Source organism: Aulonocara stuartgranti, assembly GCF_965226115.1.
Source record: "Aulonocara stuartgranti genome assembly, chromosome: 20".
Classification (NCBI taxonomy): domain Eukaryota; kingdom Metazoa; phylum Chordata; class Actinopteri; order Cichliformes; family Cichlidae; genus Aulonocara; species Aulonocara stuartgranti.
The window spans coordinates 20,232,190-20,288,618 of NC_138956.1; the positions used below are offsets into that span (position 1 = coordinate 20,232,190).

Genomic DNA, 56,429 nt, shown 5'->3' on the forward strand with positions numbered 1-56,429 from the left:
GCCACTGGTGGATACAACAGGCTTTTTTTTGTAAGCAAGTGTCACAACAGTAAAAGCACATAAGTAAAATTAATGATAGCTGAATTCAGTTTCACTGCTTCCGTTTCTGCTGCCGCGCTGTGCAGGCTGGCTCGCTGTCACAGGAGAGCTTCGACAGAAATGAGAAGTTGTTCATTTTATCAGCAACAGCTGTGCTTTTTCCAACTTTGACAAGTAGAAACGTCTGCTGTGAAAACACCTGATCATCTCCAACCATCTTCCACTGGGGGGGGGGTTACTCGATTATGTTTACAGAATAAACACACTGCTAAAACAACTGCTTCATCATTTAAAAGGCTGATGGGGTTGAGCTGATCACTACTTGCATCTGAGCATCCACAGACAACTAGCATCAAAATAATGAGTAACTGGCATCATATATGCAAAGATTTAGATGAAGCAGAGTTGTGACACCATAGAGGATGATGGAAAAGAGAAAATAGAGGCTCTACATGCTTTAAAAAAATTGATGCAAGTCGTATTCTCTTTACAATTTTTTGTAGCGTTGAATCGTATACATATGTAGCATGTCTTTGTTTATGTCACTTTTTAAGAAGTTTGTTATTATAAAAATCTTCTTCACATCATCTTTATGATATTAGCAAACAGCTGAGAATGCAGACTGGAAAAAAGCAAATGGATAAAAGGTTCATTTAATTTAAGACTGGTGTTTATTTCTTTTTAAAAAATGAATCATTAATAAATGTAGGTAAATTAGTTGTAATATTTATTCCATGATCACCAATAAAACCAGCAAAATTGAGAGCTTGTAGTAAATTCTTTTATATAGGGCTATACTTTTAAAATTGGGTTTATGGAATAGTTGGTGCCTCGTTTTCTCCGACAGCTCATCTCACCTTTCTCCTTACATGAAGTAAGATGACCGACACTCTCACTTTTGTCTATTGTTATTGGGCTCGATGCTAAGGTTTCATTTTATAGCCAAGATGAAGATGTGCTAAATTCATTTTCTCTTTCATACTTTCACACTATAAGTCGATTTAAGTTAAAAAAAAAAACAAAACAAAAAAAAAAACTTATCTTAGCCCAATCTCAGCTGTCATATTTTTTAAATAAAGAACTTTAAGAAAACTGTTAAATGTGTATGTGCAGATGGTATTTGGCAACATTAAAGCTATCACATGATTAACATGCATACATTTAAGCTGTTTCAAATCACAAAATGTAACATATTTAACTAAAGAGCTACATTTCCCCCTGCTGGCAAAGCCTTTGCTCCGCAGTCACCAACAGGAGAGTTACAGCCATATTATGTATGATCCACCTGAGGCAAGTACATTTGAAGCGGGGGGTGGAGTGGGGTGGAAAGCTCCAAGCTGCTCCAGCATCACCGCAGATCAGGCGTTGAAGCCCCCAAGTAAGTGCTTAGGTCTGAGATGTTAGATTTGATGATCTTTGCTGGAATGGTCTGCATGTTCAACCTCTGATAGGCAGCAAACCTGTGACAGCCTCCAAAGGAGTAGTAGTAATTTCCTCCCTCGCTGCCTTTGATCCAGAGCACATCAATAGGAGGAACAACGCTGATGTCTGCCGTCTCCTGGAAGGAAAGATAAAGTGTCAGTTAAAGCCTACAACAAGGTGTGGAGTGAAATTTAAGCGACAAGAAAAAGTAAAAAGTGTCATACATATATTCTATTTATCTGATAAACCAAAGGACTAAAATAATTCTAAAATCTTCCCAATAAAGTGAGGAAGGAACTATTTCTAACTAAATATATATTAATTTTTGAAGAAAATCCCACCATTTAACACCAATCCTGTGTAATCTCTATCTATCTATCATACTGAAACAATGTCCTATATTGTGATTGGCTCAAAAATACAAAAGTCAACACTTGATAAAATACCAGCTTCTTTTGATTTTCTTTTTAATGACGTAACAGCCACTTTTCTGTAGTTGTTTTGCATACAGTGAAAGTGGAGAAAGCAGAGAAGCCATGCAGGTTAATGCAGGAAAAAAACTGCCATGTCTTCAGCTGGACCGGGGGCGCCAACGGTCTTCATCACAAGTACGTCATTTATTGGGAGGAGTTGGGGCAGTGTTTGGGAAGTTAAAAAGGTACTTGGAAAACAAAGACGTTTTCCAATGTTTGCAGATGTTTGGGGGGTTTTTTTTCTTGTAACGCAACAGTGCCTGGTTTAGCGTATTTGGCACTGTTATAGTAAAACCTGTCACTACAGAGGTGTGTGGCTAAACTGAGGCCAATATTTACCCTGAAACTTCATCATCCACAAACAAATGATAACATAAAACAACCGTGTCACCCTTATTGTGTCCATCAGGCTCTGGACTTTCTGCTCGTCCAGCACTGGAGGAAATGGTCTGATGATGACCTGCATCGGGATGTTATGGACCTCCTCCACGGTGTCCGAGTGAATCGACCTGTTGTCGGTGCTTTGGTCACCGCCCGCCGGTCCACGGTCACTGGGCGCTATCGACATATTTCTGCCGGTTAAAAACACCAGCTTCAGCGGAGATTTTGCACCACAGTACAGCCGAAACATTTAGCATACCCCCCGACTACAGTACACTCGACTGTTTCTTTACTTCCTGTTGTTAAAAATGAAAGGTTTTGATTGGTTATTCTCTCTGTCAATCACACAATTGCCATGCCCTCTCGAGGGCAGCGGTCACAGGGTTTCAACCACAGTAGAAACTTTAGGTGTGCGTTTGGTAGCATTTAAAGACGTGTAGATATAACGCATGCCTGCAAAACTGCTGTGTCCCATTAAAATTCACTCCAGAAATTAATCGTGCAGTTATGTAGAGCTGCAACAACCCCAGAGCCCTTCGGTGGCAGTGGTTTCTATTAATGAGGTCACTGTTTTTTTTGTGGACTGTTGCACGATATGGGCCTCTTCCTCCTCCTCCTCCTCCTCCTCACTTGTTCATATTCTATTTTTGCAGGGATTTCAAAGACCCAGCCAGGTTGCTGTGGCTACATGGGGAAAAAAAGGATGTCTGGGCTCACACAGGTAAGTAAACTTCAAAAGATCTGCGGCAGTGGAGCGGAAACAACTATTGTTTTCTCCAAGCCACAGCTACAGCAAGCTACAGCATCATCTTCTAATGAGACAATTAAAACTGATTTCTTGGACAGAAGAGGCAGCCCAGTATATTGAATTATTAGAAATTCTTTGAAATGCAGTGGCAGCGCCTTTTATGGTGATTAATTGGTCACACGGGGATCAGTTAGAACATGAAAGTGGCCTATATATAATGTGTAATCATTAACAGAGGTATCAGCATATAATATAATATTACAGATTAAAGATGAACAAAATGGATCCTGTTATGCTGCAGTGGGTGTAATCAGCTTCTTCTTTTTTTTTTGCCTCATTGTCAGGTGATTGTGTAGAAACAGCAATCTGTTTATTATTTCACTGGAGAACAGCTTAGCTTTGAAAACTGCCTCACATTTTCTACTTTGTTTCCGAAAGAGCAATTTAGCTGACACCAGAATACTGAAAACCCCACTTAAACTCTAATATAGTGACATGGATCATAATATGCTGACATGGGCTCCACGATTTAGTGTCCCTGCATGAATAACTGCAGTATAGTAAATAAGTACGGTGACATGTCTCTCCCCTCTCATTCACCACTTCATACCATAGTCGAATTGTTGCTTTGCCGCCAATCAAAAGCCGTTTGAAAAGAAACCAGCGTCACATGAAGACAAGAGACCGTGTCAGTCAAGCAGTATAGACATTTAAATCATCTCCAGCGTTAAAGTGTGTTCAGAGTCCCACTACACTCTGCGTGACCCTCTGCTGTCACAGCAGGGTGGTATGTGAGTTGTTAACATATCTCAATTACTTAGATTGAGTTAGTCACACAGGTACAGCGGCAGGTCACGGAAGAACAGTTCCCACATAATGATTTGCTGTTAATATTAGATTTCAGTCCCCGTGGGATTGTCACACTTAGAGCAGCTGGAGAAAATTACCTGCCAGCTTTCAGACAAGGAAGTGAGCTATATTTATCTACGCAGTATTATTTTTTTTACAAGTTGACATGCTTTTAAAGTGATAATTATTCTGATGCTGCTTTTCAGTCTTCTTTGTGATAGATGAATGTGTGTGAGATCTTAGCACAGTTTAGCAACAGCGGATGTCTGCGTGTTTCCGGCCGAACGTGTGACTGATTCGCTCAGTGATGTTGATTACTCGCCGATGGCTGTCGCTGCCGAAATCTATGAAATTATTTTCTGCACTATCTCCTTCAAGTACATGAGAATGAGATTTCTGTTTAATGATCTTCCTCGCCTTGAAATAAATTTGCACCCCAAATCTCATCTACAGAGAGAGAACAAGTGGTGCTTCGGAGAGAGGTTATTTAGATGTGGATTAAACTGCAGTCACACTCAGTGCACCGTTCATTGACCTTATAGCAAAAACAAAAGCACAGAGACATTTTTTTCCAACTGTAAAGCCAAAAGAAACAGTTCATCCAAAAATCAAATTAACATGATTTCCCTCCTTCCAATAGTGCTGTTTTTCCCAGATTGTTTGGTGTGAGTTTCCAGGTTTTGGAGTTTTCCGTCTTCCCTTAAACATATAAGAAGTAAACGTCACTCATCTTGTGGCGCTCGAGGTGATTCTTCTGCAGAATCATAGGATTGGCAGATCTGGTTTGGTATAGAAAGAGATTTGCACGCAAGTTTGATTAACTAAATCATGATTTCTTCCAATAGACATTGCTGCTGAGTTTTCTTTTCTTTTTTGGCACCACAAGGTATAACTTGCATTCCCTGGCCATCTAATTAGATACACTTTGCTAGTACTGTGTTGGACCTCATTTTGCCTTCAGAACTGGCTTAATTCTCTGTGGCATAGATTCGACAATGCTGGAACTATTCCTTGGAGATTTCAGTCCATGTTGACATGATAGCATCACACAGTTGCTGCAGGTTTGTCATCCATGATGTGAATTTCCTGTTCCAAGAGATGATTAGAGTTTTTTGACAAAGCAGCCGTCAGAAGATGTGTGACAGGGTCAGCATCAATATTCAGGTAGGGTGTGGTGTTTAAACAATGCTCACATGGTACTAAGGGACCCAAGGTTCCAAGAAAATATGCCCTCATACCATTGCACCACCACTGCCACCAACCTGAACCACTGATACAAGGAAGGATTGCAGTCTGGTCATTCTCCTCTTGACTTCTGGCATTGCTAAAGGGATCACACAGAGAAGTGCTCCTCACTGGGTATTTTCTCTTTTTCAGACCTTTCTCTCAAAACATTAGAGATGGTTGTGTGGTGAAAATACCGCACGTAATTCACCTTTCTTCCCCATTCTGATGCTCAGTTTGAGTTTCAGCAGGTCATCTTGACCATGTATACATTTCTAAATGCTCTGAGTTGCTGCCATGTGATTGGCTGATTAGATATTTGCAGTTGAACAGGTGTGCTAGTAAAGTGACCAGAGAGTGTATCTCTATAACTCAGCAACTCACATCAAAACAGTTTGTTCTGAGGACCAGAACCGGCCAGTAGATGATCTCATTTCATGAAGTCATAAAAGAAAAACAAAACAACCTCCAAAAGTCAGTAAATATCAGTTAACCTGGAGGTGACTGACTACACTGAGTCTTTACTGCTGTTTAACTCAAACCCAACAGAGGGCGCTCCACTTACTTAAGCAAGCCAATATTTAAACACATGTGAACACATAACAGCTGATGGATAAGCATCTGGCCTCTTTAAATCAGACAGACAGTAACGCTCATGCAAAGTGATCCCTATTAAATTATTCGTTGTTTATCTATGCATGTATAGGACAATGTGTGTGTTCAAAAATAGTTATAGTAATTTTTTTTCCCAGTGTGATATGCTGAACTACAAAGGTATTAAAAATTGAGTTGGCTAAACAAGAAATAACAGGACAGAAAATGATTTGAGTTCTTTAATATTGTTGTAATTATATTATTGTTATTGTTGTTATATTGTTATATGTTGATGTTTATTTAGAAAATTGTTTTTATTTTAAAGCCACAATTGTACTGAAAAATCTTAGATAGTTGTTCTGTTAGTTAGCTTTTACACAATTATGGTCGCCTGCACCCAACGCTCATCTTCTGAGTGTAATTCATTCACAAAAAAATGAGAAAAAGCACACAATAAAGAAAGTTAACGATTATTTTTTATGTGGCAAAGCGTCTGTCTGTCCATCCGTTGATTCATTGTTCACAAGAGTCAGTTCTCCTACAAGATTGGTCAGAATTTATACACCGTGATCATTTAATGCGTCTCCATCAAAAACGATGAAGGTCATATTTGCTATTTTACAGGCACATTTCCATTTTCAGATGAATCACTAGTCCTTTTTAGAGTGACCTGACAAAAAGGCTGTGATAAAATAATCAGACATGCCTACCGAATTCATCGAGTTGAACACAATTCAGTACTATCTTCTTATCATGTTTCAACTGACATTAATTAGTATGCTTTAAAAAAGCACAACAATTGAATATGGGTTTGAACTGCCCTTTTCATAATCAGCAAATTCTGTAAAATATTTTTTAATCCTCATCAGAACAAAAAAAAATAAATCTGAAGTTTGTGTAAACGTCCTCACATTTAAGAAGTAAATATTTTGAATTTTGGTCTAAAATTTGCTTTGTTATTTTTCTGTAATCAGAATAGTTGCTGATTGATGAACTTATACGCTAATCAGCTAATTATTGCAGCTCTGCTAATTATAATGCAATGCAGTGCTGTCCTTGTTACTGCGTACATTGTATATGAAGGAAAAAGGAGCTATTTAAGGAATAACCTCCTTGACTTTTGCCTGAGTGCTGATGACAAGTTGGATATCTAAGATGCATAAAAATGCGATTTTGACATGACTTCAAAAAGAGAAGCATACGGATGAGGTGGACCCTCTGCCAACAGAGAGATGAGGAAACAGATGGGTTTTACACAAACAGCACAAACATCAAGAACACTGAGTTAAAGAGCTTGGCAGTCTCACTTGATGAAACAGTGAGGAATGGAGGCGCTTTTAATGAGCATCTCTCCTGTGATGCAGAATGTGAAAAGACAAACTGTTAGCTCTTAAAGGGGCAGTTACAGTTGGTTGGTCCTGGCTGGTTTTACCAACCTCTTGTTGAGTGACTTTGGTCAGGGTGCATACCTGCTGGTTATGCAGTGGGGCACTGTTTGCATGTGGATTTTAGGAGCTTGAAAACGATGCAGAGCAGATTTTCTCCTTCAGCTGAATCATCCAGTTGAACTGACAGCACTGTCATCAACATCAAAGCCTGTTTTTTTTTTTTTTTTTTTGTTTACGCTGACAGTTGGTGAACAGCCTACAGATGGCGCCAGATGTATGAAAAGGGTCAGAGCAAGGGCCGGCACCAGATAAAGGAGAGTTGAATTAGTTAATGATAATTTAGATAATTACAAAAATGATTAGTTGTTTGCTTTTTCACCAGCCAGTAACTGAGAGACACCTGCAGCAACTGAAATAAAGAGTGATTGTAAATTCAGCAGGAGCATCCATGTCTATTTTATGACCGATCTTTGATGAATTAATGAGCCATTTATTCCATGAACAGTGGGGAAAAAAGAGATCTCGGCATGTGCCCCAAACACTGAAATATTTATTTATATAAAACTCTTTTGTCTCACATGTCAGAAGCCAGAACCTGGAAATGTTTGGGAGCGAGCACCTGAAAGGACTCACTGATTAACAAAATTGTTGTTTAAGCTCTGCTTGTTTGCCGTGTTTACCACAATAGCCTGTGTATGACTTTCCTGTGCAGAGTAGCAAATCAGAATTTGAACTACATCAAATTAATAATAAAAAAAAAAACTGCAGATGTTTTTTTTCAGTTAGTTTATATTTAAAATATAGGAAAGGAGTGTTTTGGATTTTTTAAATATTCAAATCTTTCATTTAAAAGCCGCTAAAGAATTAAAATAAATATTCAACAACAAAGTATTTTAGTACTTCTGCTTTAAAAATTCTTGCACAGATACTTGAGTATTAAAATTTTTCCAGGTTAATTTCTATTTGATAGATTTTTTTAAAGTTCAACTTTTTAGACAAGATCATGCTGGACAGAGCACATACTATACTTTAAAGATTATTGTTATTATTAGATTCCCAATTTACTGATTAATCTAACAAATGTCATAATATAGTAAAAAAAAATTAAATCACAGTTTTGTAATCAAACCTTTATCAAACGCTGCATGATTAAGGCAGATAACATATTAGCAAAATTGGCAAATATATTGACGTATTAGTAAAGAAAACACAGCTACTTCATTTTGTGTGCAGTGTTACCCTTTTTCCAGTGTGCGAGGTTTAACGGTTCCTGTTGCTCTAGATTTGTGCGGTAGCATTTTATTAACCCCTTACTCCTTCAGAAGGCAGAAATATTTTCTCTCAGACAGTCACTCAGAAGATGATGGTGTTCTCAAGTCAATATCTTTGAAGTGTGGGTGTAGCACGCTCAATTTTGCAGGTTGTTTTAAATAATTTACCTGATCTGCTGCCAGCGAGAGGGCAGTGGGAGGTGCTGGCTGTGTGCCGGGTTTTGGAGCGTTGCAGATGAGGGGGTGTGATATAGTATGCAGGGCCACAGTTGCCCTACCTGCCTCCTGATGGCGATCGCTCACAGTGGCTGTTGTTACACACACAGCACACCCATGGGTGATGTAATTGGATTCTGTGGGTCCCCATTTTACAGTCCATTGCCGTGTAATGAAATCAGTTATTTACTTTCATCATAAAATCTGATAAGGGACAACATCTGCCGGGGTAAAGTTTGAGTGAGCGCCGCATGTGAATGTTGATGTGCGGTCTGCAGTGCTGCGAGCTTAATCAGCACTTGGCTATAAACTTGTCATTTGACTCCACACGTGAAAACCAATATGCCGCTTTATTTTGTTACGTGTTTAACTTTAGGATAACTACCATGGAGGCAGGAGCCAGGATAATCACCGCTTCCCCATGTTGAAGGAAGGAGTGTGCAGCTAAGCGTCTTGTTTCTGAGCCCCTGCTCTGCTCTGCCTGCTGTCTCATTATACTGCTGCTGTGCTGCTGGAGGACACTGAAGGACACAAGCGATTGAATTCAAGTGTTGTATATTCCCTGGAAACCAATCAAGAAAAGCCCCAGAATAATAATCCCTGTTCGCTGTCATGATTCATTTTTATTTTGTTCCATATTTTTCTCTGGCTTTTGAGTCACTCAGAAAGAGTAGTTCCAGCATAAAATCAATGTTCCATTAAAATTTAATGACCAGGAAGGGCTTAATAGTGGTGGAACAGATGCCTCTGCTTTTGATAACGCCGACATCTCAGGAACTCTTATTCAAAGCTACATTGGTGCTGTCAGGTCCTCTGACCACTCCCGTTCCGAGCTGTTGTGAAAAACAAAGGATATTGGCATTTCTGTGCCTCCGAGCGGTGAAATTAAAAGTTAGTAAATTGACAGTAAAGCTCATAAAATCCCTCAAACATTGACAGAGGAGGCTACAGCTGATGGCACATTATAGTCATAATTACAATTACTCACTCTGCTAATGTTGACTAAGGGATACTCCAAACAGATACCAGGCTGGCCATTTTCTAAGTGTGTGGGAAAACATCTGCAGGATACATGTGTGTGTGCATGTGTTGATAATAAAAACACAAAAACACCCCGTTATCATTTAATAAAATCATATTTGACTGTTTTAAAGGGAAGAGTGGACTTGCAGGTTCCTTGTGCTATTGTTTTTATTAACGTTATCATTGCTATTGTTGTCATCATTATTAATTGTAGCAGAACAAGATAAAATCAAAACACCCCTCAGCAATCATGGCTTAAGTTTCTTCATACTCAGCTGGAACAGAGAAAGACAGAGAGAGAGAGAGAGAGAGAGAAGGAAGATAAATAGAGAGAAAGAGAGGATGAAAGTGGAAAATCTTAATCAGTTTTTTTTTTCTTTGAGGACCATATGGAAGGTTTCAAGCAGCCAACCATATGTTGAAGGCTTTTGTCATGGAAATCATACTTTTTGGCACTTTTTCATTGCGCAGCCAAGCCGGGCACATAAATAGAAGAAAATAAATTAAAAAGAAAAAAAATACAACTAAAAAGAAAAACAGAACATGATCAAATCTTTGAGAATACACAGAGTTTGAAGGTTTTTTTGTTTGTAACTTACAACAGATAGCTTTTTAATCAAGACACTCCCTGATTCACGTGGCCACCCAGACTGCAATTGGTACCTGTATTTGTCTTTTTTTTTTCTTTAAATAAAAAAAGACAGCATGAATAGAAAAAGAGCAATTAAATGTCTACATGCATTGTCATATTATTGCTGTGATATATTTACAAATATATTTACAAAATTATCAAAGAGGAACAATGTTTCCCTACGTCTAAATCAGTAGTTTGGAATCAAATTGTGCCTCCCTCTCTGCAATTAGTATTTTCTCTGAGGACTAGCTGTAATACTCGCAGTTTTAGATAGAAGCCTACAGGTATAATATATGTCCAATCAATCTTTTTTTAATGATCTCGGTGCCTTCTGCCTTAGTAAAGGTTTTGGAGATGCCTTATATGCCATGGTGAAATGTAAAACATAGAATAAGTTGGAAGCAGTGATCTCTGCATTAGTTCACTAATACAGCGACGTGTGTTCGGCAAGTTAATCAGGAGACAGGTGGTTTGGATGCTCTCATGCAGTGATTCAGCTGTAGCGGTTAGGCGAGCATTGACAGGATGATGGTGAAACGGGGAGGAGAGGACGGACAAACAGAGCAGAAGCTCATCTTTACGCTCTTTTATCCTCAGCATTGTGTTTTTGTTTTATTAAGGGCAAGCTCAGCATTACTGTGATCGTGCCATCCATTTGGAATATGCAAATAGCTGACAGTGCATTTGCCTGCTGGTGCTTGACCTTCCCCTTGGAGGTCGCTCACCGACTCAATTACGCTCCCTATCTGCAGTCTGTCTGCAAACACCTGTTATCCTCCCACACTCCGCCACCCTCCGCCAATCCCACTTCAGCACATCTCATCCTCGCTGCGTCTGTTTAGAAGCAGTTGGGACAGGATGAGGACGGCTGTTGGGGTGGGGAGGGATGCGGGACAAATGATGTGGGAGTTAGAAGTGCATTACAGCGCGTCGTTTTATTGCAACAGTCTTGAAAACTTTCTCCACCAAGGCAGTTCATGTCAAGATCATTTTCATTAGTGCTGGTTAAGATGTACGTGCAGCCAGCTTTATTCTGCCTCAGAGATTTCCTTCAACGGCACGTGACACGTTTGGGATCGGTTGCGACTTTATTTAACTATATTTAATTGCTTTATTATGTCAGTGTGTTAAATGAGATTTATTGTAAACCTTCTAGCAATTCAGTTACTCAAGCTGCCAGAAGATATTTTTGCACCTGCTTGGTCTGAACAACAGTAATACTTTCAGGTGAATACGAACAGATTTTGATACTTTCTCACAATTATTATTGCTTTTTCACCTTTGCAGACTTGGTGTAACTTAATTACACCTACATCATTTGACTTGTTTTTACATCTACATCCATGTCTATGTCGGCCGTTTATAAAAATTCCTTGTCGCCTGAGATTTAAAGACAGAAAGTCCCGGAAAATCTTCAGTAATGAGGAGGAAGAGGAGGGGGAGGTGGACTTTGGAGAAACCGTGAGATAAAGTTGTTTCATTTTATTGCCCTAGGTGGAGTTATGATTGTTATACATGTCAATTGCTATGTCAGGTAAGTTATTGCCACAAAAACAAAAATACTTCTGCAGTCATTCATTTGAAGTCTTCTAGCGCTGCTACTGTACATTGTTCCTCTTTAAAAAACTAAGTCCCATGGACTCTCTACAGTTTTCATGCATATAAACATTTTCTTTGAAAATCAGCAGCATCTTACAAGGTCAATGGATGTTCCTTTTTTAAAAATTATAAACCATAAATAAATACATGATAAATAAGCAAGTCTTCAATAAATACACAAAATCAGGTAAATAAATAAATAGATAGATAAATAGGTAAATAAATAAAGTATTTACATGATAAATAGATGGGATGCATCTAAACTGTGGGCGGAGCTTTTAGCGACATATAAAACAGACAAACAGAAAAATTTGACTGTCACTTTGTAACTGAGGGTGGGTGAGTCCATACCTTCACTCTGAGGTAACACTGGCGGAGGGGGGGGAGCACCTCGAACACTGGGTGAAGATTGCTCGTAAAGACTGGAGTTTATGGAAGCCACCACGGTGGAGGAAGAACAACGAGTTTTCATTGCTATAGACGAGTCAACCGCACATGGCACTTATTATAACGACGAGATCATTTGGTCTGGCTCTCAGTGTCTGTGCATCAGGGTGAGACTATGAATTTGATCAGGCGGAGTGCGTGATAACCTGTTCAACAGGCCAACGTTTTAAAACCACTGCTCTTGCAGAATTGAATTGGATGACCTATGATCTTAAATAGCTTATTTAACTCGGCTTTTTTTTTTGTGAGTACCCACAGTTACAAAGAAGCATTTGATTAAGAAGGGATAATCAGCACAAAAAAATAAATTTAGAAAAATCAAATAGAAAAATAACATCCATTGAATTGAAACACTGGTGTGGAAAAGGGGTTTGTGTGTTTTACCTTTTAAAATGATCTCCCTTTTTTGCAAATACTGTCATAGTTCACATTTTCATAAAAAGTTCATGTTGGCAGTTGCAAAAGAATTCAATTCTTAGCAAATAAAAAGCAGCATAAAAATACAAGAGGTCATTTTGTCTCTAAAAAACAAAAGAACACTGTTAGTCCTTTTTTATGTTTTTTTTCTTTTTTCATTACTATTTCCTATAAAATATCAGGATTCTAAATATTATTACTATTGATATCAATATCATATTAGTCATTGATAAAAATTCACATGCCAGGCCTCATATATTATCGTGTGTGTGTGTCTGTGTGTGTCTGTGTGTGCACGCATGTCTTTGTGTGTTTCCATGTTCCCACATCCGTGGCAAGCATGTTGCTGAATTGTGTACATCTATCATCTACAGTCTCTATTTGGGGGAAGGTTGTTTGATTGTATGTTTCTGTGGACGATTAGCTACTGTGCAGGGAAAAAAATCCAGCATCTTCTGAAATTGTCTTTGCCATAATCATTAGAGTTTCTTCACGTAATCTCAGTGAAAATATTGCTTTCTAAAAAAAGGGAAGAAAAAAGGCATGGAGGGCAGAGTGAACAGGGTTATTGGTTGTGAACCTACAACAGGGGTTCAGTGTTTTACTTCTTCCTTGTGGTTAGTTGTCTGATCCAGAGTCATCTTCGTCTGCAGAGCCCTTGAAGCAAGCTGACTCATAGTGCTTGTTCAAGTAGGACTTGAGAGCGAAGGTCTTATTGCAGCGCTTGCATCTGTAGTGTTTGAAGGCAGAGTGTGTTTGCATGTGGGCGCGGAGGTTTGAACGGTCAGCAAAGGCTTTGCCACAGTGGGCGCAGGCAAAGGGCTTCTCCCCCGTGTGTGAGCGCATGTGACCTTGAAGCAGCCACGGCCTGCTGAAGGCTTTGTTGCACACCTCGCACTTGTGCTTGAGGTCGTGGGTGAGGATGTGCATGGCCAGCGCTGGCATGGATACGTACACTTTACTACAGGTGGGACACTTGCGGGCCATCTTGCTGTCCAGGCTGCGATGCGTCTGCTTGTGTCTGCTGAGGTTGGAGGAGGTGGCGTACGTCTTGCCGCACTCATTGCAGGTGTGACGAGGCGTGCCGGCTCCCCTCTCCTGAGCCCCACCGTTGGCACTGCTGCTTCTGGAGCCTCCACCACGACTCTCCCCATCTCCCTTTCGCCTCGAGCGCCCGTCAGAGATGAAGAAGGCATCCATGGTGTAACCCTCGGCCAGGGCCTCCGATTCACCAGTGTAGAAGCCGCTGGCGGTCATGCCAGACTGGGGGCTGTCGGGGTGCTTCAGGTCAGGGTCACAGTACTCCCCTCCGCTGCTCACCTGGGTGTACAGGGGGTCTGACACTGGTGAAGCAAGCTTGTGCTCCATCTTCTTCTCCCCCTGGTATACAGATGGCGTGATGTAATCCTGGATGTATCCTGGACAAGAGAAACACACAAACACAGTTGGCCAAGGGTTGTGATGAGTAAGGACACAGTGACATGCTAATGATTACATGATTGTAGTGTTGCATGATGGTGAAAGACTGAGTGGCAGAGCTAATTTCATTTTTTCCACAACCCACAGGTTGTACAGACAATAGCTCAGTGATGCAGGGAAACGTGCAAGCTCAGCTGCGTTTAGAGAGGTTGCAATTTTACAATAAAGATGAGCGCTAGATAATAGCTCATCAAAGAAGTCTCCTGTGTAGGAAGATGCATATTAAAATCCTTCTTAAATGTAGTAGGCTCACTGACTGGCCCGTCTTTCACTGCGACTGCTGACATCAAAGAGAATTATATTTTAAGACTAAATCCTAGAATAAAAATCTCCCCTTTTTTTACTATTTTATTTTAAAGCTTTTTATACAGGTTTAACAAATTAAATGTGTTTCTTTGCTTGTTGTGAAACAGACTAATGTGATACATGCATATCTAATGCAGGTCTTTTGTGCTACTTCTTCAAGCAGGTTTAAACATGATGCAGTAGAGCAAGGCCCCTAAGTGATTTAAACTGCGCAGAGCATGGTTTCAGAGTGATATATTTTATTGGCATCATTCAAGTCTTTCCTTTCTCTCCGAAGCAGCTCAGTGCTACAGGAGCTAGAAGGCTGGCTGGCAGCTAAATGCATCAAAACGTAACTCGATCTAGCCTTACGTTATGAATCTCTGGAGCATATACTACCTTCAGGCTTGATATTCTATAGGTTAAACATAAGCGAGCAAACATAAAATGTGGTGAAATTTCCTTCCCCTGACAAATAGTGCATAACTGCAGAAAAAAAGCCATTCCTGCACCGTGTGCAGCAAGCAGTGGAAATTAGGTATTGACTTCTTTTTTAATGAAATTCAAAGTTTTGAAGTGATCAATAGGCTATCATCTGTAAAAATAGTGCAGCTGTTAGAACAGCTGAGTGCTGGAGAAGACAGAAATAATGCAAGAAACAGATCAAGTACCTGCAACACACAATAGCAGTCTATTGAGTGCGTGCTTGATATTGTGCAAAATGGCATCATGCACGTTTTTTGTGAAGAAGGTCACCTGTCTGCAGCAGTGAGCACACTGAAGTACCTCCAAGAAACAAGCCATTAAGAAATCAGTTGAAGTGCTCTCTTACTGCAGCGTCTCCATTCCCAAGGGTTTGAGTTCACACACCCACTTTGTCAAAGACATGACCATGACACCCGGGGACAGGGAAAACACCAGGCCTGCGCACACATTATTGTGCTGCACTGCATGGCTTCACTTTTTTAAATGCACAGATGGTGTTTGTCAGAAAGAGAGGAACACTTGTTTTCAAAACCAGATTATTAGAAAAAACACATGTTTATTTATCCTTTAAAAACATATTCTTATAATTACAGTTAAATAGGCAAGTGCTGCTTCTGCTTCAGAAATTAAATCCACCTGTTTTGCAGCCACACTATTAAATGTTATGAATATAATTGCATGCTACAAATCGCAGCATGGGCTTTTTCTGCTTTTTTTTTTTTTTTATCAGCAAAGCATACTTTGCTGCATCAGTATAAGCGGAATTGTTTACTATGTTTCAATTACCCAAGGTCAGACACGAAGCTTTAGGACTCGAGCTGTATCAGCCTTTACAGCCCATAGACTCATTTCTGTAATGCAAAGCAAGCATGTAATTAATGGACCCTCTCAGCCACCCCTCTTTGTTGTTCGACAGACACTCAAGTCAAATGTCTCCACAATGGGGGGAAGAAACTCTCCTGGCACGGCAGAAGTGCTGATGTTAGGGATTTCAGCCACGCTGAGGATTCTTTTTTTTTTTTACCTTTTTTTTTTTAACTCGGCATGAAAAGAACAATTCTTTTGTTAGAATTAAATACCTTTTGTCAAAATTAATGTTTTGCCTTATTGTGTTTTCTTTCTTTTTAATATAATGCATTATTCACGGTGTTGAACAATAGATTCAAGAACAATAGAGAGTGACAAAAATTATACAAATGGATTTCTAATTATTTTAAATCTTGCAGAAGGAAAACTAAAAAACAGAATTAGTGTAAGCTGCACTATATGATTAAATATATAAAAACGTTTTAACAGACATAATTTTTTTTAGTCTTCACCTGGAAGTTATTTAGAGTTTTGTAAACCTGTTCAGTCTCTTTTGCCCCGAATAACTTTTTTTTTTTAAATCCCCCGTCTTTTGAATTTCACCTTGTTGCTGACAAGGTTGAATAACAGGTGGGTATGAACACAGCATTTAGCCGTGGACCGTGAAGCCTCTCTCGCCATGCAAACATCCCGAGAAACCACAACAAAGACTCACATATGGCCCACCAAACGTGGCCACAAAATGGAAGCGGCAGGCTTAAAGCGGACCGTGAAAGTGAAGGTCGCCTCACAGCTCTGACGGGAGCTTAGTGCGAGCAGTGAGTGTGGTGTCCACAGTGCAGCTATGTGCCTTTCTTCGTGTTTACTGTACATCTGTCACGTGATCGGCCTCATTGCTGCCCCAAGCATTTTTGTCTCCCTTTTCTCCTTCCCCTCACTATCCCTTTAACCCAACTCCCCACCTCCCTCCTGGCTCTACTGTACACTGTGTTAATGTCTCTTGTGGCGGCGATAGGCCTGCACGGCTGAAACTCTAACCCCTGCTAGTTTTCAAATGCCTGGAAGGAAGAGAAAGATGTAGTGGAGCGATGGGGGTGGGGAGACTGTGCATGCTCCATTTGGATGGGAAGAGGGGGGCAAGGGAGGATCGGACCGTGATCGGAACTCAAGGACAATAACAGCTAAGGACAAATGTATCATCTGATGCTCATCGCTCATATTCATGAATTTTTTTAGTCCACATGATGACCAGATATAGTCAGCCCATGTGCGTTCAGCCACCACAGGTTGGTGCAGTCATACAAATACGTAACAGGAGCTTCTCCTGATTAGACACACGTTTTGCTCCCTATTTACATAAACTAATCCGTGGCTTTGACCTGAATTGCGTCTGTCCTTCACTAGAGTCAAAAAACAAAAGTCTGGGAGCACACTGGTGGGGGTGGGGTGCCTCTGGAGAGGATTATTTAGGATACCAGTGCAAAAATCAGCTGGCTTAATGTAACATCTAAATTAATTTACATGCTACAAGCATGCTGTTGGCTGACTCAAAGGAAATTCTCACTCAACAACAAAGAAAAAGAAGATACCATCTGTGCTAAGTGTGGAAATATCAGGCATGCTGAAATCAGCACCGGAGCTGTTTACAGGCAGGAGCGCTAGCACATCTTTAACTGGAGCAGCTCGGACTGGAGGCATGTTAACTCACCATTCTCGCTGAGACGAACCCCGAGGCTGGTCACCGAGTCTGTGATGGAGCGTGCAAAAGTGAACGAGTCGTCCAGGTGGTGATGATGATTGGAAGTGGCCACATTGGACGAAGAGAAATCATCAAGCTTGATCTTCTTTACCAAAAATGAGCGGGGCATGTTTCAATGGATAAAAACACAGAGCTGAGAAAAACGCATGAGAGAACTGAAAAGACCCTTCTGAGGAAGCACACAAGCAGAGCTGGCTTGATGATAATCCTTGTGGTTAATGTGAAGACAAGAGCCAAAAACATAAGATAAGAAAGAAAATGGAAACCAGTGGACAACAAGGCTGCCGGCAATGCTGTGTGATACTCTCTGGCTCCCCCAGCTTCCCCCGGAAAAATAAAAAAATAAAAAATAAAAGCGATCCTGTTCAGCACTGGATAGCTCCTGTGATGCAGCAGGCTTAAGGGACCAGTGAGGAAGAGAAGAGATGGAGACAGACAGAGAGAGGAGGGAGAGAGAGAGACTGTCAGACTAGCTGAGATCAGCAATCACGCCAGCCTTTATATGGGGCACAGGCAGTGGAAGATCAGGTGGTGCTGCGAAATGGAGCTGCTTAGCTTTAATCCATCAAATGTCCCCGGGGACACACATCAAATTACTACTGAACCGTCTGTGCATTCGCACACAGACAGAGGAGAAAGAACACAGCCAGACCCCCACTGCCCCCACTGCTGCTCCCCCTCCTCCTCTCCTCCCCTCCCCCTTTCACCCCTCTTATGCTCCATGCTCAGAGGAGGAGTAAAAGAGGAGGGTAGACAATGGAGATGTGGATGAGAACACACTCAGTGTCCTGTCCCCCATTGTTTTCAGATGAAGTGGCACAGTTTATGTTTGTCTTGTACAGGCACGGCCTCCCTCATGTCACCTCCTTTACCACAAACAGCTTCAGATCTTTCCATCCCTTCGACACGCCGCACTGTACTCACATGCTGAGAGCACACATACAGTACAGAGGAGAGGCTATCAGAGCGTCTGGGAGAGCTGGACCTTTTTTAAAGCTGCACTGGATTCCAGCACTGCTGACGAGCTTGGCTACAGGGAAGTACAAGCGCCGCACAGCTCAGCTTCCCCCTCTCTCTCTCGCTCTCTCCCTCCCCATTACCAGTGCACAGATGTGTGTCCTGCCATGCGTGGCAGTGAATTATCTGATTAATTAATTACATCTTTTTTGATTAGGGTGAAATCCAGAATTAGATTCGTGCTCACTAAATTGGCTGCATATCTCTGGGTTGGTTTGTGTTTGTGTGAATTCATTAGCTCACACCGTGATTGTTATGCTGCATCATTTTTCATTAGAGATTTCATCACACGGGGAAAAAAAAAGACAAAACAAAATCTTGCAGTTGCCTCACAAAGCAGAAAACACAAATGATGCACCTGTTTGATTCACTGTCAACAGGAAGCACTCGCATCACATCACTAGTTTGACTAAATAACACATTATTGTACAAATATGAGTCAAGACTATTAAAAGAAAATTGTTCCTCTTTCTGTTGTAAGTAACATCAGATCTGTGTGTGTCCATGTGTGCTTTGCTTTTCTCTTCCTGTGGCTTGAGCGGTGCTAGAAAATTCAGTATGATACAAAAGTTTCTCAGATATTTCTTTCACTGAACATTTTATTTATAAAATGTTTTATTTTTACATTTTATTTATAAAATGTCAGAAAATATTTTTTTAAAAATACCCACCAGAGATTCCCAAAACCCAAGGTAAAATCTTCAGATTACTTGTTTACTCTACATATCAGTGAAAACCCCAAGATATTCAGTTCAACAGCAAAAAAATGAAATACCAGCTGTGTAAAGCTTTTACCAGATAACATATTTGATAATTGATTGTGCATCAGGGTGTCAAATTATTCATAGTTCGGGGGCCACATATGGCCAGTTTTATTTTGGGTGGGTCAGACCAGTAAAACCACTGAATAAAAACTAATCTGAAAAAGAAGCTTCCTTTTTATTTTTTCCCTTTTTTTTAGAGTGAAGCCCTGAAAATGTTTAATGTAAAATCCACTTACAAAACAAAATGTGGGTCAGTTGAGATTTTCTAAGAAGAATTTTAAGAAGCACAGTTTCAGGTTCTTCTGTAGACAGTCAGTAAGCTGTTATTATATGTGCGTGTACTTTTAACAGATCACAGTTGATCTACAAAATGACTGCACAAAACTGTAGCTTGTAGAGTATTTTGTAACTGAAACAACAACAACAGTATTTTACTTATCTACAAATTGAACAGCTTTAAGAATTTCTTTTCAGTTTTCATGCTATCAAAAGCTATTTTGGTACGGCTTGTTGGACCTTTCTCTTCTCCCTGCTTTTAATAATTAATTGAATGTCAGAATTAGCTGTGGTTAATTTACTGGCAATTAACTTGATTAATCTTTTTTTTTCTTTTATTTCAACATTCTGCCTTATTTAACTGGTAATACTATCACTTTTTTATTGATTGCATCTTGGATATTAACAGTAGTTGTTATAGATATTATAGAAGTCCAACATCAGGAGAACATGTTCAGTGTTTAGAGCCACTTGTGGATTCTCCTGAAAATGTCAGTTTTCTTGAGAACCTTTTGACTAATTTCATAAATATGGATTTTCCATGTTGATCATACTCTTAAAATTGAGCTTGAAAGTGGTAAAAGATGGTGTAGATTTACTCAGACGTCTCGGCGTGCCCACTTCCTGCGGGCCTCCTAAATCATATTCTCCACTAACGGTGACCCTGTGGATCGGCCGCAGCGGGTGCCAAGAGTGGACGGTTTAAATCTGTGCGGTCAGGATTTATCACAAATATGTGATTGTACATTACAGGACAAGTTGACGCCGCTGTCACCAGGCTTATAGTCCACAGCCAAGGACGAGCAAGGTCAGGGGAAGAATAACTGTCTGAAACAACGAACTGCGGTGAAGTTTTGTTTTTCTGGTGAAATACATTTTTTAGTAAACACTCTTTGGTATGAGTCATCTGAGGAAGTATTTCTCACAGTGTAATCTATTCTGACTGATCTAATTGCAGCTGTTTTCTTGTTGTGATAATACATTAATGTTGCAGAGAGAAAAAACAAACATCTGTGTAGCTGCTGAGTTATTCTTCAGATTTCATTCCACAGAGCCTGGAGGTTAAATGAAGAATGAACCTTTCTTTGACTGATATTGACCTTTTTCTGCAGCTTCTTAAACCTGCAGTCTGTGTCTTCCTGAACTACAGCGCACCTCTGGCAAAAGCTCTTGTTATTCTGCTCTTTGTACAATGCAACAGAACGTAGTGTGCAGTATGTCGTTGAAGCATGAACTTTAGATCTGATACGCTCAAGGAGTTGTTAGTTAAGGGTAACATTTATTTTTGTTAGGGAGCGATATGAATTTTTTTTTCCTACCCTCTTAAATCTTTTAATTAATATTTAAAAAGTTTTAAGAAAATAAATAAAAAATAGAGTCATCGCAAGATGAAGTGCCTAAAATTTCACTTGTAACTGATTTCAGTTTTAAGTGCAACAAAATGTTTACATTTTGCTGTTGTTTCCCAGAAGCTTTAAAAAGTAATGCAGTAGGACAAAGCCCAAATATTAAACAGTTAGGAAAAAAGTGTATCTGACATTTTACCATAAGTACTAAAGAAGGTGTCTTTTCTTAGTAAGTCTCCAATTTAGTCCTGGGCACATTGTTAAATACACCCATATTCAGGGTTTACAGTGAATGGTCCAAAAAAAATAAGAAAATATCCAATAAATGGAACTTTTCTGGAAAAAAGTGATTTGTTGATGTCAGAGGGCAGAGGAGAATGGCGGAGATGGAGATTCCCATCATGAATGTGCAGCTTTCATATTTTGTGTGATGCTGTCATGTCAATAAAGACCAAAGGAGGGCTGTTTTCAGCACTTTGCTCAATCTATGCCACAAAAAACAAAGGCAGTTGAGGCAAAATTGGGTCCAATCCATTTTGCTGCCTAATTGCAAAAATTCAGGCAACAACAAATTTTACAATTGTGTAAAGAAGCCTTAAAGAGGAATGTTAAGGTAGCAGTCAAAGGCCATAACATTAAGAGATGCTATGCAACAACTATATCAGTAACAGAAAATTCATGATTTGGAATAGTGAGTTGCTTTGAATCCTGACCTCAAACTAACTGAGATGTCACGGTGGGGGGTGGGGGTGGGGGGGTGCTGTGATCTTGAAGTTTGAGACATTGTAAAAATTGTGATGAACAGAAACAGATTTTGGGGGAAGTTGTGCAAATCTCAAGAAGCTGCAGGAACCATTTCCAGATTGCACTGTGAGTCATTACTTCCAGATTTAAAAAGCAGTTGGCGTGTTACTAGTTTAGTCTTAACTGTGTTTCAGTTTAATTTTAAATAAAATTATGATCAAACAGCATTTTTGAATAATCCAGTTAAGAAATCCAGGTACTTGCAAAGTGCATAACCTTTAATGAAGACAGACTACAAACTTCCGCTAAGGTTGTAAATTACATCTACACATCTACACAAAGATATCTGGGTTTAGATTAGCTTATGACATTTTTGGGGAAAAAAATCAAGACAATGTCTGCAATTTCTTTATTATTTTTCAATCTGATATCTATGCATGAAGATTTATTGCACTATTTTGGACTATTTTACAGTAGTAGTGAATTCTTCAAATAAATTCTTGACTCCATATTTCAAACAGTTGGGCCAAGTTCCAACTCTGGTCAAATTTCCATGCAAATTATTGCAAATTAGAGTAACCCTGCTAACAAACAGACAAACTGTAAAAACGCTATAATGCTCTAATGCCGGTGAAAAACCGTCTTGAATATTGATATCGTCCACATCTCCCAGAATGATGGCTGGCAATTTGGCTTTGTGGAATAAAACCACCTGTAACTGGAAAAGGCATCAACCAGCATGTTTACACCAACATCTCATTAAATATTCTGTGCTCAGGCTGTTCCCCACATGGCTTTAATATGATCTGCTAATTAATTACTGCAACATGTAATCTCATATGAATTTTAATGTTAAATTATAGAATACATGCCACAAGTCTGCTACATGTTAGAGATGAACTGTGAAAAACAACACCTCAAACATTTCTACAGCAGCATGACACTTTTTTTTTTTTTTGCCAGTTGTTCCACATCCTCGCTCTCCTCCTAATGCCAGAGTTCTGGGCCACTTATGGCCCCCAGACTCCCACTGACATGTGGTCAGTGCCTCAGGATGTTACCATAGTGACTGCACCCCCGAAGGCTGGAGGGGCTGGAGGGGCTTCTCTTCTGGTCAGATGGTGGGAGGGCTGAGATACTATCAGCCTTATTAACATCCTGTATGGCCCTCCAGGGTTATGGAGATGACCTGCCCAGCCACATAAATGAAGTCAGTCTAGTTGATTTGTTCCTTCACACTGCTTCACCACAGAATTACTCCATCCATTTATTTTATTACAGATGTGTCTTTTCTCCTGACATAATTAAAGAGTTATTGCACAGAAAACTTGATTTTTCACAGAGATTCGCACACATAAAACCTGAAACCTGAGCTGCTCATATAATAAGACTCAGTTGGGTTAGTGGAAGAAAAGCTAAGAGTCCATTAAGTGTAAACATCTATTTTTTGCCTTACTTGAGAGTGTGAGTGACATAACAAACAATTGACAACAGAAAATGTGAACGAAACCTTGAGTGACAGCGTTACCGAAAAAGACATCCTGACAGACAAAACCCAAGACTTAAAGGATGAAGACCAAAAAAAAGGATTAATTGTGCAGTAGTGTGGCGATATTTTGACTATTTAAAGTTCAACAAAGAAGCAGAGCAGCATGCACTGCAAACTGTCGAAAGCATGTTACCACAAAGGCAGTTAAACACCACAACAAGACATGATGTCAATAAGCAGTGTCGGAAATGTTGGATTTAGGCAGCTGATTAAAATAACTGAGCTTCGTTAACGACTCCCTGGACATAAACATTTTCCACAGACAGCACTTTCCCAGCGGTACACAAACTGTAGAGACAGTTGAATGTCTGTGGCATCCTGTGGGGTCCTGAGGACATAGATACCCCCTCTTCAATTTTACATAAAAATAATAATAATTTGCAAGGAATGATGAGCACAGATGCTAGAATCTAACTGTTCTGTTGGTGTACTAAATAAATCGGCAAAACCAAAATGGAGAAATGGTATTTTATGGCATTAAAAAAAGAACTTAAATATGCAACATGTATTTATTAAATTACAAAATACTTCTAATTTATTTCCTTATTCTGCCACAGCTCTTTCACTCCATTTGGTGCAAACCTTCCTTTTACACTGACAGTGATGAGACGTGGCTCAGTGAAGAAGGTCAGGAAACCAGTAATGAATGTGCTGTAGATTTCGAGTTTAACATGAAGTCTGAATGGACCTTAACTGCCTCCCCAGTCACACGGTATCTAATGCTGTTTGGCAGATAGTTCCGTGTATCACTCATGCCCTATTTGGCTTGTGTCTGCCTGTTGTCCTGTATGCATCTCCGAGCGTGTGTGCGTTTGTTGTCCACGGGCAACTGTTCAGTAAATAGGGCAATTAAGTGTGAAAAGCAGAAAGGAGCTAGCATGTTCCTATCTCTTTGGTGGGGGAGATAATTTATGCTAATAACATCTCTACTGCTCAAGCTGCCCAAAAATGATAGCAGACCCTTTTGGCTTCAGAAGAATCTTTTCATCCTCTTGGAGAAAAAAAAGTGGTTTCTCAACACCTTGCAAATAAGACAGCTGTGTGGCAGTGAATGGATCTCTCTCCCTCTCTCTCTGCCTTTCATCTCCAGATGATAATCTTTTCCCCTTCACTGTCTTGTATGGTGGATGTTTGTTCTTCATTTAGCCTGTGGAATACTTGAAACCTAGTTCCCCCTCTGTCTCCTCCCTGCTCTCTCTTATAGCCTTACACCCTGCATACAATCTATCATCATTTTTTCTTCAAGTGCCATCAAAGGAAGTCGCAGTGTGTGTGAATGTATTACTGTAAATAGTATCCTATGCATGAGTGATATTTCTTAATAACACTTAAATTCGAGCTCAGTATGCTGTTCATGTGACATAAATTCCTCTGTCACACAGAGGCTTTGGGTGGCTGTGGAGAGCAGGGGCCATGCTGGCAGTTCAATAAATAATCCCTGTGAAAGTGAGCAATAAACCACATGAAATCTCTACCTCAGTCAGGAGCTCCCATGTCAGCCACTAAAGGGAAGAAAGAAACAGCAGCAACGTGATGACCAGAGACCATGGAGTGTCAGGGAAATTCAGTGACTTGAACAGATGATACAATAAATAACCACTGGCGATGCGAAGCTGACAGGTACTGAGTTAAACTAATCTTAAACTACGTAGACAGATATGAATATGCAGACTCGGTAGTTTATTGGTACCAGAAGGCTTCTGGTTGTAGTCCACTTGTAGTCTTGAATGCTAATAACCAATCGTGTTTAAGCAGGTTTTGGTCACATGCAGTCAGACTTGGGTTGCAAAACAGGGATTTCAGTTAGCAAAATGTAATCTCAAAACCATTGATGCTTTAGCTCTTTGTTTAAGCTTTTACTTTTATTGTCTGCATTCACAAACCATTACCAGTGGACAGAACAGGAAGCCTTGGTCCAGATGGCTGCTGACTACACCAGAAGCCTTGGCTCTCTGATCTCAACTTTGAGGCAATGCAACAACATGATGTGACACCAATGGCTCTCCACATACTGCATATTTGGACCATTGGCATCAAATTCAAATGCACCAGGTACTGACTAAGTGTCACATTTGAATGACCCAGTGTTAAGAAAAAGCTTAGGTACCTAAAGTAAATACTTATTTTTTTAAAAAGGAAATAAAGTTTAAACCAAGTATCTTAATTTGTCTTTGTTCACTATAAAAAAATAAATCCTGATCTAATTCAAGCATCTGATATCAAAGTAAAGCTTAACTTATTACTTTGTGCACAGTAAATAGGAAGTTAACAGTGTCTTCAGTGCAATGGGGACCTCTATAGTCAAAAAACCACCAGTGTTTCCATTTGAAGAAATCTGTATTCACAGTATGACTCTGTTCTGGGACCTCCCCACACTTCAATGGATATATGTGCAGCAGGAGGAAGACTGCAGTACGGAAAAGAGCAGGCATCAGTGACAACAGATGACACTGAGTCAGTTAAGCTATGTACACAATGGAAGTGATTTATTCAATGGATATTGTTTTTGAAGTTGATGACCGGTCGCTTGCAGACATCCCTATTCCAATCAGTTAAAGTTAAGTTTTATTTATATACTACCAAATCACAGTAACAGAAACCTCAAGCTGGTAATTCCAGTTTCTGATTGCCTAGGCAACCCATAAATATATTTACTATACTTTCTTCACTGTATTCTTCACTCTCATTGGAAATTCACTTTGGTCACTGGCCTAGAAGTACAGAAAATTTCATCTGGGATCCCACCTACTTCTCATTTCCAGCACTTTTTTCCGCTCGTAAACACTTGCAGTTGCTTGCAGTAGCAAAATGTGATTCAGAACATTCAAAACATTTCCAAAGTGGATGTAGCTTTAGATGCAGTATGATCAGAAGAGCTAGGGTAGAGGTGGGTTGCAAAGTGGGTGGCAGATTAACAGCAAATGTAAGCGGACTTTATTTCCCATAGCTACAGGAATTAGCACAGGTCATCTGCTAATCGGAAGGTTGGTGGTTTAAACCCTAGCTGCTCCATCTTCATGGCAAATATATCCTGGGCGAGATGCTAACCCCAGGTTGCTCTCTGATGCATCCGTCGAAGTCTGAATGTGTGTGAATGTTGGATAGAAAGTACTTACATGTTTTTAAAAAAAGTGCTTGTATTAATGGGTGAATGAGGGATTTTGAATAAAGCGCTTTGAGTGCCCAGGTAGAGTAGAAAAGCACTATATAAGAACCAGTCTATTTACCATTTGTTATTTAGAGGCTTATCAGCTAGTGTGCCTGGCACTGAGATCAGCTGATCAGCAGCAACTGTAGCTGAGTTTGACTTTGTGGCCTGCCTGAAGTAATGCTTGATTTATAGATTACATAGTAACGTAGTACAGTTGCGGGATTGCTTTTTTCAAATTACAGTTTGAAATGATTGCTTATGTTTACTAATCCCAGTAATTACAGTAATTATAGACACAGCACTGACGTGTGTGTCTATGCTCAATAGACTTTGTGGTCCAGGGTGTGTTTGCTGGAGGTGTTTCCAAAGAGAAGGCTGACTTCAAAGTTGTTCTATATGTTGTCAATTCCCTGCTGATATCATAAACCTCCTGAATAAACTAGATTTTCTCAGGATGGTGTGAGAATTTCAGCGCTTCACTAACAACAATATTAGTCTGTTGATTGTCAGTAAATCCAAGCTGCAGGTTGACAACTTGTTGATGCCGGGCAGGAAACTTCACAGGAGTAACTTTCCGAACACTGCTGGCTAATTTAGTTTATTGTGAAGGCTGGAAACAGGAAACAGCTTTGCTGGCTCTGTATAAGTGATTAAAAATCCTCACTAATTAGTCTGCTTTACTGTGTTTAATCCATGCTAAAACTGAAGTGTAAAAATGACACTTAACAACTCTATAAGAGGTGGCATGTGCCAACCAGCAGAGACTCCAGGAAGTTAATAATGCTCTCCAAGTAGTAGTCTAAATAAACCACATAAAGGAGGTAAATTTGTGAGTTTTGAAGGTGCTGGTTGGTGGATTTTAATACCTTCTAATTGGTAGAAGTCGTATTGATCTTCTTATCCTTGCAGAAATCCTATAAGCATATTTCTAAATTGTTAATCTGTCTTTAACAATGAATACATTTTGTGTAAACAATTGTGTGGTAGAGCAATTCTTCTTCTGCAAAATGCGTAAGTGTGTTCTTAGTAAAGCAATTTCATTTTCTAAGGCAGTAATTAAACCTTAACTATAATTGTCATCATCACACCTTGCTCTGATTTATCGAGAAATAATTGTACAGATAATCTTAGTCTAAATTAATTGGGTTAATTAATCACCACTGTGTCCTCGCCCTCCCTCAAATACAGGTATTGTAGGTCTTTTCACATTATGTTCCATCACAAAGGTCAGAGCAGTGGGTAATAGACTGTCGTTTCTAATTTGTACTTCCATGCAAAGGAAGAGCCAATGCATTAGTGAGATGATATCAGCCTGTTTAAAATTAGATAATAAATGGACGGATTTGCACGCACGCAGCATGAATGCAGCATGAATACAGCAGTCCGGCAGAAGGAGCAAGTCTGGAAAACAATTACACATGGGTTACTAATTTTCTTTTTGAAGATCCTCTACACCTGTTTGCAGCCAAGGGGACAAACAAAGATACTGGTTCCTGACATCGCGCCACGGTGTAGTTATATTAGAGAAAAATAAATAAATAAAAGAAATCTGCAACAAACAAATTTTCCACTAGGCAACACTGAGGCAGGCATTTTCAACTTATGTGTTTTTCTTACTGTGTCAGGGAGAGAGGTGAGATCAATTTCCACAGGATTAGGCTGCCTGGGGAAAATGATTGCTTTTTCTAATACTTAGTAACAATTTTTCAATTTCCTGTGGTCTTTGTTACTCTCAACATTTTTGCAAATGAGCAAAACAGAGGCAAGCAGCGTTGCTGCTCTGCGAACTTCACCTTGGGACCAAGCATCATTTGCATATATATTGAGAGCATACGTTTTTGGTTTATAATAGTCACCATTCTGGGGTGGGGGCGGGGAACCGGGGGCGGCTGGCAGGCATTCTGTCACCTGTTATGAGGCCCTTGTCCGTGAACATCCCTGGGAGACGAAAACAGGCGATAATTACGGTGCTGGGACTAAACTGGTGTTGTTCTCTCCCTTCACACTTTGTTGGAAATTTAAAGGAGAAAAAAGTATAACAAAGCCGGCTACAGGGCTCGGGTTTGTTTCTAAGCTGCTGGAGATTTTCAGAAATTCACAGAAAATGAAATTAATCTATCAGCACAGCACTGATTCTGTGGTGATTACAGTTTGAGTCTGGCACTAATAAATCCACACGTTCCACTCTTTGCACTTTCACAGGGGCTAACTATATTCATGCAGAATCAGAGGAGATGCACTGCAGATGGTCACATGACAAATGGCTTTATTGCCCCGTTATGGAGATTTGAATCATAATTGAGTGTCTCTACAGTGATGTGTGCACTTGGTATGACTCACAGTGAGTCTCTTGCTAGAGGACAGATGAGCTCTGTTGCTTCTGCTTCAATCTACTGCTACATATTTAGATTTCACCTCAAATCTTTTCTAACCAGCCTCAGTAATACATCTCTTTGAATACGTGTGCAACAATTTAATCTAATCTAAAGAAGTGTTTAAAAAAAAATAAACACTCAAATTGAATCTCCTGAAATGTACCCACTTTATATTTTTCACTCTGCTTTATTGGTTATCTGAAGTTGTGCAAAGAGCAATGTGAGCATGCACGTTTGCACACTGAGGCATGTGCACCACGCATCACTGCTTTTGTGTGTGTTGAGCGCTTTTCAAAGGGCACGCTTTTGTGCAGGCACAGATGATGCAGCTGGCAGAAACATGACTATTGCTGGAAGCACGTCCACGTTGGCACACATACAGAAAGCCCTGGCTCCTGGGTCACACTTTATATAGGCTGCATAAAGGCTGCTTGCCCGTCTGCTGTCTGGCCCATCAATAATGGCTGTGATGCACAGACTGTAAAGTGCAGAGATTTTTAAGTCTGGAACCTGAACGATTACTTAAACAGTCACTTAGCTAATTTCATAGCAAATAAAGATTTTCCTAAAAACCTGTTACTGATATATTCAAGTAAAAATGTCCAAAATTCCAACATACAACTTATTAAATGTGAGAATTATCTGATTTTTAAGCCCTAAAACATACTTCATTCATTTAACCTTGTCAATGTGCATGTGAATGTCGTCTTTCTTAGCAAAATGTTAAGAAGACAACTACTCTAGTGGGAACTACTAGTAGTAAGTCTTGCTTTTATATGCTAGTTTTCTTAAGAAAGTCCTTCTTACATAGAATTGGAAATAAGTGCCCCAAATAAAATGCATTAAAATTATTAAAAAAGAATCAAAGCTATGCAGACAGGCAAATAACAAGGAAAAGCTAGACAGATCAAATAAAAAATGAATACAGGTAATTTAATAACAGATTTAAGTCACATTAAAGAAGTTGCCAGTATGATCTCATTGTGCACTCTGTCCCAGAGTTTTGGGGACTTTAATGGGAGACGTCTGGTCAGTTTTGTTTGTTAGCCAAGGCTTTGGACCGTCCAGCAGCATCACCCATCACAGTCAAGCCAGGGTCTTGATTTAATGCAGAGAAAAGCTTTTTAATGGTTTAAAAGTGAACAAAATTCTAGAATCAATATTGACTTTAACAGGCAACCATAATACATTTTACATTGTTATATTTTTTAATGCAAGTTAAAATCTGGGCGTCATCCACCGACATTTGTGCAAAAAGGCAAACATTTGACATACTTTTGAAAGACCTCGCTGAGGTGAAACATGTATGTATTGGAAGCTTTAGTGGACCTTTGAGGAATGCCACATTTAATTAAATTAAAAAAGGCATTTTTTTTAGTACCTTTGAGTTTGTGTTTGTGTGTCTGTAGACACATTTCATCAGCATGATAGCATCACTGCTGCGCAAGAGCAAATCCCCAAATTTTATTTTGCACACGATTATTTCATGAATTTGGAAACATCTGGCAATTAATGAACTTTATTAACTAAAATGTTGTCATTATAAGTGTAGATTACTTTTGTGAACTTTAAAAAATATTCAGTTAAGATTTTAAAAAAATGTGAATTCAACTAAACAAATCAAGCTGAGATGGTGGGGAGAGAGTTTGGGCTCGATTTGGTTCACTAGATTTCCAACACAAAACAAAATCTTGCTTTTCATTGGAAAACAAAGTATAGCAATATAAATCCTTTTGAAAGGTTCTCCAGCTGTAGCCACGAGTACTCCTGTAATAATATGGTAATTCACCTGTATTCTCCTACATGTGATACGTCTTTGGGTTTGGATTGTTGATCACAGTAATCAAGAGCTTCCGGTTTCTGAAGCTATAAGAAATCGTTTTACACTAACAATTACGTGATCTGTGTGAACAATATTAAATGAAATGTATTTATTTGGCATCTTTGAAAATAAGTGGAGTTGACTACAGTGCAGCATTATGGAAAAGGCAATATTGGAAATAAGAAAACAAATTAAGATCAGCATAGAAATATAATAAATCATATATTCCATAAAATATACCTGTATTTACATACTTGAAGCTACAGTTAAGTTGCTTTCTTTTCAATACTCAAGTCAAAACCCAACAATCTAACTCTTAAAAGAAATTAAATTATTGTGCAATTCTTACAGAATCAATCATATTTCCCATGTAAAGATAGCTCCATTTATTCTGTAATTGCCTGATAAATTAACCAGCACAGACACCTGTCAAAACAGCAGACAATCTCTGTGAATCCACCTCCCAACAGGCTCATTTTGATGGGCTAAGTTGGTAATGACAACTCTCCAAGTCTGTCCCCTCAGGCTGAAGGATGAGAGCACCGCAGAGTTCTCTTTCCCCATCCGTCCCTATTAGGATAATGCATCAAATAGACATTTTAATTTGAAGTTCATTTTCTCCTCAAGGCTCTGTAAATGTCTGCAAGCACGCGTTCAGGAAGAGATAACCTTTCAGTGGGTGATCTTTTTGTTTTTCTGTCTTAATGTTCACTTATCATTTACTACGTTCTGGTATTGTGCAAGAGTGTAAATTTGTAAATTCCAAGGGGTCTTTTGAAATTAGGTGGCTTCCAGAAACGAGAAAATAAATCTTGATGTTCCGTGAATAAAGCTCCTCCTCCGTCTTGACTGAAAACAAAACTCCAGATGACTCATTGATTTCCACAAACAACCCAGATTGCCGGCAGTCGTACACACCACTGTGACTCTGAGGAAACCTCATCACTCAGCACTTATATTGTTGTGCACCCAGCGACCTCCTTTTTCAACCTAGCTAGTGTGACAATAACATGCGTGAAATGAGCGCCGAGGCCTGCCAGCGGTGCCTGAGCCCTCGCAGGGCCTGACACCTGCCAGCGCTCAGCTGTTCCTGCCATGCTTGACCGCATGTGGCTAATAAACAGACCTGTCCTTATCACTGGAACTCCATTAACGGCGGTCGCAGTCACCTGAATCCCTTGCCGGGGCGACATCAAATTACAAGGCAAATGTAATGGGTTTTGCTATATAGCCACACACTGAGATAGTGAATTACACCAAAGGCCTGATGTTATTGCATGTCCCCAGGATGCTGGCTCTGTGTTTTATGATGACTACAGTGAAAACCAGGTCAGTGCTCAAATTGTCATCGTCTTCGCCTCCATTGCTCCAGTTCTATCTATCATGTCCATTCAAAGAGGGCACAAAGGCATGCAGCAGGTCATCTGCTTCACATGTCAGCCAGTGTTCAGTGCTTTGCTGTTTCAATCTGCAGCCACATACAGACATTAAACCACTCGCTTTATTTGTTATCTGTATCAGGTGAACTGGTCAAGCTGATTGGCCTGCTGTGAGATCCACAGGACCTCTGGTTGCTCTGGGACATCGAAAAGAGCGATTTAAAAACAAGTAATATTGAGTAATAGCAGTGCACTGATGTCATGATAAAATAATTGGAACGATAAAAGGATTAAAATTTAAAAAATTAAAACTTGAGTTGGTGACATCATCATCATGTTTGTTTGTTTTGTTTTTCATAATATATTGTCAGGCTGTAGCCAAGTAGCCAAACTAGGAGGCTGGGAAAAGTGCAGAAACCTGCAGTTTCCACCACTGGCTCCAAAAGAGAGTTCGCCCTATATACTTCTATGATAACATGTCCAAATAAACTCTATTAAAAAGCAGGTTTATAACCTCCAACAAAAGCTGGGTCTGGTCTCAGTAACAGGTTCACCTCTTTGCAACAACTCTACAGGGGATTGCTTGACAGATGGCTACCAACACCTACGGCTAGCAAACTAGCTGTTTGCTTGGCTCCACCACCATTATTTCAAGTCATGGAACTTAAAAAGGTCCCAAGACTTTTCTGTGTTGAGTATTTAAATTTTATTATATGAGAAGCAGTATGGCTTGTTGTGTGAAAGTTAAACGTAAACTTAAAACTAATTAGGAGATTTCGGTGTCTGTGCGATGCACTCATGTGGACGGAGCTCATAACTCACCACTTCATACTCTGATCCAAATGTTTTAGGCTCCAAAGATCCAACATGGCAGCTAACGTTAAGGCTGCAAGATCAATAAGGGCCTCACAAACCAATGAGTGACATCAGGATGGTTGCAGCGTTAATTTAATTTATGTTTGCTGTCCACAAAATAAAGCCACCTGCTTTAGTTTAAAAAGTCATTTTCCGATGGTAACCCTGATGAGAAGTAGTTTAAGGCCATATTTATCTATTACATCTCCTTTTTTGTAGCATTGTTGCTGTTTCTACACATGAAAGTCAAAGCTTTCAGAATGCAAATGTGATTGTCCAAGGGTAAAATACAGAAGGGGGTTGTGGCTTAATAGGTTTTTGCACAATTCTTTCAATGGTGGACATAAAAACACTAAACTAAGGACTAGCTTAACTATTAACCCTAAGCCTAAATGCTGACTGGTGCAAATTTAACAAAGGCATGAATTAGGGGAGTATATGGACGCTTGTTAGCATGTTAGTTAGCAGGTTTAGTTTTAGTGGCTTTTTAACAGAACTGTCTAGTTTGTAATAACAGGCTAACAAATATGGCATGTTGTAATAATTGAATTGACTGAAACAGGACCTTAACAAACAAATGAATACTTTATCTGTTGCTCCTTGTAACATTTTCTGCAGACAGTAGTTATTAAATGCAGCCTCTCTGTGGTCCATGGGAAAAAGAGCCCCTAACAGAAGGAGTCAAAGACAAGGGGTTTGTTTTTGATTATTGAACACTATATCTTTTCTCTGGCCATACATCTTCCTCTGCCAGGCCTCCCAGGGGCTTAAGGCAGTCCAACATCACAGGCCAGCACTTGAGAAGGAGGCACAGACAATGGTACCTGCAGGTCCCTATCCAAGCTCAGGAGATACCACTGGGGCCTCATTGACAAATTGTCCTTGTCTGGCCGCATGAGAGAGTGGGGATTGCAGTAATTGCATATTTCCCTCTAATTGCATTTGTCACATGTGGGGTCTGCTGTTATGGAGCCCGGTCTAAGACCTTTCTCAGTGATGTGTTAAACCAAACAGCTGAACTCTCACCTGCACCACGAGAAGGGGACGCGCAGGAAGAGGCCTGCAAAGAGAGCAATAAATTATGCAGTGGCACAAAACATCAGCAGAGCAGCAGTGAAAGTCGGGCACAGACGGAGATTCGCTGCAGGTCCATTAAAGTCTCAGACTTGGTCAGGGAGGACTTGACTCAGTGATGCTGTTTAAGGACAGTCAAGGGCTTGTCCCTGCATGATTACATCAAATGAAGTGCATATTACTTTTATAGACCAAAGAAAGTCATCAGAGGATTGAGCATTAAAAATTTTTTGTACTTTCATTGCAATAGAAGCACCGTATTATCTGCTTCTGCAAAGATAATTTAACTTTTATGAAAATGCTGAGGTTTTATATAAAAGGATACAAAATGTTGTAAGGAAAAAGTCAATTTAATGATCAATTGAGTTACCATTTGTTATTCAGTCTTGCTTTCAATTAAATGTTAGAAAACACTGACACATGGCCATTGCTCAATTGTCTTTTCAGCCAAAAACTCAAAGATTTCCAGTTGTTAGCTGTAAAAATGGAGAGAACAGCAGGTTTTAGGTTGGGATTTTTTGCCAAATATTTAGCAAAAGCTACAATAATCATTTTTCATCATTTATTTCAGCTTCGATTTCAGCCCCGAGTCCCGTGTTTCTGCCCCGTTTCCCTGCTTCAGCAAAGTTTCATGTCGTGGTGGTGACAATAATAACAAGCAGCTCTCATCTTGGCTTCTGCTGCCTTGTGATATGCGGCCAGGCTGCTGCATTATACAGAGGGGTTGTACAACTACATTTTAATCCACTCGTGTTTCTGGCCTGATAAAAGGATTCTCTCCATCTCTTTCTGTTTAATTCACACCATCATCAATCAAATGTGTCCCTGCTCGCCCCCCCCCCCCCCCCCCTCCCTCCCCTCCTCCAGGGTTTTGGGGATCTGCAGCAGATAGGTTGGGGGTCCCCCGAGGGGGTTAGGGACAAGACGGACCGGTCACAGATGCCACAGAAATTAAAATGCAAGAGTCTGTGCAAGGTGTTACATTTCTCAGACATGCTCATTTGCAGTAATATCTGAGCGACATAAGGAGGCTTATCTGTGATTTTACATACGACGCTCATAAGATTATGTGAATATGATAAATAAATTGCTCCTTGGCTGTGCTATCTCCACAGTGTGACTACAAGTGTGGAAGATTCCTTAGACTGTTTTTGTCTCCTACCATTGTCTGCACATGACAGTCGCCACAGGCTACTTAGTAATGAATATGTGCCTGTAGCATGTGTGCTGCGTGGAGCCTATGAATAGAGTAAATATGCACATCTCTGCACAACAGGTCAGCGTCTGATCACAAATAGAAGAGAATATGATCAACCGCAGAATGGGATTCTGAAACTACAAAGGAATTATGTATAAACAACTGCTCAGTGTGTGACTAAAGTGTCACTTGATGATGTCTGATATCCCAGCAAACCCTTTTTGTCTAAATAAGGCTACAATTCTGTGTTCCTCATCATCTTTCATAAACATCCATAAAGCTCTGATGATAGCTCTCTTTATGTGACACATGAATGTACACTCCTCTGACAGGTAATATAAAAATAGAGTTGTTTTGAAAAGCCTATGTTGAGCTATTTCATGACACGCATATAAAAGAAAAGCATTGCCAGCAGATTTGTACGTGTAACATGGTTAGCACTGAGTTGTGATGTTATTTCATGCTACAGGAGAGCAGCTTCATCTTCTTAAAGCTTCAAGATGAAAAAAGTCAAGATTCTTACAAAGCCATATATGGTTTTTCATCAGTTTGTGCACAAATACGTCAACCCTGCATTCACAAAAACATTTAAAGGAGACCTGTTCACTTTCAGCTCCGCATGTCATGGTGCCAGTTTTTTGTAATGTCTTTGTTGTGTTTTGTGGTCCACGTTTTATTTGTTGGTTTTGTTGCGTTTCTTTTTCCCTCTGTGTTTCTCTCACATCGTGTTTATCGTTATTCTTCAAGTCTCGCTATTAATTATTTGTGTTTTGGTTTTACTTATCTGCTTTAGGTTCAGGGTTCGTTTTCTCGTGGGTTTTTTATTTGTTTGTTACTTCTTGCTTTTGGTCCTTTCCCATCTTTGTCATTGTCTGCCCTGCCCTCATTGTTTTCACCTGCGCCTGATTGCTTCCACCTGTGTCTCATTTCATTTCCTGTGTCTCAACAAAAATGGACAATAGAAGACTGGAAAATGTTGCCAGGCCTGATGATCTGGATTTTTGTAGGGTCAGAATTCAGTGTAACCAACATGAAAGCATATTTGCATCCTGCCTTGTGTCAACAGTTCAGGCTGCTGGCGGTGTAATAGTATGGCACAAATCCTTTGTTGGACCTGAACATCATTTAAATGCCACAGCCTAAAGTGCTGTTGTTGTCCATTTCCATCCCCTGGTGACCACCAAGAGGATAACATGCCTTTTTACAAAGCTCAAATTATCTCAATGTGGTTTCTTGAACAAGACAGTGAGGTCACCAGATCTCAATCCAGTAGAGCACCTTTGGGATGTGGTATGATGGAAGATTTACATCATGGATGTGCAGCCAAAAATCTGCAGCCACTATTTGATGCTATCTTGTCAATATGAACCAAAATCTCTGAAGAATGTTTCCAGATGTCTCTTTTCTGTTGCCTTTGTTAGTTTGTCTATTTGAGCTCCACTTGCCTTCCTCCAGCTCCTCACTTTTGATTTTTATGCATATTTGCAGTTTGTTGCAACAGTAAACATTGTCTGCCTTTGTGTCCTGTCTTTGAACCCTCTAACCAACACCTATTGACCCTGTATTGTTATTCTTGGATCCTATTAGAGTAGCTTTGCATGAATGACAGTATAAAATAACCTTTTAAAAAAAAAATCTTGTAACATGCGTTGGTGCAGCCACTTTTACTGAGATTTACTCCATCTGAAACAAGCTGTTTTAGCACCCTTCCTCCTCCTCCTTCTGAGCCAGCTTTCTTCCGATTGGTTGTCCCCTGCACATTACTTTCACTTAGCTTACATTGTTATTTGCTACTTTGGCCATGTTTAATATGGGCATTCACCTCTTTAGCAGTGATTATATATTATAGATTTCTTCACAGAGAGCAAACATCAGATTCTCTTTCACAGTGACCCAACTTTAATGTTGAGGATCATCACTAGGGTTAAGGGCTTGGACTCCAGCTATAATTAGGAGACTAATCAACAGTTGAAGAGGCCAGTTTTCAAGCCTGAAGGCACTGGCCTTTAAGACTTTCACAGGGTTGTGCAGCATGAATTCATCCCCCAGAGTCAGAGGGGTAACAAAGAGTTCTACTTCACTGTCCTGAGGCGTCTGAGGAAGGACGCTCAGAGGAAACGACCTGAGCTTTGTGGAGGACATCCAGCTCACATTGCAAAGACACAAGTACAATAGAAAACCAAAGTGTTACAACTCTGACAAAGCAGTCTGCTTTAAGGAGGATATCAGTCAAATTTAAGTCAAGCGCATTGTTTGCTGTTTATATTTATAGGTGAAGTTCTGATAAAGCTCACCATCGATGGAAATACGTGTCAAGGAAATACGTGTGAATCAAATACCAAACATTGCATTAAAAGCAGCATAAACTTTTACATAGGTTGGTGTTTATGTTTATGCTGAGATTCAATGCCCTCTACCATCATATGGTGGTGCATTCAGACTGAAAGCAAACCAAAGGGCAGAGGAAGGACAGTTTAAGATCATCATAAACTGCAAAATTTTATATAATATTCTGATAAAGGATTTTATAAATCTGGAAAGTTCTAACATTACAACAATCCGTACCTAACTAGGTGTCTTAATTAAAGTTCCATGAAACAAATGATATCAAATAATTGTCTTTTCATTGTATTAAAGACAAAGTTACACTACTGATCAATAGAAACAAACTAGGTTCTCATAACCCAGCATTCTGTTAGCTGTATGGCAGCAGCAGCACCATCTGTGCCACACAGGAGGCGTTCAGACAGAGTATTGAAACTTTTGGTTACTCATATTTTAAAGCACTCAATATACAAACAATTTAGATATATGCTTGACATATATATGTATATACACACACACAGTGTGAGTAAAAAGTGGGCCATTGATCTCCCTGTGCTGATTCCTGGACTGTGTGTAAAAACCACACACAGAGAACTGTGGATGTGCCTCAAAAACCCAGTAAGACGGAATATAATTTGTACCCAGTCTGACTCACTCTGGCTCTGTTGCAGGGTCAGGACCTCTGTAAAGACATTTCTTCTTCCCTTCATAAATTCCCTGACAGTTTCTTGTGCTTTCACTGCCTGTTTGTTAAGCCTTGAGTGTTTTGCACAGGACCACAGTTGCTCTTGTGTTTCAGATCGCGTAAAGGCCCACGACAGACTTTAATGCTCTCAACATTTTATCTGTTTTGAAAGGACAAAGGATGCAAACATGCACGGTGTAGTTATGTAGTTTAACAGGCTGCTTTTCCACTCTGTAGCCTTGTAAGACGACAGCAGGTGGCAGGTGTAGGAGGAGGAGAAAGTAAACGTGTTCCCCCTCTTCAGTCTTTCTGAACAGTTGAATTTGACTAAAGGATTACGTGTCCAACATTAATCGTGGGCTAATCTTGTAGATTCAGGCAAGTGGTTTCTGAAAGTCAGTGCAGCTATAATTTAATCAGATAATGTCATCACAGTTTATAGAGCAAAATGGAAGGTTTACAGACAGTTTGCTTTCAGTTGATCACCTCCACACACACACACCGGGCTTTGTTTTTATGCTGAAATAAATCTTTTTCAATACAAAAGAAGAACCAAATGTTGCATTTGAAAGAAACTAAGTAAGTGCCTGATGGGCTATAAACTGTATACAGGATGTTTATGTGTTAAAGTCTGAGCTTATATAAATGCTGTGTTATTAGTTAAATGTCAGCGACGCATACTTTACATCCACTCTGCGTGTTCGCCTAAACATAAAAATGTCCCATTTGTACTATGAGTTGGTTTAATAATCTTCATCATTTTATTATCTTAGTGAAATATGCCACATAAAAAATTGCTTTTGCTCTCACTGTAACTACAGCCCTACTTCATAGTCGTAGTTAGTAGTTTGTGGGACAAAAGTATAAATATTTCATAGCAAGTAAATAATTTAACACCTGTGTATTCCTCTGTGATTCGCTACCAGCTCTGATCCAGTCTCTTCAAGACATCTTTTGTGGATGGAGAGCCCCTTAGCCTAAATGACACTTGGCCAAATAGCACTTAAGTACATACTCAATATTTTAACAGGGCCATGCAAGGAAGCTGTGGAGTGGTTGAGCAGTTTAAAGCAGAACAGGTGGATTGTTCTTGGTGTGGAGGCTCAAGCATGAAGCTCTTATTAGTGTCTGAAGAGCTTTCTGCTCAGATCTAGATCAGTTCACTCACAAGTGCTGTGAAACAAGTAGATAATTATTGTTATATCATTAGAATCTGTATGAAGAAGTATGCAGGTTTATGTATTTTAAAGAATGATGCAAATCCATGAATAGAGTAACAACAAAATAGCACTGACCCAGTATTTAATGTAAGAACCTTTTTAATTTGAAGTGCAATGAATGGCTTAAATACATTTGGGACTATCAGTAGTTTTCCTGAATTTATTTATGTTATGCTGTTTTCAAAGAGCACCAAATACTTTTATTTTGTCAAGAAAATGACGTTGACCTCCTTTGCCATCTCTGGTGTGGTGCACTGGGTTATTGCAATAGTGAAACAGATCTTTTCCTCTCACCTCATCTCAAACGTTAAGGATTTCTTGACATAACATTTGAATGCATTCAGTCAGTTATTATACCATGATCTTTTCTAAAGTCTAATCAAGTAATTTTTGTCATCTAAACTGCAGCAAGTGAAAGTAAAAAGTGAACAAAAAAGAGCAAATAAAGTCCAAGTAGTAAAATAAACTAAATAAAAGCCTCCAAACTGCACAAAGATACTCTACCACGATAATCCCTAACATTCTAATATAGACTTTATCACTGTTTAAGCGAAGTTATCTTGTGGTAGCTAATAATGCTGCATTCAGTGCATCAAGGCACTGATGTCAAACAACACCTTTTGTATGTCTTTGCAATGCTGGGAGCATCTGACAGGATGGCAAGATTTGACACCCCCAGGATGATGTTCATCAATGTGTATTGTTAATTTGCTTTTCTTTAATGCTGTGGTACTTATTGCACATGAATACCTCGTTAAATAGGCCAAAATTGGCTGTGGGCCAGTGGCACCCGTTGGTAACATTTTGTCTGGCCCAAAAGTGCGACAAGGACAAATGAAGCATCAGCAGTTCATGTCATATTTTAAATAAGGCCGGACAAAACTAGACTAAGGAGACATTTCTCTTCAGTTTCCATTTTCCATTTTAGCATACTAGCAGACTGAGCCTTCCTAACATTGAAAATGACAGTTACCAACAAAATCCATTGTTCTTTGAACACAACACTAAAAGCACTAACTTAATGTGTTTGAGTGCATTTTTCTTCTGTGGCCTTCAATCATACGCTAGCTGCCAAAATTGCCATTCATTATAAGTTTGAAAAACACGCCGCTATAAGTTAAACCTTCATGAATGTTAAAATGTTCAGTTTGTTGTTGTTTTTTGTGTTTGTGTTGATTCAGCTTGAAGAAACTGTATCAGTAGAAACACTCTTCAGCTGAAAAGGTCTGTGGTGCAAAGAAAGAAACTATTACTCAGACAATACTTGTAGGATTTGTTGACACTATGAAAATATTTCTAGATATATCCCAGCAAACAGGTTGGCAGATTGTTTTTTTTATTATTATAGTTATTATTATAGTAAAGCTCCCGTCAGCTTTATTTTTTCTGCTCCAGTTCTAGTAATCAAATTTACCAAACGGTAACCTGAGCTCCGCCAGAATCAGCATTGAAATGGTCATTGAAAAAGCTCTGATTAATGCTCTGTTGATGAGAAAATTAACTTATATACACTTCATTATAAACCCGGCAGACCTCGAGGACCCAGACTTTTATGAAGCTAGGACCAGATGTCATCCAGCCACAGCCCCAATTAATCTTTGGGCCTTGTAACACGCCCCAAGAAACAAACAAAAAAAAAAATACCCTGATTGGGTGTGGAGGGCAGAGACAGTGAGTAGAAAGCGAGGGTGAGAGATGCTATCCGGAGAGCAGCCGGCCCTGGCGAGTCTGCAGAGGGTGAGATAAGAGGTGGGCGGCTGCGGCAGAGCCTGGGTCTCAGAGTGGAGGCTGAGGTTATTCATTGCTCTGCCGTGAAAGCTTGAGAAGATTACCCAGAGCCTGGTTGGCAGTGATACAAGGGGGGACAGGCAGAGGGGGCCCCCCTCTCACCCCTTTGTTCCCCATCCATCTGCTTGAATCTCACAATGGCTCATCAGGACCAAGTAGGGTGGAGGGGTGGAGCAGCGGAGGCTTGCAGAATGGGAGGAAGTGAGCGGGTGGGGTGGGGCTGAAAGGAGGAGGGGGCAACCTGCAAGACATTGGGAGGTAATGCGAGGCGGCGTGAGGGAGAGTGCGGGTGAAAGGAGGGAGAGATAGCGCAGGACGAGGAATGAATCCTGGTGCTTGTTGAGATTGAATGAATGGTGCTGCAGCTGACAAGCTCTGACAGACTACATAGGGAAGGGCCGGGGAGGCGGGTGTTCATATTGTTATTTCCTGGGAGGTAATGGGCTGGCAGCTCCTCTTCACTCTGAATAATCAGTACTTTGGTTGGACTCAGACACCACTTCAAACCATGATAAATACACCTCTCAAAACCCTCGTCACCAAGAGGATAGCATTTGTCTCTAAATGCCTTGACCACCGTATTTATCTTGTTGAGGAATGATCAGATGATGAAGGGGGCTTTCTTCCATTACGCAGGTAATTATAGGTGTTTTTACAGAAGAAAAACATCAGCTCCACCTTTCTTTTACAGCAGGGGGCTTTACAGTTCATTGCACTGATGGTGGTGAGGAATGGTTTTAAGGCTGAAATAGATCCAGTTTAGGCTTTATTGTGGTCTGCGACTGCCAAGGAAATGTTTATGCACAAATACATGAACATGCGCTCAGCTGTTTGGTACTTTAAAATAGTTATTTGTTCAACATGGTAACAGTTTGCTATAATCTGCCACTGCACTTGATGATTCACTGCATGCATTTGAGAGAGCAGGACTGCTGCAGGCCTTTCTCAGGGAAAGGAGGGCAGTTTTTTTTTTTCATTCGAAGTGCAGCAGGATCTATTAATGGCTGTTCATCATGATGTAAGACTCACTGACTTGCTGAGATCCGGCACTCTTTTTCAGCCTTCATAACTAGCACAGTCTAACAGCATTTCTCCACCACAGAGACTATAAATCTCCTGCTAAATGCTGCAGATTTGGAGCTTGTGAATAATGTTTGACGAATTCAGTCTTAAAATAATTTATCTTTTCATACATCCCATCAAACCAGGTTAGATTTTCTCAACATGTTGTCCCAGTACCCCTCATGAAGGTCTGACGCTTGGGTCAACCCATCTTTTGATTGTCCTCAGTGTAACTAGTTCATGTGTGACTGTATGAATAGCTAGAGGCTATTACACTGCTGAATATGAATAGCAGACCAATTACTCTGGCCCAGATGGAGCTGCGTCCTCCTCGGAGAATGCTCTATCCTTGGCTAACACCCATGCACATGCACACACAAGTCCCCAGACCCTGCACTCTCTTGGTACTGAATTTAAAGGGACCTAAAAAAAAGGCTAATGAGGCACATAAATATGATTTTTAAACTTATATCAGTGTTGAAAACATTGTGGACCAAAAGTGTTTCTATTAATCAGTTAGCAGTGACAGATACACTCAACAAAATAGCCATTTTAATACATGCAAACCTCAGAGGAGAAAAGTACACAGTTTAAGCATTTCAGCTGACCAAAATTGAGTGAACGGATGTTGTAGATGAATCTCTCACCATCCCAGAGGAGCTTTTACTGGGACGCTCCCAAAAGAATCCAATCTCAAACCAAGCCAGTGTAGCTGGCGCTCGCACACACAGTGGACATATGGCCAATCTCCCATCGTCTGCTGTGCTATTTACGGCTCAGTAGTCTGTCATTTGTTTTGCCTTTTAGAAACCAGTATGACACCTGTTTGAATTCTCAATAAAAGGCTTTTTTATGTCTGGGAGAAGGCTGTTGTCACTTAATCTTTCTCTCTACATCACTGATGATTGGCACTGTGGTTTTCTCATGAGATTGACAGTAATGTGTTTGTTTTTGTTGATGGAAATTTGTGCTCACAATGACTGTCAAACCAGCCATCAAAACTTGAAGAATCAGAGAATTGTTGAAGCATCCATGTGCATCTGGACATGAATGAAAGGAGCACTTAATTTTCTCTTTACACACAAACAGCACATGTTCAGCGGCGCTATAAAGAACTGCTGACTGGCTGGAATAATCACCACTGCGTGGTCCATTATCTCATCTCTGTTCTATACTACACAATTAATGTTTAAAACCTGGGCTGGGTGAAGGGAATGGAAACTATAAATAACGGGAAGACCTAAACTACTTAAAATGAAAGGCACACATTTAATCAATAGTAGCACTATTAAGTTTAAACTGGACCTATTCTGCTCTATAATCGTTATGTATCTTATACTAGGCCTTTGTGCAGCTCTGCACACTGTCCACTGTCACTGAAACAAGGTGTTTCAGATCCCCTACCTTTAAGCCAATTTTCTTTTGATTGGCTTAGCTTCACAAACAGAAGGTCTGAGCAGGCAGAAGGTTGCTGTATCTCCTGTACTCACAGCCAGGGCTATGTGCCTCAGGTGACCAAATTAGTAATGTCCCCTCTCACTGACATCATACCAAGAGTATGAGTCCAAAAAACTGTTTGAGCTTTTGGCTCACAGGGATTATTTGTATTTACTCTGACCTCATTATTTTTAAACAGCCATGTTTAATAAGTGTATCCACTTCTATAACGTCATGTATATGACAGACAATAAACAAAAATTAAAGTTTACAGTGCTTATAGCTTCCTCAATGTCGAATAACCTCCACCTACCTCCAGCTTGACAGTTGCATCAGCAGATAGGGAGCAAGGCATGATCCAAAGTTTCATCAGAAAACATGCCTGGTTTAAATTTGGCTGACATTCCCTTCAAGATAGCTGAGAAATAATGACCACAACAAGGAAAATTTATTTTTAAAATCTTTTGGTGTCAAAAAATGACAAGCCTGCTCCTGATCTGATGCACCTTCTTCAGACTTGGACACAGTGGGCACTACCAATGAAGATTGATGGTGGTCTCTGGTTTGTCTCACCATTTTATTTCATCTCATCATCCTCAGTATGAACTCTGGGGTTTCTGAGGCCCGTACATTGTGCTCCTCTCAAGTTTAGACACATGAATGATGACTACACAGCTGCAAGTGGCTTTAATACATCTGCAAGTGTTGATCCCACTTGGCACCTGTTGCATGACAATGATGCACTTTATATGTGTGCAACGTGAACAGTCTAAGCTTTTTAATCAGCTAATTAATGAGAATGCACACTTTGGAGCCGCCTGTTAGTGGCAACAGCATGTTTCTTCTGCAGCTTTTATATGATGACAGCAGGTTGGTAAATGTGATTTAATATGTTTATTTCCAGGATGGTGCAGCGACAAATAATTAAATACACTGATAACAAACTTATGTTAAATATCTAATTATACTATTACAAGAACAGAAATGAAAGGTCTTTTAATAAACACATTTTAATATAAATGTATTTAACTGAACTTTTCTTGTGGGAAACTAAAAATGTAATTTGTATTTTTATTGCCACTGAGACATTAAGCTGTGTTGTGTTAGTGTTTTACTCCCAAAAGTGAAGCATTTTATTATACACAGATTCTAAACACACTACAACAGGTCTTAATTAGTACATTATTAATATGTACAACAGACAGCATTTTATATAAATAATTACAGTTGCTGTTCAGTCACTCTACATACTTAGGGCAATAGCCATTACTGCTCTGCCTTTTGTGTGTGTGTGTAGGTGTGTATTTGCATGCGTGTGTGTGTGTGTGTGTGTGTGTGTGTGTGTGTGTGTGTGTGTGTGTGTGTGTGTGTGTGTGTGTGTGTGTAAATATAATAAATAGCCACCTGTGGGGAATTTTAGCTCAGGTCAAAAACCTACAGGTTTTGTGCTAATTTGTGTTTTTTAGACTCAGCATATTTTAATCCCTGGAACCACGGAGGATTTAAACCTCCGTGTAGGGAAATAAAACATTTATTTTACGAGCCACTGAGTTCCTTGTTTTCCTTGAAGGTTTACCAACAGGAACAATATAAATCAGTACTGCTTAATGGGAAAATTTTAATTTTCACCAAGTTTATGAGCAGTTGTTTATATCCTTGGAAGTGACTTATTTAAATAAAACATGAAGAAAATATAATTTAACAGTTTAAATGGATAAATAAAAGAAAGAGATGCTGTCATAGGAGGAGCTCTGCACACAATCTTTATGCTGACAGTCAGACAGTAAGTATTTGATTCACAGAGGACTGTGCTGTGTAATATTATCTCTGTAGCACTCACTGGGTTTGAGCAGAGGCTGAAGAAATGAATCATGTTTAACCTTACGCTTGCACACCCAATCAATAACAACAGTTTCACTTTTCTGTTTTTAATGATGCTTCCGTTCATTAATTTGTCAGAACGTCTTCATTCTGGGATCAAAGGTTGTTTCTACAGGATAACAGATGTTTGCTTTGAGGTCTCTGGACCATAGGAGGCAAATGCACAAGGCCCAAGGGGGATTGTGTGTCCTGGTTGTGGAGTCATCTTTTGTAAATGTGCTGAAATGTCTTCCTCTTCCACTAGCTGTAAATGCAGGAGAGCAGGCGTGCTGCACCAAATGGAAGAAAGGAAAAGCAGTAAGGACAAAATTAACGATTTTTGTTAGGAGTAAGAACGGAAACATTAGTTTGAGCTAAAGAGTTATGTGGAAAAAATGTTGTATCTTGACTAGTAGCTAGATTGTGTATGTTTTGATCACTGTAACTACAAAGATTTGAGAGTTAACAGTGGTTATGCAAGACAGCACTGCACTTGTATGATCGCACTGACAATGGAAACATACGGATTTTTCAGGTTAGTGTCTAACCCAGGGGTGGGCAATCTCAGTCCACGAGGGCCGGTGTCCCTGCAAGTTTTAGATGTGTCCTCAAACCAACACAGCTGATTTAAATGGCTAAATTAGCTCCTCAACATGTCCTGAAGTTCTCCAGAGGCCTGGTAACAAACTAATCATGTGATTCAGGTGTGTTGACCCAAAGTGAGATCTAAAACCTGCAGGGACACCGGCCCTCGTGGACTAAGATTGCCCACCCCTGGTCTAACCAGTTTACCAAAAAGGTTAAGCCAATTAGTACTACAGACAAATTACAAGCGAGGCTACTGAAAATAGAAATGCACGCTAAAACATTACATCTGAGGATTTTCTAATCTGACACCTTCATCAATTTAAAAAAAAGCTGTGTCTCAAAATGTCCATACTTACACGTTTTTGAGTGGGTAATGACATCTCCACTATCAAGTGCAGTTACATGACGTTCTCTGTGAGCACCTAGATAGTTTAGTTTAGTTTATTACGATCGCCATTAGCTGCAGTCAGAAGGTCGTGTGGAGCACTGCTTCTCACTCAGTGGTCACTATCTTGCACTATGTAGCGATCAGTTGCCATTGCTAGCTCTCTTGGATTTTGGTTGTCTATAGGTTCAAGTCATTTCCTGTTTTATTTTGCAATGCTTTGTACTTTCACTTCCTGTTACTGTTGGTTTTCCTTGCTTTTTGCCTAGTTTGTCGCACCTGTTTGAAATTACCCAGTCATTTATTTTACTGTTGTCTGCAAATAGCACTGCTTATTGTCATCTTATTTGTATGGTGGTGTATCTGTATTTCACACAGTACTTCACAATCCATTTAAGCTGTACACTTTTGATACAACAGCTAGTCTCTGACATTGGTTAGAGCAATTCAGTTCACACCAAATGAGGCTAGTAGCAGCAGATACCAACAACATACTAATATCATTAATACCATCTTTGCAGACATGTAACATCCCTGATCCAAACTGACAGAGATATTCAGCTGATATCTAACTATCCGTATTTTAAAACAAATAGCATCCAACCATTTTTGCTCCACTGCCTTTACTGTGTTTAGCAGCAATATCTATGAACTTATTTCACACACTGATTATTATCCTGCAAAGTACACGAACAACTGCATGCTCCAAGTGCATACAAGTATATGCACTGACATATTTCATGGTTTCAGCATCTGACACTTGAAAGTTTGGAAAATAATGACAAATGACAATTACAGTTAGTTTCATCAGCTACAAGAAAAGTCCTGCATCTTTACAGTGTTTTTATAGTTGGTGTATTAGGTAAATTAACTTGCAATCAGTTTTCATTTAACATTAACCAGTACACCACAGCTAAAGCCACACTGTAAAGCTAAACCTAAAACAACAGAAACTAATGTGATCTGCAGAACTTTTATGGAGCCTGATAATGAGTAGAAAGATGCGTGCTGAGAAGAGCTTCCTGTCCTCCTCTGCATTTGGATGATCGTATGGCCACCAGCGCAGGAGACATACTGTAGCACTACAACCTGTTATGAAGGGCACCGGATGCAAAGCTCAGGTTTAGTGTCACCCTCAGGCCACAGAGTGCTGAGTCAGTCGCCAGTGACAAGGTCTCTTCGCCCTGCTTTCACCCTGACAGCTGAATTATTCATTAAAGGAAAGGAAAACACAGGGGACCCTGCTAATTTCTCAATGGAATTGTTGGCCGTCCTCACAGTAGGCTGTCCAATGAAAAGATGAGCTCTCAGGGCCAGTTCAAAATGATCTGTGACTATTTTACTCAATATATTTATGAAATGGACATCGCCGGCTATCCACACAATTAAAAGTGCTCTCAGTGACTCATTGACTTGTGGCAGAGCGGATGGATCTTGTGTTTGCTGAACTGATATGGCATTAGCTGCTTTCAAGGACACTGAATGGTGACGTGTGGGAGTCTGAACCAGCCCCTCGCAGATTTATTGAGTGCACTCACACCATGGGATACATCCAGCATCGGCTCCATTTTTTTTAAAGGTTGGGGACTTTGCCAGTTGTCGTCATCCAAGAGAGTGTGTCTATGTTGGTGTCCTTTCATAACTGGCGGTGAGCCACTGAGGCACGCAGAGGTTAACTTAGCATATGACATTCTCCCCAGCACTGAATCCCTATAATGAACAAAATCACATTAAAGTGGGAGCGTACAGAGAGGGGGCACCAGTATACATACGACAAATTACTGTTTTTCCATCTCTAACTATTCCACTTACACAGCAGCAGTGTAGGCAAAAGAAGGATCAATAATCTGCATGATATAATGAAGTAAATCATTAAACCCTCATTATTTGCAACAAAATGAGTAACACGTCCTTTGATACCAGTTAAAAGGCAATAATTTTATACACAATATGTTATATTTAATCAAATCTTACATTTTGCTTTGTCACAGCAGAGAGATAAAAGTGGGAAACCATACAGATCAAGGCAACAGCACAACACATGCTTCCTTTCTGGTATCAATCAATTATTCATAATTTTCTTATATATTATGTACATTAAATATGAACAGACCCAACCCAGAGCAACCCTGGATCAGGTTATGTATCTGAAAGGTTCGATATTTGCAAGGTCAGTGGTATCAAAAATCATGTTCCTGTGAGCTCTTTGGAGGCCGATGTTATTCAGTGTAATGCCTCTCAGAGTCACCCAGTAAAGAGAAGCTTTCAGGTCAGCGGTTTGCACATGGTGTGATTTCATATAGTCAGATGTGCAGTTGCACATGCACTTAATCAGAAGAGTTTAACATGTGCAGAAGAGATGAATATGTCCTGCATTCATCTTCCTCAAAAGCTACCTCGTCTCCTTCACGTGTCTGATCAGCTTCCAAAGATGGATATCTATGTATCTATAGATCTATATCTATGTTATTTTGTGCGCTTTATACCAAGAGTTTGCATTAAAAAAAATTAAATAAAAACTGTTCTGCAGATGCCCAGCTCAGCTTCAATGCTGCAATGCTTTTGGAAAAACCAGACACATACGTCCACATATATTAACATCAAGTAAGGTGGAGCAGTGTGAATGTAAAGAACAAAACCAGGCTGAATTGTTTATACAATGTAACTTTCTTTTGAAGGTTTAATCCCCCCTCTGAAAACCTGTTAAAATTTCTGTTTATTCTCATTCTTATTAGATGGAGCATTTTTATTCTGCGTTTATTTTTAATATCAGTCAATACCGAATATCAGAATCCATGCAGACTTTTAGCTTGTGTATTAATATTTATATTTTTATATTAATTTTTTTTTTAAATTAAACATTACTCCAAATGGCACTATAACACTTTCTAACGCTTTGGGTATTTTTAAATACTTTTTAAAATACAGTTTTAACAATGAAAACACTGGTGTGGGTGTTGCAAGGGAACTGGGATTCTTCAAATGTTGATGACCGAAGATGTGTTTACTCCAAACATGTCTGAGGTTACTTTCATAAATACAGCTTCTATGGAAAGGCTGCTTGCTTCCAATGCACATCCAAAATCTGGAAACACATAGTGCCACAGGTGAAATTTTTATGTTTGTAAAGTGTCTGTTTTGAGAATAGCGGCTTATCTTGGTAAATCTAATTTTTGTGGTATTTAAACCATTGTTGAGGTGTGGATGTTATATTCTTTATCACCAAACATTATGATTGTTTAGCTGACTCAAACCAAGGACCTTTTGCACTGCTGTATCACAGTATAACGTCAAGTGTGGATGAATGAAATACAGATCATACATTTTTTCCATGTCAACTTCCTGGACTGCAAAAAAGATGTTACAAGTGCCATGGGATGCAAGAGCCCTGGCCTCAGAGAGATGCTCAGTGGGATTTCCAGAGTGGATATGAGTTGAAAACTCCTGCAGAGTTGTAAAATATAAGTTATGGGTGCTTGTTTTACCTTTCTAATATAGAAAACAACCATTCAAAATGTCACATATTTAAGGATAGCACAACTTTCTGTCATGATCATTTGTTCTGCTCCACTGCTTTCCTCACTGAATTTCAACTAAGTAAGGCACTCTGTGTAAAACACATACAGGTGTATTTAATGCTAAAGACATTCAGTGCCACCATCAAAAAGCTTTTCTAATGTTTTCAGAGAAGATATGGCGTTCACAAACAGTCATTTCATGCAAACTCAGCAGGAAATAAAAATCTGTTGTTAAAGCATGTTGAAAAGACTGAATCTTTTTGTCCTTTTTACCTCAGTTTTTTCTTCTATACTTCATGTATATCTTTACATCTGGTTATCGGGAAGATAAAAGCCTCAATATGCTAATTTTATTAGAATGTACAGATCTAAGTGCTTCCCCCTGGCTCTGCTTACACTAATTACACAGCGAGCATCTTGCCATGTATAGGCTTGTCACCCATTTCCACTTTAAATATCAGTTTCACGACCACAGAGAGAGTAAAAGAAATATACCTCTGAGAGCAAAGGTTCCAACAGAACCAAAACCACAAATCACATATTTTCTATAACCTCCTCCTCCAGAAACATGCATGCACACAGATAGATGCCGACCTGCACGCAGGCACTTGCAGCCACACATCCTCACAGCAACAGATGGACGGCCTTGAGGCAGAGCCTGGGAGACTTGTGTGAGGGGTAGAGCTGCCAATTGATTGCTAAGATCAGGTGCGCGTCTACACAAAGGCACCTCCTGCTCTTTTCAAGTATCAGGGTTTGCTAGCCTCAGGACAAATGGAGACACAAAACAACAGTGGCATCTGTGGCAGGTAATGATCCCCCTCACCAAAAATCTGGATAATGACATACCTCGACCATTTGTTGCAGTTAAAATCACTGTTGCTCATTCTGAACTCCACGTGTGTCCTCCAGCAACATGTGCCGGAGCTGTGAGAGCGGCTTGGTCGAGTTGCAGCCATACATCAGCAGTCAGCCAGTGCTGGAGCGGCGCCAGAGAGAGCAGAGCCGGATGAAACGATTTCAGCTTTTATCTGCTGCTGATCCAACCTGCATGCATAAATTGGGCTGCACACACTGCATAAGGTCAAAGGTGGATTAGAGCACACTGCATCAGCTAATGACCATATTACTGTTCTCGCAGTTGGTTGTGCACATTTTCTGTTGTGCTTCCCATAACCCCACAACATAGTTATATTGTTTTGTTCTGCAAAAGGTCACCACTTACTTTAAATTTCAAAGAGTAAATGCATTTTCATCCCCTCTAAATATGGATTTTTGCACAGATACCCCCAGTTTGAACTGACCTAGAGGAAATAAACTCAAACAGGCTTTTGAGTTAAAACAGTTTTTTGACTCAGATTAACTTAGATGACAAAGCAGAGTTAAGTTATAGGAAAATTTGGCATCTACATGTCATTAGGGGAAAGTTAGGAAAATTAGCTATTAAAACAAACTGTCCGTTTATTCTGTACAGCTGGGCAGTTTAACATAGAAGTCTATGGGGCTTGACCCACTTTATTAGGAGTAGATTATCAGTTAATTCACTGTCAATGAACAACCTGTTTTAGCTCCCATCCTCGCCGTTCAAACAAGCTTTCATGTGATTGGTGTAAACAGCAGGTGGGAGGGATTTATGTGCTCAGAGTCAGAGCTGTGTGCCTCAAATGACCATATTATGGATGCTGGTGCTCTGAGCTGAAGTTAAATATATATATATATAAAACTTTTTACAGTTTTTACAGCAGTCTGAATGCCGTTTGACTCACAGAGGTGAGTTGTACATGCATTGACCTTATCTATAATATTTTAAACAGTGTATATTAAACAGAAAATGAGGACGAGTATAATATGTCCAGTTTAATTTCTCATTGGAAAAGTTGCATATTCTTTACATCAGACTAAATAAATTCACAAATACTAGTTCCAGCAGTTAAGAACTCTTCAGATATTAAAATCAAGTCTCTCCAGCACTTAAATGACTCTGCTTGAGCGCACCAACACATTAGATATGAGCTGTTAAACTATAAATATCAGATGTTTTTGCACAAAATATTTTTGGCTCGTTTGAAGATAGCGTATCTGTACTTGAATGTACCTGAACAATGTGTAAAAGGAACAAGAATTGCAAGATTGGCTCAAATAAAGTGAGCTGAGCCTTTGAGAATTGTGATTTTCATTTGATGTTTGTGCCAAAGTAAATAAGAACAACTGTGCAGGAGTTATTTTAGCTGCAGAATCTGGCTGAAACAGGCAAATGGCTCGATAACAATCACACTGTTCCCAGATAACAATGCACATGCCAAACAACAACGCACATGCTGAATGACCAATCTCCACCTGACTGTGAGTGATCCCATGTCATGTTTCCCCACAGTGCCACTGTGGCACGGCTGGGATGAGCTCGCTGCTACCCCTGGATTCAAACATCAACCAACAGGGTCTCCCCTTGATCCCTTCTCCTCTGCTTTTGCTTAGTAAACACGATAATAGCAGTGCTGTGTTCATGTGGGCTCCGTGTTAACACTGTGGCTGTCAAAGGCCATCATGCCCCTTCAAAGGATGATGGCTCTCTAAAGTGGGCTCTCTCGGTAGCAGCCATTTTCCACTTGACTGGCCCCACACACGAAGGGGGACTGGTAGCCCCTAGCAGCTGGGCTCGACTGGTCACTGGGGGTGGGGAGAAGGAGATGAATGGGTTGGATGTAAGGGGAGGGAGCTAATGGTAAGAAGAGGATGGTGTCTATATGCATCAAGAGGTGTTTTTAGTATTTTTGTCCCAAAATATACCCCTTACTTTACCCTCCAAAACACTCCTGAAAATGTGCTTACAACCCAGGTGTGTTTATGCACGTAGGATGACCTGCTCATTGTCAATTTCCATCAAATATCTGACTTACATTTGCAGTCACTGGCACTGGGATAAAGTGCTATTTTGCATGTCAGCTGAAATATTTTGTTGCTCGGCAAAAACCTGGCATATCGCTTGCACTCCTTAATGAGAAACAGACTGCCAGTATCTCATCAGGAACCGGGAACCAGAGCCCATTGAGATGTTATGATATGAATGATAATTCAGCGAGTGTGTTTGCTCGGCTATATGGGCTTTGTGTCAACACTCTGGGTCCAGCCAGGTCTCGCTCGGGACACAGAGAGCAGGATGCATTTTCATAAATCATTTCTTGACACCAAATCAAGGTTATGTGGTTGGCAGACTGTAGCCTGTAAATTGCCTTTGCATTGTCAATGCAAAGGCCCTCCGCTGGGATTTAAGTAGTTCACTAGCTATTTATGGCTGGAAAATTAAGATGACCTTTTCCCAAAATGTGATGATGGTGCTTTCAATACAAACTAATGCACAGAAGAGAAATGCCTTATCATATATGGGAAGTGTAAACCATTCATTTAAAAGCCGCATACACAGAGAATAGCCTGCTTTTGTTACTCATGCATGATGCACTGGTTCTGTACTACCCACAGTGTAGAGGTAATAATTAGCTCACTACAGCAGGGTAACAAGTTTGCACCCCCGTCCTGCTGTGCAGCACTGTAATTGGTCCCCTCATGTGGCACCGTCGGGCCCCAGAACAAAGGGTTCCCAGAGGGGGAATCTATGCTGACCTATGCTGAACCTTCCACAACAATGACAGGCAGGAAGCATTTACATATGCTGACAGACTTGTCTCTTCCTAGGGTGGAGTGCTAGGCACTTCATTAAAGCAACATCAATACCTGCTGATAGAAAACGAGGAGTGGGCCCGTGCGCATCACTGTCTGCTCTGAGACACTATAGTGAAATGACATAGGGCTGTCACATCCAATTTCAAATAAATGGACAGCATTTATTAAACAGAGTGTGTGTGGAAATTGATGGGGGAGAAGCTGTGAGTTGCTGTCAGAGCCGTGCTTGTCTGCATGCATCAGCAATTGGTTTGCCCACAAGCTGTTCACCTGAACGTCAGCTGCCAAAATCTGTCAGCCCCCGGGTGCACCCGAGCAAATTTCCACACTTTCTGAGCATTATTTTTGTTATTTTTGACCTAAAAAAGCAGTTTACGCTCTTTTTCTGCGGCCGTGCTTCTGCGTCGTGTTTCGTCACAGAAGCCTAACGCGCTTTTCAGTGAATGCTGAAGAGAAGCGCGTGCAAAGTCAGATACAGGTGACATATCTGTCGATTCAGCAGCCACGCTGCAAGAGTGCAGGTGGTTCCATCCATTCATTGCATCATGCTGCTGTGAATTCATTCTCTTATCCCGTTAAAGGAAGGGTAAATCCTCCTTCCATTTGACACGCTGCTCATTTAGTTGAGAGGCACAGTGGCTGGCTGGAGGGAGGAGAGCCAAGGGGGTGCTGTGGTCGTGGTAGCGGTGGTGTCGAGGAGGAGGGGGACTCTTTGGGAGGTGTCGACCTGAGCAGATGGACTTCTCAGTTGCGTAGTAAGTGGAGTCTTCACACGGCAGAGACTGCAGGATCTCACAGGACCGGGACACAGCATCCAGGTGGCCACAGCCCCTCCTGACCAGCTGGAGGAGCGATGGGACCATCTGACACTCGGAGGAAAATGATACACTTCTCTTTGCTGCTTTGTTTTGTCTTGACACAAAAGCCCAGAGCCAATCAGGGAATTTAGCTAATGAAGCGTAGAGAAAATCCTCTTGATTGCATACAAGCATTCAAGGTCACATTAGCAATGAGAGAACAGCGTTTGCACAGTCTTCAGGTGTACACTTCTACTTTGTAGTCATGCTCAGATTTTTTATTTCAAGACAAAAACAATAAATCTCATGTATTGTTTGACGTGATTAAGATTTCATACAAACCCGTCCTCTAAATCTGCATCAGCAACTGACTGCAGTGATTTCTGCACAGTTTACACGTACTGCAATGTAGATTCAGCAAATCCAAGTGAGAAAGTCCCATCTGTGCTTCTCCTCCACTGATCCTGGGCCCTGGAGGCTATGTAGGGCTAATTGTGGCCCCATTTTCCTTTCCTTATCTTTTTGTTTTTACTCAGTGTCAGGGTCAGGGAAGCTCCCAAGTGACCAGCGGCAGGAGCAACAGCCATCGGCCCCTGCTGAGCATCAGTAATTAGAGCCCTCCTCCACCGCCCTGGCTTTTCCCCCCAGACCCAGGCCAGGGAACCTCTCGCTTTCCTTCTGAAGGGCATGGGGGGCAGAGAGGAGGAACAGCTGCTGATGGGAAACCACTCTGCGGTTCCCATCGATGACCAGCATCCGTCCATACTCCTCAGAGGATTTGCACCAGCATCTTTAGGATAGGAATGATGGGATCATTCTATGTCTGCTTTCTCATGGCTGCTAATCTTGCCTCTAAACACTAGTTGATGTTTATCAATGAAAGGGCATCGCTGTACATGAAAGGCAGCTTTGCACGACTCACACATTCATCATATGTATAATAGCAAGGGGACAATAAAATTTGCTAGACCTCTATTGAAAATATCCTTTGTGATGGTAATATTTTTTCCTTTAATTAAAAATAACAGTGTTGGACTAACCACCTCCCTCAAATTCTCCCCATAACATGCGTAAATTGAGTCCTTGGATCCAGAAGGATATCTGGGCCTGGATTAGTGGATTAGTGATATTTTTAAAGACATTGCCGAATTCCTCTCATTTTAGTTTGGTATATTTGTGAGATGGTGCAAAATGACAAATTTTGCCCTATATCACAATGATTTTTTAAAATCCCTGAAAAAATTCCTGGACTAAGATATGGATCCAGGGTTAGTTAGACAAGTTAGTCAAGCCATGCACAACAATCCCGACTAACACCCTGAACCAATTAACTGATACTTGTTCATTTTTAGGGGTGCAAATTATTTCAGTAGTGGAGATAGCACCAACATATCATTGCAAAAACACCCACCACCAGTGGATCACTTCAATTGAAAATCCTACTTAATACCTAAATTAAAAATAGCCTCAGTGACTCATATATTATTATGTATCATAATACTGATGCAACAGTGTGTAAGCAGTGTTTTTCTGTTTTAGAAAGTGGATCCAAGTGATCTTATCTTATTAAATGTTTAGATACATTAGATCCTACCCTGCTGTAGAGGTCAGGCCCTGCTGCTGGGGAAGAACATAAATATGAGGGAAAGTAAGATAATTAACTAGAGAGGAAGGAAGGAAGTGATTCTGCAACACAAATATGTATTCAGCTTTAAACATTTTGTTCTGTTATCTAAATAAAACCATCTGAAAAGCTATGAGGGGAAGCCATTTGACTTTGAGCTGACCTTACTCACGATAAAGTGTTTTTCAACAGGTGGGTGGAAATCATGGTTCAGTCATTCGTCATATTTTGAATGCTAGTCACGTGTTTATACTTTCACATGTCTATGGTAACTTGTAAGTAAATGTAATAGAATAAAAAGTACGGTATTTTTCTCTCATGTCGTTTAGTGCAAGTCTAAAGTAGTATAAAATGAAAATATGTAAATATTA

At 40.1% G+C, this 56,429-nt stretch overlaps 2 protein-coding genes and 1 long non-coding RNA gene across 5 annotated transcripts; 1 reads left to right on the forward strand and 2 right to left on the reverse strand.

The window, feature by feature from the left end:
* Positions 1–687: 687 nt before the first annotated feature.
* On the reverse strand, positions 688–2,628 carry srxn1 (sulfiredoxin 1 homolog). Its single transcript, XM_082518751.1, has 2 exons — positions 2,326–2,628; positions 688–1,597 (listed from the first exon to the last, which is right to left on the reverse strand). The coding sequence occupies exons 1-2, from the start codon at positions 2,563–2,565 to the stop codon at positions 1,388–1,390; spliced, it is 450 nt and encodes a 149-aa protein (XP_082374877.1). The 5' UTR covers positions 2,566–2,628; the 3' UTR covers positions 688–1,387.
* Positions 2,629–2,690: 62 nt separating this feature from the next.
* LOC309697100 lies at positions 2,691–54,999 on the forward strand. Of its 3 annotated transcripts, none has more exons than XR_014273752.1 (3): positions 2,691–2,878; positions 2,969–3,036; positions 54,971–54,999. It is a non-coding gene; the product is annotated as an uncharacterized lncRNA (long non-coding RNA). The 3 variants fall into 3 exon arrangements; XR_014273753.1 differs by lacking the exon at positions 54,971–54,999 and adding an exon at positions 22,652–22,753; XR_014273754.1 differs by lacking the exon at positions 54,971–54,999 and adding an exon at positions 8,982–9,362.
* On the reverse strand, positions 9,779–19,118 carry scrt2 (scratch family zinc finger 2). The gene is made up of 2 exons (XM_082520163.1): positions 17,491–19,118; positions 9,779–14,143 (listed from the first exon to the last, which is right to left on the reverse strand). The coding sequence occupies exons 1-2, from the start codon at positions 17,648–17,650 to the stop codon at positions 13,344–13,346; spliced, it is 960 nt and encodes a 319-aa protein (XP_082376289.1). The 5' UTR covers positions 17,651–19,118; the 3' UTR covers positions 9,779–13,343.
* Positions 55,000–56,429: the final 1,430 nt, after the last annotated feature.

Coding starts and splice junctions, on each gene's coding strand:
- scrt2 (XM_082520163.1), bottom strand. CDS start 17,650: ATGCCCCGCTCATTTTTGGTAAAGAAGATCAAGCTTGATGATTTCTCT. Junction 14,144..17,490: donor GGTTCGTCTCAGCGAGAATG/GTGAGTTAACAT, acceptor TCTCTTGTCCAG/GATACATCCAGGATTACATC.
- srxn1 (XM_082518751.1), bottom strand. CDS start 2,565: ATGTTTCGGCTGTACTGTGGTGCAAAATCTCCGCTGAAGCTGGTGTTT. Junction 1,598..2,325: donor GCCTGATGGACACAATAAGG/GTGACACGGTTG, acceptor CTTTCCTTCCAG/GAGACGGCAGACATCAGCGT.